The sequence below is a fragment of the Eulemur rufifrons genome, chromosome 7 (assembly GCF_041146395.1).
Source record: "Eulemur rufifrons isolate Redbay chromosome 7, OSU_ERuf_1, whole genome shotgun sequence".
NCBI lineage: Eukaryota > Metazoa > Chordata > Mammalia > Primates > Lemuridae > Eulemur > Eulemur rufifrons.
Genome location: NC_090989.1, coordinates 112286507 through 112358595, shown reverse-complemented (window position 1 = coordinate 112358595; position 72089 = coordinate 112286507).

Here is a 72089-nt window from a genome sequence, read left to right as displayed (position 1 = left end):
CCCTGTAATACATTTTGATGTTTCAATCTCTCAAGTGTTGAGTCTAGGCTTAGAAAATACTATCAAAGTTCTAAGCAATATCGAAAGATAATATCCAATGTGACACACTATGCTATGTAACACACTAAAGACAGATGAATAGATTGATAAATAATTGGATAAATGTTGTATAAATAATTTGTTATTTTTAGCTGATATTCTGAGTAAAAATATGCTTTCCTCTCCACTGAGGCTGTACATACCCATGTAATTATTTCTGAACAGTGATATGTGAGCAGGGGAAATATATGTCACTTCTGGGCCAGGTATTTTATTTTTGATGGTAAATTTTCTGGCCTTCTCTTTCCATACTGCAGTATTTGTGAAGCATGTATCAGAATGAAACCTCCAAGCAGCCTGGTTTCTTAAGTTACAGCAATGATCAGAGGCCTCCACTGCCTGCCTACACTATGCATATAGGGTAAATGAGAAATAAAATTTTGTTATTGAAGCTACTGAACCCAAATCTTATAGTAGCTAGATGTAGTCTACCCAGGCTAATACAAATAGAAGGATGGAAATGGATGTCTGCATAATTATTGGGCAGGCATTATGTAACAAATATAAAACCAATTTTTTCTCATAAAAAAGCTCTCTTTACTGGCTAAAATTTGTCACACCAATATTTTACATTGTCTAAAAAATCACATAATTTTTTCTTGCCTGACCACTATGTCAGTATTGCAGACATTTGCATATTTTGCACATTAATATCTGCTTATGGAAAGACCAATAATTGGGCTAGAATCTGAGAGAAATTTACTTCAAGCTCTTCCTTTCACAAAAATAACTGAGATTAAAGAGGTTTACCCAAAGTTACCCATGAAAATGAAAAAATGCAAGATAAAAACACAAGGTTTCTGAAAACCAAGTCAAGGTTTTATTACTTACACCAGGTTCCATCCATATCCTCATCTGTCTGTGCATGTGCAGGGCAGCTGCAGAACCTTGTAGACGAGAGGTTGTATTGCAGAGTAACTTTTCAGTGTGTTAAAAGACACATAAAGAGTATATTTGGGTATAGAAAAAGAAGAATTATAGAAAAGGAAGAAGGTAGGACAAACTAAGTCACAATACAAAAAATGCAAATCCCAGCATTTTTATATGAAAATCACATAACTATTATTCGAAAGGCACTCAAAGTGGCTATCCAGTCCTCAGGTCCATATCTCAAGAGAGTCACAACCTTCTTACAACCATTTTAATAGCTATTATAAGAAAAAGCACATATGAACTTTCTGAGCAGGTCGGTTGTACGTCTCAGGATCCTTTCCACAAATTTTCATGCAAAATTCTATTTTTCCCTTTGAAAATTTCTGGATTTGTTTGTCTAGCCATTTTATCCCCCAGCTAACATGTTTGATGTATAAGTAGATTTTTTTTTACTCTACTGTTGTTTTAGAAAAGATATTCTGATTCTTTCAAAATAATGACTTGGGACTACAGTAATATTTCTAAAAGTCACTGAGATTTTTAAATAAAATTTAATATAAATACACCTAGTTAATTTTTTTTTTTTTTTTTTACCACTTATCAGAATCAGGCTCCACCTGGTATGGTATCTATGCTTTGTTTATCTCTGTTTTAACAGGCATTTCATTGACATTTTGATAGACTCCTCCAGTGCTAGAGGTTATTAAATTCTGTTTTTCAAGTAATTAAAGTCAAAGCAATGTAATTAAAAGCACTCCTTTGATGGTGCATTATTCACTTATTTTTAACTTTGGATATTACATTGGAAAATTTAAAAAGCTTAAGGTTTTGGATATTTTGAAGAGATATTTCTAAATAATAATAACAGAGATACAACTATTTCTTTAAAACTGCTGTTTGGATATTTTGAAATCCAATTGTAATTGACTGCCACAACATATATATAAATTTGGGGCAGAAATTGTTCAGACTTGATTTTCTCTTTCTTGAATGAAGGGCAAAATGCATGAGAACATGAAAATTACTGTTGAGAAAGTCAATAGTTTTATATCCTTGCAAATATGGCAAGGAATTTAACTTCGAATAAAGTTTGTTTCACAATAAATTTGATTTTTATATTACCATGATTATATAATACTTCATTCATTATGCAACAATGAAATGGTGAGCTGACTGAAGTTCATAACAGCAATGACCATAATACCTTTAATTTGCCAAGATTCTGCTCTATTTCAAATTCTGTATTATAAATCCTGTATATATGTGTGTACATGTGTGTCTGTATGTGTGTCTGTTGTGATTGAACCTAACAACAAATTAAGAGGTAAGTAGAATTATTAAATATTTCCCCTCTATAATGAAGAAACTATAGCTTAAACTGACTAAAATTATTACACTAATAAATGACAGAGCCAGAATTCAAACCAGATTAAAATCATTCCAACCATATGCTATGATACTTCACTACTTTGCCTTGCATCAAAGTGTCTTAAATTATACTTAAACATTTATAATGATAATAGCTTATAGTTCTAGAACTTTTACATTGTGCCAGGTCCCACTGTCAGCAATTCTATTGTAGTAACACATTACATCCCACAGCGTCCCTGCATTATTTTACAAATAATGAATGGTATATAGAGGCCGTGCAATTTACTAAATTCCTACAGGTAGAAATTGATGGAGTCTGGGTTTTATCAGGTTCCAGAGTCCAGGCTCTAAACCACCACAATTACTCGACTTTTAGTTCTACCTGTATCATCTTACAGAAGGAAAACATTTTCACAAATGCTTGCTGAGAGCTTCCTTCCAGAATGAGAGTATATTGTATGGATTACTCACCTGTTTGCATCTTATCTTGTTTATAATCATTGAAGGCTTCTTTGATCCCAATCTACCCAGTCCCCAGGTTTCATATTGCCTGTTAATTTTTCTGAATGTAGTATTGATCTGAAGTTTTACTTGAAAATAAAAATGATTCTGAGACCACATGTCTCTTTAGTGAGTCAGATAGAGTGTCATGAGTATATGACAAATTCAACCAAGGATACAGGAAGGTTCAGTTGTTACATATTTACTATAACAGATATAAATCCTTACCTATGTTTAAACAGAAATAAGTAACTCATCTATTTATCCTTGATAATATTGTTCTAGCTCTATCTTGTACCTCAGTTCTAAAATGTTGCCTTCTACCCAGTCTTAAATACTCAGTTTGATCCATAATCTTTGTCAGGGTGTATTTTGTTCATTGTGCCTGCATGTCTGTCTCAGAAAACTATTGACCACTCCAAAAACAACCACTGTAGGAGTGGGACCTTGCTTTCTCTTGACAGTTTCACTGCCTTAGCTTGAAGATAGTTGCCCTTCTTTACGATGATGATTTTCTATAATAAGGACTACTTACCTGATTAATCCTGGATTTTCTGTTCTGTTGTTTAACCATTCCTAAGTAATGTTCCTAGCTTGCCAAACTGTTTCCTACAGCAGCTCTGGTTGTGGTCTTAATCTCATTGTTGTTTTAAGCGGTACTCAGATGACATAGCTACAGAACTTCTATCAATCTCAGCATACATTTCAGACATCAATAACTTGTCAGCATCTGTCTTAACATGTGCTGCTCAAAACCAGACAAAATAGTGCAGAGTTCAGTGGTAACCTCTCAATAACTCCTTGAACTTTACATTAGACTTTTATTATAATAGCCAAAAAAGGCACTAGACTTCATACCAGCCCTTATCATTCATGAATCATAAGGAATTTGGACTCAAACAAAATCCATACAAGAGTTGTTATAAAGACAAATGTTTTCTCTTATGCATATTGTCAATTGTTTAACATCAGGATATATGACCTCACTTTTATGCATATTAAATGTTAACAATCATATTTGAATGTTTTTTATCTTATGCAAATTTTTGAAATTTAGATTCAGTCAGTCACTTAGTGGCTATCTCGCCTATATTTGTTTCTTCAGCAAAGGTGTTGAAATTATTTCCCATTAAAATGAACAGAACCAAATGAGAGTTCTTTGACATATCCTAAAACACCTTTATTAAACCTGACATTCAGGCGTCAATCAATTTTCTTTAAACACTAGTTGTCAACCAGATTGTTGATGCCACTGATGATAGTGAACAAGTATTTACTGAGTGTTTGCAAAGGTCTCAGTCTATAATTATTTCCTCAGCTTATTTCTATTGAGAGGTAAGGTGATTTCTATTCAGGTACACATAATTTTCAATTTCATTAGACTTCAAAACAACCTCTCTTTTGATTATTACATAAAGTGTATAACCTCATCTTAAACCAAGAATGAGAACACAATGTTTTGGGACTTTTAAAAGAATATAATCTTGAGCTTATTTATAAATTATATCTATCCAAGTATTAATTGAGTGAGCGTATCATAAACATTATGCAATTCTTACCCTCCTCATTACTTAAGTAATCAACATTTGGAATATGAACACATAAGAGCAAGTTACATGACATATTTATATTGTATATGAATTTCTGTAAATATTTATTTTGGAAATGATTTGCTTTATATTTATAATACATGTAGAATGTAAATTCAATGGTATAATAATTTTAAGAAAATTATAATGCTAATATTTTCTGGAACATTTTATTATGTCAAGATTTGTGCTAAGTTCTATATATGCATGATTATATTTACTCCATGCAATATATTTTTTAAAACACACTTTTAATATTCATAGTTTGCCTGTGAGGCAAGGAAAGCTTGAAGGGCCTATCATTCACCCATGAGCAGTAGCTGGAGCTCTGATTTAAGCTTAAAAGCCCACACTCTTAGCCAAAAAGAATGGTGTTTTCCTAATGAATAGAAATATGACAATGAAAAACAAAGATGTTTATGGGGACGTTACATAAAAGATATATGTTGACAGGGATTCAAAAGCTTTTCAAATATTTTCCTGACCCAGCCTGTGGCTCTGACAGAAATGTAGCAGAATACATTAAGTAGTATGTCAATATCCTGTGAATTTTCAATGCCATTGAGCTATTCTTTGAGTAAAAATCATTTAATAAGAAGAGGGAATAAGGAAACCTAGTTTTTCAGTTACTGTGTACAAATTCTCACTCTGCAAAGCAATTTAAGGAATATATATTCCGCTCAAATGTTAATGCATTGCATCAGAAACTTATTATCACAAACATGCCTCCATTCCAAATTTTTCTTTATTTTTTGATGGTTCCATCATGGAGAAGACCTCTGAAAAAGTTATTTTTTTAATTTTAGATATTTTCATTTTTATTTTCTCTGACTTAAAATGAATGTTCTTATAAATAAGTAAATGAAATTTTGGTACAGTGTTTCTTAAAATGTGTAGATGCATTTCTATTTTATTATTCTTTATTGCTATTGGATTATTGATAACAAATTGCAAGGCACTTTTCTCATTCATCGTTATTTCAGGTAACTTCACTAATATAAGTTTTTACCTTCCTTTAGACAAAATATTACTCCATTTACTTATTAAAAATTACATTTTTTGAAGTGAGTTTAGTAATAGGAATGAGAAAAACACTTAAGTGGCCAATAATTCAAAATTATCAATTAAAATTTTTCTTATAATCTATGAAATATATAACAATTATTCATAAACAAGTTTATGTCAAAGTATATCCTCACAAGTAATTATAGCATTGCCTATAACATCATAAAACTGGAAACTTTTAAATAAATACTATTGGGAACCACTGTGAGATGTTAAATCAATTGTGAGATTTTGTTGTCTTTAGTATTATAATAAATTTTATTAGATATATGATATGTGAAATTGCATTACAACATATTTTATATCCCTTTTTGTAATATCATAAAGTATGCTGCAAGATAGATGGGAAGGTAGATAATTTCAAAAGTGACAGGCAAAAATTTTTAAAGAGTGCTAGCCTCTTAAAGGAGAGAAGTGTGGTGTGTTGGGAAAAAAATCCTTCAAAGTTATTCTCTTGGGTATTTTTGTCTTATTTTAAAATATATTAAAGATGAATATACTTGTCCATAAGACTTTGTGAAAAATCTGAATTTTCCTTAAGATAAATTCCTACTATTTTAATTCTAGGTATAGCTCAGGAGCGGTTGCTCATGTCTGTAATCCTACCACTCTGGGAGGCCGAAGTGGGAGGATTGTTTGAGGTCAGGAGTTCAAGACCAGCCTGAGCAAGAGCAAGACCCCATCTCTACTAAAAATAGAAAAAAAAAATTAGCCAGTCAACTGAAAACAGAAACAAAAAATTAGCCGAGTGTGGTGGCTTGTACCTGTAGTCCCAGCTACTCGGGAGGGTGAGGCAGGAAGATCACTTGAACCCAGGAGTTTGAGGTTGCTGTGAGCTAGGCTGATGCCACAGCATTCACTCTAGCCCAGGCAACAAAGCGAGACTCTGTCTCAAAATACATAAATAAATAAATAAATCTAAGATATAAACAGTACATATGGAGTAAAACATTCCTTAAGCAATGCTGTATTGATTAATCTGCCACCAGTAAATACATGACAGAGAATTCCTCTGCATCCATAAAAATGTTAATGTGCATTCTTTTTCATTTCATGTAAGAAAAAATATAATATAAATTAATATGTTTGTGAAAATTAGGATGGTTGAATAATTATTCATGTGTTTGAGTGATTTGTAATTCTTTATGTTATTTTTTCATTGGTAACATTTTTTCTAATATATGCCACAAAACTTGTATTTTATAGTTTTGATCTTTAATTGCTATGAGAAGAATTAGTAATCAGTAGATACATTTTTAAATTTCTGTTGTGAAGTTTATCAGCCATGTTGTTTTTCTTCCTTTTAATTTTTACTTAAGTTATAACTTCTGAGGTTATTATTAGCTTACAATTAATTTCAAAACATTCAATATAATAACTGTTGGGATATTGAGGATTAAATTTTATTTTATTGTATTTCACCATAGATAAAAAATTATTCCTACACCATCTTATAAGTACTAAATTCTCATAAACACACACACACACACACACTCACACACACGAGAATATATATTCAGATTTGTTGCTGAGCTTTATAGTCTACTGTTTTACTGTCTGGCTGATCATACATCCATATATACAATAGAATTTTATTCTCATTGCTCTATGTTTTTCAAATTTTCATGTTTTATTTATTCTACCAAGTTAATTTTAAATATTTTCATTTAATGAAATTCTTTTGTGGTTTGAGTTATGAGTGTAATAAATGTACAAAGAGATTTTTATATTATTGATTCCTGTGCAGTATTGAGTGTTTTCATCCAAGTCGCATCTCTTAATTGATATAGTTTATATATTTCATGCATTCACTTTAGTCTTTTTTCTTCATGTATGTGTGCAAATTTCCAGTTTTATTCTTAGATATTATATGTATTTTAAAATTAAACAATCCACATTGTATGTTTTTACTAGTTATTAGTATATATGTATACATGAGTTTATGCTTACATATGTTTTATATCTTACCAACTTAACAAAGTAATACCTAACAAATATAACGATTATGAAAATATTTTTCTAATATCAACCTATCAGGTATAAATATGTCACTAGTAGTATGACAAAGACCTCAGTAGCCACAACAAAGCTTAAAATTTTAAATATTCCAGATAAAATTGAACATTGCCTTCTACCCCACCCTCACTATTTGCACTCACCTATCCTTAGAAGCAAACACTATCTTAGTTATTATCCTTTTTACACATACTTTATATTTTACTTCATATATATTTATAAAAATATGGTATATGATGTTATTCAGTTTGATTATAAATTATTTGTGAATGGCATAATAGTGTCAAAATCCTACAACTTGCATTTGTTACAAAACTACATAATTTTGTGATTTATTAATATCTTTAAGTTTACTGTTTGTAATTTTTCACTATACAGATAAGTGCATATAAATATAACAGTTGGTGAAAAATTCAATTGTTTATAATTTCTTCCTTTTTTTCTTTCTCCCTTTCTTCTTCCATTTCTTTATTTTTTCTTTATAAACAATGCTGCAATTACTGTTCTTGAACATACTGCCTTGTATACCTGTCAGATTTCTCCAGCATGTATACCAGGAAGGTTGCTTGTTCATTGGTATCAACCTTACTTACTATTGCCTGTTTGTTCTCTGATATTTTAATCCATGAGTGATAGGGCGTAAGTTTTGATGGCGTCTATAGTTTGCTACACTTGATAGTCTCAGAGTTCTGACATTTTGCCAGTATGATGAATACGGACAAGAGCCTCATAATATTTTTCATTTTTATTTCTTTAATTCTTGGTGAGGCTAAGTACCTTTTCATGCTTATTTTTTATTCAGTTTCCTTTTTTGGTTAAAAGTCAGTTGATATGTTTTCTCCTTTTCACTGATTCAGTTATCATTGATTTCTTATTGATTTGGAGCAGATCTTTACTTATTGTGAGTACTGATTTAAGTCATTCACTTGGTGACTTTATTTTTTTAATTATATATTTGGTACGAAAGTTCTTAGTTCATGAAGTAGACCTATTCATTGATTTTATTCACAGTTTGTATTTTTAAAACTTTATGTTTAATTATGAGTGCATAATAGTTGTATATATTTATAGGGTACATACATGTCATGTTTTGATACAGGCACACAATGTGCAATAATTAAATCAGGATAATTGGGATATCCATAACCTAAGGAATTTCTCATTTCTTTGTATCTTTGATGGCTCTTTTAAGAAAGAGTTCCCTAGCTCCAAGTCATAAAGATTTTCTCCTAATTTTCCCTGAATGTTTTAAAGCGTTTTCCAGAACTAAGTCTGATCAGGGGAGAAAAACTACAATGTTGCAAAATGTAACATACAATATGTTTCCAGTTTATTAACCACTTTTTTCAATAGGCAGAAATAGGACCACTATTTTCATCTTCAGTGCTTGTTCTAAGTTAGAAGAAACAGGTGGTGTGCAATGTCTATGGGGAGTTTTTGGGTTTGTGCCTCTCTTAGGGCAAGTATCACCTACAAACGGATTGTTCTCCCGTTGACTCTCAGCAAAATGTTAATTGGAGAGAAATGAATTATTTTCCTTCCAGTCAAGCATATATTAATAGATTAAGCTGTAGGTCAAGAAATAAATATGTATTAAAGAAAACATATAAATTTGTATTCATGTGAAAATGTTCTACTCTTTCCACTCCACATTAAAAATAAGAGTTTCAGAATTTTTTAGATTAATCAAAACTGTCTTTACTAATCAAAAGTTCATTTTCCATGGTCTTATGATCAATGATATTTAGAATGCTCTTTTGAGTAACAGTTAAACACCAAGGGGAATTCCGAATCTTGAAAGATTATATTATACTTCAAAAAGTTAAGTACTATTAGCCATGTTTTGTTCTATTTTATATTTGGAAACATGTAAATCTTGCATAATGTAATCAAGACACCTAAAATTAGGATTCTAATAATGTATTGCTTGAATCAATACTAAATATTATTTATTCCAAATTTATTGGTTTAAAGATTAGAAAACTCATGTGCAGATATATGAAATGACAGGTCCTATATTTTAGAAGTTGCCCCATACAAAATTATGATCAGGGCTTGGTATCATGGTCCCTTGTCTTTTCTTTTTCCCAACCTCTATTGCCAGAATAGCCATATTATCAAAAAATCTTAATCCCTAAACAAGTTCATGACAGTGAAGTTATATAGCATGTGTGTCATGTTGTATTTTATTTTTGCTACTATGAATATCTGTCTCTGTCTCTCATATATGCATAAAATATATATTTAGGTACATAAATATATATATAGCACATTGTACAACTATCTATTACATAGTGATACTTATTCTCAATTAAATGCTGAGCCTTCTCTTTTTTGCTAATTGCTAGCTGAACTGGAAAATGCAAGCTGTCTAATATGTGTTTCTTTTTCCATACCTTAAAGAGAATAGTTTTGTATTAATTACCTGGTAGCAACCAAGTATACTAATTACATTAGAAAAGTGGGGCTGAAAATACTCCATAGTCATTTTGAGAGAAGAAAAATACCTAAATAGATCCAGAGTTTAGTTTGTGTATTTACATGGAAAGGTGATACTGTGCTTTAAAATAAACTAATTTTATCTTGAATTTCTGACAAGTTTTGATATTCATTTATATAAATAAGAAAAGACAAGAATATTAAAGAACAAATCCTGCAATAAACCTAAAAAGCATTTTTATTATTTTAGTGGGAAATAATTGCAAGTAAATTTAATGTATTTGAACTCAGTACTTTACAATTAGCCAAGAGAAATAATAAATATGAACCCCAAATTTATTTATTTTATATCAATGTTGATATCATAATGGGCATTTCTCATCTTTGAGAAAACAGAAAGATTGAATTACTTGTGATTTCACAATAACACAATGAAGCCATAATTAGAACCCAGGAGATCCTGAATCATAACCTTAAATTAGTTCAGTAGGCTTTGCTTTGTTTACTCAGTATTTGAAGGTTTGTTTTTTTTTTATTTTTTTCTGCATACAAACCCTAGTTCTCTGGCTATGTGTATGTTAGTAACTAGAGAAAAGAGTAATTAAAGTTATTATTAGCAGAAATTATGCCAGTAAAGGTGCCTGATTTTGACAAAACACAATGCTATTATGTAAATATTTTCAATTTATAGATGCAGACATGAGATTCCAAAAGATTGTGACTTTTCCTCTATCAGATGCCTAGTAAAAAACTTAGGACATATTAATAAATGTAGGTCTTCTCTAAGTTCTTAAGTCTAGATATAATGGAAATATTTGTTTATTTTCTTTTCAAGTGGTAGAAACCTAACTTGAACTAGCTTGGGTTCAAAATTGATGATAGAGAATTATTAAACTGCAGGAATTATAGGAATAAATTGATTCAAAAACTGAAGATAATTGACATTTTTTCCTTCATTTAGACAGAAACACATACACATGCACTTAGACACACACACACACACACACACACACACACACGGGCTTTTCTCTCTGTAGGTGGCTTCATTCTCTTTCATTAAAGACTTTCTCCATCTGCTTTGTTGAAGATTAGTTGGTCGTAGCTATATGGTGTTATTTCTGGGTTCTCTATTCTGTTGTATTGATTTATGCTTCTACTTTTATGCCAGTACTATGCCATTTTGGTTACTATAGCCTTGTAGTATAATTTGAAGTCAGATAATGTGATGCCTACAGATTTGTTCTTTGTGCTTAAGATTGCTTTGACTATTTGAGCTCTTTTTTGGTTCCCAATGAAGTTTAGGATTATTTTTTCTAAATCTGTGAAACATGATATCGGCACTTTGATGAGAATTTTGTTGAATCTGTAAATCACTTTGGGCAGTATGGACATTTTAATGATGTTGATTTTATCAATTCATGAGCATGGGATATTTTTCTATTAGCTTGTGTCATCTATGATTTTTTTCATTGGTGTTTTTTAGTTCTCTTTTTAGAGATCTTTCATTTTCTTGGTTTAGTATATTCCTAGGTATTTTCTTTTCTTTTTTCTTTTTTTAGCTATTGTAAATGATATTGAGTCCTTTATTTGACTCTCAGCTTGATTATTATTAGTATATATAAAGGCTATTAAATTGTGTACATCAATTTTTAAACTGAGACTTTGTGAATTTAACAATTCTAGGAGTATTTTGGTACAGTAAAGGTTTTCTAGATATAAGATAATATTATTGGCAAACAAAGACAGTTTCACTCCTCTTTCCTGATTTAGATACCCTTTTTTTTTTCTCTTGCCTGATTGTTCTAGCTAAGACTTCCAGAACTACATTGAATAAAAGTGATGAAGGGCCTCCTTGTCTTGTTCTAGTTCTTAGGGGGAAACTTTCGAATTTTCCCTATTCAGTATGATGTTGGCTGTGGGTTTGTCATGTATGGCTTTTTAATTTTGAGATATATTTCTTCTATGCCTAGTTTGTTGGGGGTTTTTATCATGAAAGGTTACTGGATTTTACTGAATGCTTTTTCTGCATCTATTAAGATGATCATATGGTCATTGTTTATGTAATGAATTACATGTATTGATTTGTGTATATTGAGCCATCCTTTCATATCTGGAGTGAAAACTGCTTGATCATGGTGGTTTATCTTTTTGATATGCTGTTGAATTCAGTTTGCTAGTATTTTGTTGAAAATTTTTACATCTATATTCATAAGGAATATGGGTCTGTAGTTTTCTTATTTTGTGTGTCCTTTTCTGGCTTTGGTATCAGGGTGATTCTGGCTTTGTAGAATCAGCTAGGGGGGATTCCCTCCTTGTTGATGTTATGGAATGGAGAAAAGACACCCTATTCAATAAATGGTGCTGGGAAAACTGGATAGCCACCTGCAGAAGAATGAAATAGGATCCCTGTCTCTCACCATATACAAATATTGATTCAAGATGGATTAAGGACTTAAATATAAGTTATAAAACAATCAAAATTCTAGAAAAAATGCAGGAAAATTCTTCTAGACATCAGCCTGGGCAAAGGATTCATGAATAAGACTCCAAAGACAAATACAGCAAAAAAAAAAATTAAAGAAATTGTACTTTATTAAATTAAAATGCTTCTGCACACCAAAGGAAATAATTAACAGAGTAAATAGACAACCTACAGAATGGGAAAAATATTCACAAATTAAACATCCAAGCAAGACTAATAGATAGAATCTACAAAGTATTTAAATAAATAAGCAAAAAAAAAAAAAACAAACAAACAAAAACAAAACAAAAAAACAAGCCCATTAAAATGGGCAAAAGACATGAACAGATTTATTTAAAATAGAATAGACAAATAGCCAAAAAATATATGAAAAATGTTCAACATCACTAACCATCAGGGAACTGCAAATTAAAACCACAATGAAATACTACTTTACCCCTGTCAGAATGGCCATTACTAAAAAGTTAAAAAAAAAAAATAGACACTGGTGTGGATGCAGAGAAAAAGGAACACTTATTCCTTATGTTGGTGGGAAATAAAAGTAGATCTATCATTCAATCCAGCAGTCCTACTTCTAGGTATATACCCACAGGAAAAGAAGTCATTTTATCAAAAAGATACCTGCACTCAAATCTTTATTGCAGCACAATTCATAGTTTCAGAGATACAGAATCAACATATGTGCTCATCAACTCATGATTGAATAAAGAAAATGTGGTATGTATATACCATACTCAGCCATAAAAGGTATTGAAATAAAGCCTCTTGCAGCAACTTGGATGGAACTGGAGACCATTATCCTAAGGGAAGTTTCTTAGGAATAGAAAAAGAAATACCATGTGTTTCCATTAGTAAGTGGGAGCTAAACAGTTGGTACACATGGGGACAAAGAGATGTAAAGGCCATTGGAAATCAAGAAGGGAGGAGGGTGGGAGTGGGTGAGAGGTAAAAACTTACCTATCAGGTATAATGAACACTATTCTAGTGACGAACACACTAAAAGACCTGACTTTAGCATTGTGAAATATATCCATGTAACAAAAACATTTGTACCCCCTTATATTTTGAAATTAAAAAATAAATTCTTCTCCATTGATAGGAAAATATTTACTCCCAGGGTGTCCTTGGGAATGGGCTTTTGTCCCAGGGTGTCTCAAGTACTTTCTGTCAGTTAATAAACACCTGTGTCTGGACCAATCAGAAGAATAGAAACTGTGCACATACATGTACAGAATTCCTTTTCTTCTTTAGAATTCCACTCAAAAACATAAGATAAACTCTAAATGAGCACCAACTTATGTATTAATTGTAACAAGAGGAGTTAATATCTATTCAGTGTCTTTTACATGACCAATTCTGGGCTAGATGATTCATATTTTTATGTATAATTCTCACAAAAATCCTTTCATTTGAACATGATATACTACTTTATTGCTAAGAAATTAAAGTCAGAGAGAAGCTGAGATCTTAACCCACCTCTATATAACTCCACAAAGCATGTCTATTTCTATTTTATCTAATAAATAGAGAAATTAGTGTTTATTGGTTTTATGATTTATTTAAAAATTTAATTAGGCTAATTTTATTATTAACCTCTTATCCACAAAGAGATTGAATTTTACGCTAATTTTGAGAGAATATACACAAGCAATTAATATCAAGCAAAACATTTAAGTTTTGCCAAAATTGTTTATGTTAATTTTCGACTGCACACTGTAACAGAATAGTTATGATATTTCACATTTTTAAATGACTTTAAAACTGAAGTATATTAATATGGTAATTATAATTTCAGTGGAGGATATTTTTAATTAAGATTCATATATCAGTAGGCTGTGTATTCATGGTATTTTTAATTACCATCTTGGTTAATGACAGAAGTAAGTTTTTCTAAATATAAGAAAAACTATGGAATAAAATACACAGTTTAATAAATATAAAGCAAAATAATTGAAAAACAAAGATATGAGTAGTTTTAATATATTCTTATAACCTTAAACACAATAAAAAATAGTATCTGCTGAATGAAAAACTATGAAACAATGCTTTATAACTTTCCAAGGTGGAATTTGAGATGAGATGTTATTTTGTTTTGGTAGATTTTGTATTTCTATGTTGATGGTTTATTTTTTTACTTCATTGGAAAAATAATCTTAAATTCCATTCCTAATTTGATTAATAATTTTATATACTCTTAAATATCTGGAATTAAACATAATTCTAGTAAAGAAAATGTAAATACCCTTAAGATAGCACACTTCCTATGTAGTACTGGCTCTGCCTTCAATGTGATAGGTGAGTGCTCAAGCCACAGACCTGAGCTTCAGTTTCCATTGCCAAAGATAACAACCGTATGTTACATTGTAATAATAATAAATAATAAGAAAGTGAAATTTGAAGTAATGAATTAAACCATTAAGAACACATAGTGGTTTCTTTTTCATTTTGGACAATCTTTTCATGCTTTTGAAACTTACTAGAAAGTACCAAATTCAGGTTCATGATTCTCCGCAAAGAGCACAAACACCTGAGAGAGTGGGAAGAAGGTTATCATCACTGGACACTGCTATGCCACATTATGTAGAAGCACATGGGATCACACCTCTCTATTTCCCTGAGACTCACACCATGCCTGTACTGGACTCTCACTGGGAAGTTTAACCTTAATGTAATATATATTTTTTTCCTTACTTGTTTATTTTGAGGGAGGAAAGGCATTAAATCTATTTTTTCTATAATTATGACACATATTGATAATGGTGCCATATATTTTATATGTCCACAAGGCATCGAATCATAGCAAAGCACAAAGCCTAAACACAGATATGGGTTACGGAGTGCCATGTTCTTGATGTTTTGAGAATTTACGTTCTGCCTCAATATTGAATTCCATTTGTTCTTTGTGATCTGTTTTTAATCTCATGTAGATATTTTAAAATTCAATTCATTAGCATTGTGTCAGATTAATGACTTTCGAAGGCTCACAGAAAGTTCCATGACCCCCAGTACTTCTATTAACTGCTTACTTCAGATTTGATGTTTCATTCTGGAAAACAGCAATTAGAATCTTTTGATTTTTACCCAGTAAAGGTTGGAATTCATTCTGTAATAACTACGTATAATTATTCACATCTCTTTACAGACATGGTTCCACCAATTCCATTTTACAGATGAAGGACCAGTGAGGTTAAGTGCCTTGCCCAGGATTGCCCAGTGGGAGAATAAAAAGCTGAGAATAGAATTCCAAATTTCAACTTCTGTGTGTCACTTAGCCTTGCTGCCTTGGAAAATATTGAAGGATTTCTCTAGAAATTTTCTTAAAACACTTCATGTTTCATGATGAAATTTAGATATTTTTTCAAGAAAACTCCCTTATGATAAAATTTAAATGCAACAAATGTACATAATCAAATGCAATGCCAGTTGTTCAATTAATTTATAACCATTTTAGCATGAATTTATTTATTAGTAGTATAATTATGACTGTGTTTAGATTATAGAATTTTGAATTTACTTTATTTTTGTTTTATAAATAAAATATAAATTGTTTTCAAATGATGGTCTGTGAAGTTGATAAATAAAAATATAAACACTCTCTTTACCCAACAACTATTGTCAATTTTTGCAAAATGTACTTATAGCAGTCTATATTATGGCAACAAGCATTCTAGACTTGTACACTGCTAATTTGTAGCCAGTTTCTATTCACGAAAGGCTAATGCATTCATAAACTGAGTAATAACAAATCACCTCTAATTAAAAATAAATCATATGTTATTAAAGTTGTTTAAAAGCTTACTGTGAAGTGAACTCATTTTTATGTGAAAAATTATGTTGCTCAATGAATAACTTAATAACATGTAATATGACTGGGGAAAATTTCTGCAGCATGATCACTGACTCATGAAAAACAAGGTCCAGAACATATTAATGTCTTCTGAGTCCTGATTGTAGAGCAGGGAACAAACACATCAATTTATTCATTCAGGAAACTTAAGTTTTTACCTTGACTAAGATAGCGGATCTTCCCTAGATAGATGCCTCCGTTTCTGTGTTTCACTGGTTTTCACAACCATGTCTAAGGTTCACTTTGCCATCACTTACAAAATCACGTAATTTGAAACTAAAGGAAAATTTGGGATCATTTATACTGTTCTTTCACTTTACAATGATAAAGGAGAATTCTAAAGAAACAGAGCTACCTTCTACGGCTTATACAGTTAACCTGCAGTTTCGCTATTATTTATTATGGCCCGTGTTCTGAGGCAGCGTAGGAGGCATGATTCGCTACGAACTTTCTTCCCAATGCCCTGGCTTTATTTATTCCATAGAGAAAATTTTATTCTTAAAGTCTGTATAATTCATAAGAATCACTTCAAACCATGCCAGTTAAATTTCTAATCTATAAAATTAAAAAATGATGCTTTCTATTTCCTTAGTGCCATAAGGATTACATGAGATAATCAATATAAACTACCTTGCTAGCATTTGGTTTTCTCTTAACCCATAATTCTGGTGCAGAATATGTGATTGTTACCTGAAAAGTTGAATGTGGTTATTTCCACAAAAGAGGTCTGAAAGTGGCTATAGTCTCTCCACATGATAGTTCTGTGTGGACACTAAAGCTTGGATTTTATATGTGTTTTGCATACTTCTATATTTTCAGATTTTTCTTTTTTCAAAGTATGAATGAAAGCACTGATTGGAGTATTAAATATCTAGAGAACTGACAGAATTCCAGAGTTTATGTTGGTGGCTTTCCCCACCACATGTAAAATTTTGGAAAGATTGGAGAAATACCAGGGAATTAATTAATTGCTGGTGGTTGGGAAGATAATAGTTCCATGTTAAAAGTTTAATGAATGCTCTCACAAAACTGTAAAAAGATGATGCAGAAAAAAAATTTTAGGTAGCAGTAAAACATTTGATCTCTTTTACAAATAGTGTACTAATTTTTAAGCAACAAATGTCATCATGTGATCATTAATGTTACTGGAAGGGGAAGCATCCACTAATGAATAATAATTTTTACAGGATAAGAGAGTTATGACTGACATATTTAAAGTGAACAACTTGGCCGGGCGCGGTGGCTCACGCCTGTAATCCTAGCACTCTGGGAGGCCGAGGTGGGCGGATCGCTTGAGCTCAGGAGTTTGAGGTTGCTGTGAGCTAGGCTGACGCCACGGCACTCACTCTAGCCTGGGCAACAGAGTGAGACTCTGTCTCAAAAAAAATTAAAAAAATAAATAAATAAATAAAGTGAACAACTTTATATTTATATAGCCATCAAACCATCACTAAAATCAAGATAATGAACATCCCTATCAACCCCCCAAATTTCCTCATGCCCCTTTATAAACTCTGTCTTCCACAACTTCCTGTCTGTCCTCAGGAAATGACTGATTTGCTGTTTATCACTATACATTAGTTTGTACTTTTTAGAATTTCATATAAATTGAATTATTCTAAATGTGATACTTTTTGTCTTGCTTCTTTCACTCAGCATTTCCATTTTGAGATCCACTCATATTGTTTCTCATATCAATAGGTCATTGCTGAATAGTATTCCATTTAAGGGATATATCACAATTTCTTTATTCATTAGATGACTGATATTTGGGTTGTTTCTAGTTTGGAGTTACTGCAAATAATGGTGCCATGAACATCTGCAAACATATGCTTTCACTTTTGTATATTATGCCCTCATTTATTTTGCATAAAACTAAAAAGTGGCAGTGTTGAAACACGGTATATACATATGTTTACATTTTTAGGAATCTGGCAAGCTGTTCTGCAAAGTGGTTGTACCATTTTTTATTTCTACCAGCAGCATGTGAAAGTTTTGGTTACTCCACAGCCTCACCAACAACTGGTGTGACCAGTCTTTTTCTTCCAGACATTCTAATCAGTGTGTAGCAGTATCTCATTTGCTTTTCTTAGAATTTCCCTAATGATTAGTGAAGTTCTCGATCAAAATTTTCTGTAAAAGTACTTTGGAATACAAAGGGAAAAAAAGACATTTTATAAAAAAGACACTTGCGCTAGAAGGTTTATAGCAGCATAATTCACAATCACAAAGATGTGGAAACAGCCCAAATGCCCATCAATACACGAGTGGATTAATAAAATGTGGTATATGTATACCATGGAGCACTACTCAGCCATAAAGAAATGGTAATCTAGTATCTTTCATAACAACCTGGATGGAACTGGAGACCATTCTTCTTAGTGAAGTATTGCAAGAATGAAAAAACAAACACCACATGCAATCAATACTAAATTGGAACTAACTGATCAACACTTATGTGCATATATGGAAGTAAAATTCAAGGGAAATCAAATAGGTGGGAGGAGGGGAGGGAAGGGGTAAATTCACACCCAACGGGTACCATACACACTTATAACTTTGACTCAAACTGTACAAAAGCAAATTATGTAATCAAAACCTGTGTACTCCTATAAAACTCTGAAATAAAAGATAAACATTAAAACAAATTTGGGGGATAAATTTGAAGTACAAAAACTGCACAAATTTAAAGTATACATCAGTATATTTTAAGAAATGTACACACTTGTGAAAGCATCAATAAAATCAAGATAGTAAATATATCTACCTACCACAGAAGTTTCCTCATGTTGCCTTGTAATCCTCATTCACACATCTTCTCAATTTTCCCAATCCTGAAGAAGCCACGGATTTGCTTTCTATAATTATAGATATACTTGCATTTTCTTGAATTTTGTATAAATAAAATTATAAACATGTACCATTTTTAACACTTATTTCACTCAGCAAATTATTTTCATATGTGTCAGTCTGAGGTTTCATGTAGCATGCATCAGGAGTCCATCCTTTCAATTTCAGATTAGTAACCCATTGTGTAGATATACCACACTTTGTGTCTCCATTTACATCTTGATAATCATATGGATGGTTCCCAGTTTGGGGCTATTACAAATAAAGCTACTATGAAAATTCTTGCATAAGTTTTTGTATAGACTTCAGCTTTCATTTCTTTGGGGTAAATACTTAGGAATGAAATAGCTAGGTCATATGGTAGGTGTAGGTATAAGAAAGTTACGACCTTTCCTAAAATTGTTATGCAATTTCATATTACCAAAATTAGTCTATGAGATTTTTAGCTGTTCCACATCCTTTCAAACACATTGGTCAGTCCTTTTAATTTTAGAAAGTTATTGGTTGTATAGTGGTATTTCTTTGTGGTTTGATCCCCATTTCCTAATGACTAAAGATGTTGAGTAGTTTTTCATGTGCTTATTTATTAACCATATATTTTGTATAGGTGAAGTGGTGTTCAAATGGTTTTACATACTTTTAATGTGGTAGTATTAAGTTCTGAGAGTTATGTCTCTATATTCTGGATATAAATTACTTATCAGCTATATGACATGCAAATTATTTCCTCCTTATCTGAAGCCTGTTTTTTCATTCACTTTATTTATTGTCATTAATTTCATCTTTGCATAACAAAAAGTCACAAAGATTTTCTCTTACATTTTAATTTTCGAAGATTCAGAGATTTAGATAGGAATAAAATGTGACCTAACTTTTGAATACTGTTAATTATTTGTGTTATGTGGTCACCCAAATATTCCAGCACCATTTATTTAAAACTCCTCTCTGTCCTGAATTATCTTTGCATTATTATAAAACATTAGCTATTATATGTATAGGTCTATTTCTGGTCTATCTGTTTCATTGATCTATTTTGTTATCTTGTTTTGATAGATAGGTCTTGAAAACAAGCAATGGTTTTCCTCCAACTTTGTTTCTGAGTTGTCTTGGCTATTCCAGGAGAATTTCATTTACAAATGAACTTTAGCAACAGTCAAAATAACAATTGAAGTCGTGTAGTTCTGGAGGGTTTTTGCTTTTTGTGTGTTTTTTCTTTAAGTTCAATTTTGTAAGAGGTAGGGTTTTCAGAACTGCTTTAGAATACTGAGTTAACTGAGTTTGCTTCTTTGTTTTTCTAGTACTTTTTCAATGTCAATCCAATGTCTTGTTGATCACTGTTTCCTATGAGAAGTGCGCTATTCTTACTTTTTTTTTTCTTCCATATGTGATGAGCTTTTTTCTTCTGGCTTGTTTTGAAATACTTTATTAGTGGTTTTAAGTAATTTGATTGTAATGTTTTTGATGTGTTTTTTAGATGTCTCTTAAGCTGCATAAACATGTAATTGTAAATTTTTCATCAAATTTGGAAAAATTTGGCCATTATTTCTTCAAATAGTTTGCCCCCTTTCTCTTTTTTCCTTTGGGGCTTCCAATTATATATATATTTGCCTATTTTGGTTTTCCCCACAGCTCACTATTGTTATGTTCAATTCAAAGTCTTTCTGTCTCTCTGTGTTCACTTTGGATTGTTTGAATTGCTATAGCTTCATTTACTTCTTTTAAGTTTTCAATCTGTTGTTAATCCTACTCACAGGTATACCATGAAATACTTATATAAATGTACCTGGCTTGGAAAGCACTAAAGTATGAATGTTATTCCTTTGCCTTTTTCCAAGGTTTGAAACATGCCAACTATATTCCAAAAGCTTGGATTTCTGCTACCCAACAAAGGCAACCACGTAATAATGTATAAATATTTTTGAAAACTATCAATAGAGATTGCTTAATATTATAAGATGAGCAATTCACTCATTTTATGGAGACTATGATAGAGGAGAAATTTAATTTTATGCAATTAATTATCTATAGCGATGTATAAATAATCAGATTACGGTAGGAAATGGATACCTTCCAATATTTCAACACCGATTTAAAATATTGTTTATTATACAATTTACAGAAAAGTAAATTGTATCCTTTTATGAAAAATTTATAATAGAAAAAAGTTTTAAAAGCTGCTTATCTAGTAGTAAAATGAATACTATTCAATTAAAATTAAAAACTCACTGAAATTCCCTAAGGAAACCAAGCTATATACAAATAAAGATGTTTGCTAATAGAAGGTGTATCAAGTTTGCCTCTATGATATAGGAAACTCAAGATAGGGGTGCCTAAGCAAGAAAAAAGCTTATTTTTGAGTGATACAAAAGGAGGCAAGTGTCAAGTAGATCAAGAGTATATGGCGGTTCCAAAAGACCAGGAATATCGTCTTTTTTTTTTTTTTTCGTACTTCATTTCTGTCTGCTCTGCTCTTCAAAATATAATAGCTCAATGTCCAAGGTGGCAGATGAAGCTCCATTCGTTAATTCTTCGTTCCAGGCTGTAGGTAAGAGAAAGAGGGATAAGAGGGAAATGATCTTTCATAAAATTTCCCAGAGCTGACACACAATATATCACATCCATTTATGTGGCAATGACCAGAACTTAGTAGCCAAGCCACACTAACTTTAAAAAAGGCTGAGATTTTCAGTTATTATTTCAAGATAAGCTAAAAATCAGGTATTCTTATACCAGAAAGAAGACCAGATATTGAAGTAGGCAACAAGCAGCCTTTGCAATAAACATGTTTAGGGTCAAAAAAGCACAATGTGCCACATATTTATATTATTTAGTTAGGGCATTTCACCTCGTAGGGTGTGGTCCCAATAATTATACAAATTAAACATTTCTACCATATTAGCCTCTCTAGTAAAAGGGCACAGTATGCTGTTTAGAAAGATTAAAGTCAGCCATATTAGGAGGCTTATTTCAACCATAAAATTCAGGACCATTCTATAAACCCCTGACTAGTTTTAAAGGGTATGTTTAAATAACTAAGCACTGTGTCTGTTATAAGAAAATACATGCTATGAAAAAGCAGTAAGCTTTTATGAAATCCAACATACAGATATAATTTTTGTTCATACACACATACACAGTTTTCAAAAGGCAGGGTTTCATTTTAAATCCACTGGTTGATGAGAGTTTATTGACCACTTACATGTTTCTAGACACTATGCCAAATCTTTCACATACATTTATCAAATTAACTCCTTTAACAACCCTAGGAAGTAGACACCATGTTTATTTTACAAAAAGAGCAATAAGGTAAAGACAATTTGAATATTTTCACACACACACAAAAAAAATGGGAATGATATGTCTTCAAGAAAATAACCTTACCCATGAATTAAAATGACATTTAGTGCCTCAAAATTATAAATTAATTTCAACTTTTTTTTCTTGCTCACTCCCTTAAAATACCCAAGTATTTTTGTATGTACCTTTTATTGGTCAAATATATAATTATTAGAAAAATCAGAATATACAGTTTAAATCAAAAAAAGAACATCTATAATCCACCTTCTACAGTCACTGATAATCTGTCAGTTATATATTCTAGATTATTTTCTCATTTTTTATTTCAGCATATTATGGGGTTACAAATGTGTAGGTTACCTATATTGCCTTAGCCCCACCGAGTCAGAGCTTCAAGTATGTCCATCCACCATTGGTGCACACCACACTCATTAGCTGTGAATATACCCATCCCCTCCTGCCCTTCCACCTGTCCAACACCCGATGAATGTTACTACTATATGTGCACATAAATGTTGATCAATTAATATCAATTTGATGGTTGAGTACATGTGGTGCTTATTTTTCCATTCCTGTGATACTTCACTTAGTAGAATGGGCTCCAGCTCTATCAAGGATAATACAAGAGGTGCTAGATCACCATTGTTTTTTGTGGCTGAGTAGTACTACATGGTATACATATATCACATTTTATTAATCTACTCATGTATTGATGGGCACTTGGGTTGTTTCCGCATCTTTGAATTGAAATATGTTATTTAAAAAATTGAGGACTTGATTTTGATTGTCAAACATGAACTACTTCCTTCAAACAATCTAAATGATAGGGAATAGTTTAGTTAACTCTGTCTTTGCTCTAGGAAGTATAGATTATGAAGATATGACAATTCAGTGAAATCTAGAAAATATGAAATACATTAAATATACTATGACTTTTAACTTTGAGAAATTTTATGCTTTTTATGGAACTGGAAATTGAAGGAAGAAAATTCATTTACTGAGTCATACTTGTAGCGAGGCTATTTTGGAGAATGAATGAGAAGTGTGTATATAAAAATGAAAATAAAATGCAAATGTAGCAAAAATATACAATTTGGTTTGATTATAGTATAGGTCAGCTTGGCAGATGAGCTGCTTGAAATAGATGATCAAGATTGTACGAGTTAATTCTGTGGCATGCTGAGACAACTGGCAGCATTTCTAATGCCCTGCACCAGGAAGCATATAATTGCTGCTGTTATTATGGAGGATGTGAATGTGGTCTCCTAGCAATATGCTAAACATCCTCTCTCTTGAGCACTTTAAGTGCTTCATCTGCTCCATTGGTAAAGTTTTGATTCATATACAGAGCGGCTTTTAAAATTTAAAAGTAGTAAAAGTATTATTTAATCTCTAAAAGTGGTTATCCATATATATATAATGTATAGATTGCATATATAAAATATATATTATCTATACTACATATATATAGTTAAAGCTAATATTGATTTTCAGATTAATTCTCAGTGAGTGAGTGATAAAGGGAACATTTATCTGTTCTATAGGCAAGACAATCTTACTTTCTAAATAGTTATTGATATATTGATAAAAAGTAAAGCTATAAATAAAAATGTAAACATGTATAATAAATCCATAGTCATTTGGATTAGTAAATACTATTAAATATTATTTTTACTTGAAAATATATTATTTTTAGTTTTCCTTAAAATGCAAATTGTTCTCATGTGTCTACAATCACTGTTTTGTTGAGGCATACTAGTTAAAATGAAATTGAAAAATTCAAGGAAAAATACTATCTACAACAATAAAATCACTGAAGAAATAATAAAATAAATTGTTACACAAATTACCCTTTAGAAGTAAGTCCTCTGTGTTAAGTGAAGCACTCTATTTAGCATGATTTCACTCTTTCATTTCTATTCAGTGCATATTGTTTATGTGCAAGGAATAATGCTAAACACTATGACTTTTCCTCTAAAGCCTAGATGAATTAGAGTAATTATTAATAAATTGCTCTTCTTTTACTCAAGTCTTTGCTTCTGGAATTATGGAAGGTAAACACCTTATGTAAATTCACTGCAGGTGATCCTATGAAGAAGACATTAATTTTTTTTTCCTCCCAGATTTTCACAGGTAACTCCACAGCATGCATTGCTCATTGGCAATATGTAATTAAATATCTAGGAGATGTTCAAAGACCTAGAGTGTCATTGAAAATATCACGTTAATTTGTTATTATAACTGTTCTTTTAGTAAAAATCAGTAATTCCCAACCGAGATCAGCTTTAAAAAAAATAAGAGTGGGGCATGATAGATGCTAATAGCTGGTAGTCGTGGTTTGTTGAATTTATATCCTAGGATTCAATTCCACTGCCCTAATTCTGGGGAAAATAGAAATAGATTTTTATTTACACCTACTTGTGCAGTAAATCCATAGTCCTTCTTTTCTAAAAATGAGGGAATATTGAAATATGTTCTTTCTAGGAGCATTTGAGTACGAGCATTCATGAAACAATTATCTTTCTCTAAGCTTCTTTGTGCTTATAATTAGAACCACACAAGCATTATTAATTCAAACACATTCATCCCTTATGCCAAATTATTGAATTAATTAATAGTGATTTTTCCCACTGTAGCTGCCTTTTTTCTCCAACTCTTTTCCACATCATAGTTTGTTGTATCCACTTGCCTAATTCTGCAAATATGAAGCTAAACCAGTCTAAATAATCACACCAACCTTAATATAAAATGAATACAATCTAGAAATTAGGTTAAAACACAAAGCATTAATAGAAACAAATTCTGCACCCTTACTATGTGCTAGGTCTCACATATATATGAGACTCTGTTAATTTCTGCAAGAAGTCCTGGAGATGATGCATTATTCTTAACCCTTGGTAATAAATTGGGAAATTAAAGTGCCAAAATGCTAATTAACTCATGAAAAAACAAAACAAAACAAACAAAAAAAAAACCCACACATCTAGAAAGTGGGGAAGCATTCTATCCCAAATACTTATGTTCTTTCTGTTATTCTATAGTGTATGAGGCAAAAAGTGGGATACAAATGAAATGCATCTTAAGGGACTTATAAAAGAAATAAAAAAGATCTGTACTCTAGTCTTTCAGGGAGGCAGATAATTTACAAACCATAAACAATATAATAGAATAATTAGAAGTTTTTCACTAGAGTGATGACAGAATATGGAAGTAGCGAGTTTAGGGACTATAAATAAAAATAGTGGTTCCACATCATGAGTTTAATAAATATTTGTTTGCTTTCTTGCTGATACCCAGCACAGTCCTACATGTTAGGCTTCCGGATGTAAACAGAACAAGATTCTTGCCCTTATAAAGTGTGCATTCCATAGAAAAGAGGGAGAAGATTTACCAAGATTTAGTAAATCAAATAAAAAAGTTAGCTTCAGATATTGATAAATACTATTGGAGGAAAAACAGAGTAATGTTATATAGGGACTTGGAAGAGCTACTTCAAAGGAGATGGCATTTGAGCTAAACTTGGAGAGTTAGGGTTGGTGAGTAAGTGAAGAATTTAGAGGTGGCCATTCAAGGGGATGAATGTGATACCATAGCATTGTAAAGGCTTTGGTATTTCCCTGGGACAGAAAGCAGACAAAGTGAGTAGATATAACAATTTAGCAGTAAATGGAGATAAGGTTGAAGAGGTAGGTGTGTAATACCCACTCAGGACCTTGTAGGCCTTGATGGGGAGTCTGGAATTTATTCTGAGAACAATGGCAAGTTAGAGAGTTTTATGCAGCAGATTGACGTGCTATTTTGTTATTCTGGGCTTTCTATTCTATTCCATTGGTTTATATGTCTGTCTTTATACCAGTACCACACTGTTTTGATTACTCTAGATTTCTCATAAGTTTTGAAATCAGGAAATGTGAGACCTCCAACTTTGTTCTTTTCAAGATTGGTTTGTATTACTATTATTTTTATTGTAAAGATAATAAAAGCTTATCATTGAAAATTGAAAAAAAAATTTGTTAAAAAGATCAGACTTATGTTTCTGAGCTAGATGGAGTAACAAGGATCAGATTTTCTCTCCTCTCTGAACAAACAAAAAAACAAACAAAAAGGCAAAAAACAGATAAGCAAACAAACAAAAAAACAGTTTTCAAGACAACTGACATCAGACAATGAACAACAGCAATTTTATCAATCAACTGAGAAAAATCATTTGACAAAATCTAATATCCATTTCTCTAAAAAATTGAAGGAATCCAGATTAAATATGACAAAGTAAAATTGTCTTTTTCATAGTTGCTATGAAAGTATTTGCTCATCATATGTCGAATATAGAACTTTTATCCCTAATATACAAATAGCTTTTAAAATGGAATAATACAACTTATAAAAATGGATAAGTGTTTGAAGAGAGCCTTCACAGAGATGATACACAGATATCAGTAAATTAAATAAAATAGATGACTGACATCACTAGTCGTTAGGAAAATCCAAAGTAAACCACAATGATATGCCACCACATACCTATTAGAATGTCTGAAATCAAAGACTAGCATAGCAAATGTGTGTGAGGATGTGAGGGTACTCGAACTCTTATATACTACTGATGGGAATATAAAATTGTTCAATCACTTTGAACAACTATATACCCATTTCTTTAAAACACCAGGAAATTTAACACATTAACTGCTATGTGAGTTGTATTTAACTCACCCTAGTTTTGAGCCTGGGGCCTCGTGAAGCTTATGTAACTCACACGTCTCTTTACCTTGGGAGCTGCGTGGTCTGCAGGCAACTCACGCTGCCATGCTGTAGCATACACGTTATGTGATAGGTGGCCCCCTGGGCAAAACCCTACAGATGGTTGTTGAAAATCTTACTTGTTGATGTTCTTATTGTTATAATTAATATTGACAATTTAATTGCATGTAACTCACACACAGAAAGCAATAAAAAATAACAATTTTTTCATTAAATTAGAAAGCATTGTTTTGTTTTTGAAGCTTTTATACTATTTTCCTAATAAAGCACTGTGGCCCCAAGGAAAAAAATTTTTTTCTAGTGTGACAGTCAATGTGTTAAGGACACTGAGATATAAACAGATGTGCCTTATTCAAGGAGCAGAATAGGATCTAGTGAGCCTACAGGCAGAATGGTAAAGGCGAGAATAGTAGGTCCAGTCAGAAATTAAAAGAGGACCAGATGTTGTTAGAATATTGACATTCATTTTGAGATAAGAATCCATCGGAGAATTTTATGCAGAGGGCGAACGTGATCAGAGGTTATAACAGAACTACTGTGCTTTTCCTGTTGACAATAGATTCTGTTGACCATAGAATACAGCAGTCAAAGATGTAAAACAGAGATAAAAATTTAGGAGACTTTTGCAGTGCTCCAAGCAAGGGATGAAGGTGGATTAATCATGATTGGTAAAGGTTAACATATTTTTATGCCAGATATATTTTGATGTTTGATATATTTTGAAGGTAGGACTAACATAATTTGTTGGATTGAAGTAAGGAGTAAGGGTAAGTCAAGGCTAACTGCAAAGATGTTGGCTTGAGTAACTGGTAGGATGGAGATTACGTTATTTAAGATGGGAAAGATTGGGGGTTTTAGAAGAAACTAAAGGGATTTATTTTTGAAAATGGAACAATATCACATTATATATATGTGTGTGTGTATATATATATAAGAATTACTAATTCACCTTAGCAAAAAGTATTTATTCATTGTTTACAAAAAATATAATGTGAGAAAAAATTCCAAAAAAATGCTTACAATCAAATATTGAGTCTACAAAGAGGGAAATAAAATATTGGGAAATGCAAAAAATGATGCATTGGTAGAGAAAACCCAATGACCACATATTAAATGTTATGTTTAGCATTTTGTAGATGTCAGAGTGAAGAAGGAATCTGGCATCATCTGAAAAAATTGATTTTTAAATCCTCAGAAAAGGAAAACCAGATCCATTATTAAATATTGAAGATAATTTATGACATGAAGTTTACATTGAAAATATAATTGAATATTAAAATATGCAATATATTTAACAAAAATATTTCAGCCATCTAGGAGCCTAGTTACTAAGGTTGTGTTGTTTAGCTAATTTCAATAAAGATAGAAGAAAGTATATATACAGGCTATAACTAATGTTTAGCATGAATAAAAGTTGGGTCTCATAGAGCTATAAATTCCTATTCATGGGGTATTTTCAAACCATTAACCAGAAGCTAATAAAGTGTCTTCTTATTAACTCGTCTTCTGTTTCTTTTACCTTTCAGTTCTGGGTCACCAGCTCTTGCTTTCCATATTTTGCCAGTCCACCCACAGTGGATTTGTGTCTCCTTGACATCAAAGCTGATACACTCATTGTAATCATCGAAACTTATTATGATTGCTGAAAGGTTACACTTTGCTGCTTTTTATATTGCTCTAGCTACATTATTCCAGGATTTAATTTGTAAAATTCTGTGTAACAAAGGTTTATTGTAGGTGTAAATTTTATGAATTAGATTGTACTCTAGAAACCTTTTTGAAAAATGCTTTGCCAATGCCTTGTAATCTCTTATAGTAGAGGTCCTATAGGATTTTTATCTTTGGGAAGCATGAATATTTTCTTCTGAGCTGAGGGCAGTCAAGAATACTTGTTATTATTAGTAGTACTGCTTCTTATTTCTCACTTTCAAGTATCTCTTACTCTATAACGTTCAGATTAAAGTAAAAGTGCTCTCTTGTGTGTTTTCATTTCTTTTATTAAATTTGATCATTCACATTAATGTTTAAGGATCTTAAATTTATTCTACATATAAAAAAGCTTCATCAAAGCTGTGGTGTCGTACATTTGATTATTTTCCAGTTTTTTATTTAAAAATAGGACCAAACCATTCCTCAATGATTCAGTAAGTTTTAAATTCCTAACAATCGTATATTTGCAGGCATTTTGTAAAACATGATACTAATATTGAATTGGTCACCAAAAAAAGCTACCTATTAATCACTAAGATGAGAAAAAAATTAAATATTCCTAAGAAAATGAGTTTTCATTTATTAGACTCTCACTAATTGTTCTGCACATTTTACTGAGTCATATTCCATTAAATATCATTAACTAATAATTTTGTTTGTCATGTCTATTGAAGCAGGGTATAAGATGCAATGATTTCATATTATAAGCACTTTGATAATCAAACAAAAATAATTCTTATTGTTGATATGAGATTATGCATCCCAGCTTAGATCAGCCCAGGGCTCATCAAGGTCTACTCATGAGCCTCAGCCTGTCACTCAGCTCATTTCATTGGACTAGACATGGAGTAAGTATGCTTGCTAACATTTTTTTAAAATTAAAAAAAAAAGTAAAGTATTTGTATTTGTTTTATGAAGAAAGATTTAAAAACTAAAATGTACTGGATGACATATATATATATTTACAAAATAATACATGATATTTACATGTTATGCATACATGTATATGATAAATATGCAAATATATTCAAAAAATTCACAATAATATTGTCAAGATATATAAGCATTTATTGTTGAAATAAAATTTATAGCATCACTTTATTAGAGATCTCTGAATTTATATTTATGCCAAGGCTGTGTAGATGTGATTACTTAAGATCTTAAAAAGAAATAAATGATTTTTAATCTATATTTTAGCTCCCAAGTTCTCAAACAGAGGCTGTCATCTCAGTAAAACTCACAATAGCTTCTTATTCCTTCTGTTTTTAGTGTTGACACATTTAATTAGGTTATTTTAATATTAAAACAGATTACATGCATCTTTCTCAGAATTAATAATGTCCATAATTAATAGACTTAAATTAGTATGAAAAATTTTAGACAAGGCAAGAATCATAATGAATTTGAACAAAACAACCAAATTTATTACTTTAAATCACTCCTTTTTCCTAAATCATTTTGGCTTTTATGTAAAAAGATAATGTAAAAACAGAAATGTACATGTCCTTTCAGAAGCTAAAAAAAGTATACTTGTGAAAATTAGAAGTAAAAAATATTAGAAATAGCACACGAAGCCATTTGACTAGTAGGTTACACATATATATTATATATAATGTGTGTGTATATATATATATACTTGTACAACACAAGTTTGAACTGTGCAGTTCTACTTATATATGGATTTTGTTCAAGCAAAAACATGGAAAATACAGTGTTTCATGAGGTATAAAACCCATATATATGGAGTGCTGATTTTTGTTCCACAGGGTTGATTGCAGACTTGAGTATGTATAGATTTTGGTATATGAAGGGGGTTCTGGAACTAATCCTCTGTGTACACCAAGGGACAACTGTGTATGTATATATGTATAGTAGGCTCCATATATGCATGTATGTGTGTGTATATATATATAAATATACATGTTATCACACTTTCACTCGGTACTACCCTAAGGTAGCTGAGTTTTCCATTTTTTTCTGAAAATTATTCTTCAATTTAGATCAATACAATTCCTGTATATATTTTCATTTTTTTACTTCAATATTTAATTTATGAGGTATATTTTATACTGTTATATGCCATTTTTGTCATTCTTTATTTTTTGATTTGTTTGGGTTTTTATTTATGTTTCTTAGCTCCAAGTTCAGCTAGTTTCCTGAAGAAAAGACTTTATTCATCTATAAACATGGTTTTATATTTCTCTAGATAACATCTAGAACAGTTCTTTATACGTAGTAAGTTTTCAGTAAATCATTGTTGACTAGTAATTATTTTTAATTGTCAGGAATACAGCTATGAATCTGGACAGATCCCTCCTTCTTTGAAAGCTGTGATATGTAATAATATTACAACAATCAATTTTAAAATGCTGTGTATTTTTAAGGTTTTTTAATAGTGTGTATATTTTCATCATTTCTAATCCCACTGCCCATTAATATATTCTTCACAATAGTCCTATAAGGAACATAATGGAGACAAAAGAAAAACTATGTGTTGTCTTTCCAACATCCACTCAACCTATTCCCAATTTTGTAGTAGTGGTATGTTTTTGGTGAACTTGAACTCAATACCAGTTCTGAGGATGACCTCTGACAGATTTATGACAGTAAATGTTGCAGAAATTGCTTTGTGAAAACAGTTCTTTCCCATGTCCCATATAATGAAAATATGGTTAAGAAGGATCTATCTATCCAGGGACTATAGTTTCAATAATTCCTACACTTGGAAAAGGACAGGCTTACGTTCTCATTAAATGGATCTGAGCAGAAGTGAAGCGTGTCCTTTCTAACCAAGGTGGTTAGGAAGGGCCTGTGCCTATTTCCCTTCTGTTTCTCTTTCCACTAGTTTGATTCACATCTGGAAGGCAACCTTGAAAGCTATGTCTTAAAGATAGTGAAATTGTCTGAGATAGTGTGAGGTTTGAAGATTTGAAGATAAAGGAGGTCTTCCTTAACTTCTTGTCATTAGACAGACACAGCAGTAGGACAGATGTCCACACGTCTGTTGCATCTCTTGCCACTTGTGCCGTGGATAGTGTGCCTCTATCTTTCTGAAGAACTTTTCTCTATTGATTATCCTCTACCTCTGATCCTCTTCAATACCTTCTACTTTCTTGGTCATCTCCCACTAACATTCAATTATGTTTAAGTCTGTTTTACCCTATAAAACAACTAATGAGGTACTCTCAATTATAAAATGTCCTTAACTAAATTTTCATCTTATAATGCTCACATAATAGTCTCATACCCATGCTCTGCTAATGTCCACATTTTCACCTACTGAGCCTCAGATTGCAGGAATCACTCCACAGTATGGCCCGAGTTAAGGAATAGCTTTTATTTTGAAGACAAATATTTACATGGCTACTAGTCACAAGAAAAGAGAAAGAACGGGTCTGTCTTTTTTCTTTGTTTTATTATTTCTTTTTATTTATTTTTTTTAATTTTTGAAATGAAGTTTATTGAGGAAAGACAAGATAGGTTTACAGAGTAAGAGCAAGATATGTTTGCCACAGAATAGCAAACGGGCCTCTTGTAGTAACAAAAAGGCAAGCATGGACCTCTGTCTGATTCTCCCGTAATACCAGATTGAGGTGTATATGGGTCTGGCTTGACCTTTAAACAAATGGAAAAAAGTACCTTGTCAGTTTAGAAATAAACTGGTTGGCATCAGGGAATGTAGATTTGGATGTTAGTCTATTAATCTACTTCTTTGGAAAGCTGAGTTTGGATGCAGCATCTTCCACTGGGAGAGCTACCTGGAATCTACCCTGTTCCAGGTAGCTCTTTATCTGGTCAATATAGGGTGAAAAGACAGAATGGGTAAAACTGTTTCTTGTATTACACTTCCTGAAAGAGTAATCAATTTACTGTTGCCACTCTCTTATCTTTGGTTTCACATCTTCATGACTCTAAAACTCCTTTGACCACATCACTCATGCATTACTATGGCTAAATCCAAAACCACTAAATTCACATTGTACTTAATGTTGCAGGCTATTTTATCACAGTTATTCACTTAAATCCTCTCAATTTGATACTCCCCTACATCCGTGCTGTGAGTGGTTGTAACGAGAAAAGCCTTATGTCAAATTCTGTCATGTATACAAATATTTATTAAACAAATATCTGTAAGTAAACTGGAGACAAAGAAGTTCATACAACTTGCATTGTCTACAGAAAAGTCTCAGCTCTCTTTCCCTTCAAGTGCTCTGATTGCACCTTCATGAGGCAAACACAAACATTCCAGAGCCAGGATCTGGTGCCTCTTATTAGCAACCTGTAATCAGAAATGAAAACCAATGCCAGGACACAGCGTAATACAACACCCAAACACAGGAACATTTTGGGATACAGTTTTAGTTGCCACCCTCAAGGAGAATTGTAGGATATTTATACCTAGTTGATAAAAGGTGGCTGAAGTCTCTGAATTATTTCAGCTAATACACATATATCAAATATCTTTAATCTATCTTTTATCATTAGATGCTAATTTGCATAGTATCAATTATTGGTCAAGATAAGAATTTCAGAAAAGCTAGCATCAGCCCCCTCTGTCTTATGACCCTGCCTTATACAATACTGGATCACCTCTCTGGAAGGTTCATTCTTGATATCATGACAGTTGAGCATTCCTTACTGCAACTGACTTTTACTGGAAGTCAAAGATAAGAGTAACTGACATATGCATTGTATCACACCATCACTACTGATGTGATTTAAAGGTATCATGACCACTGGCAACACCATATCATCCCATATGCTTCTGCTCAGCTGGCTGTTGAAGCCAATAGTGCTCTTACCAGATTAGCAAATTTACTAAAGATAAAGTCTTTACTTAGAGGAAGGAGATTTTGGCCTATTTATTTTCTCCATACCTGCCCACCTCTACTCTCTTGCCTTGCTCTTTATCACCATGCACTTTCCAAACTAATGTTCTTTGAAAAACTTGATGCTCAAGTGGTCAATATTGTAAGTGTAAAAGTAACCCTTAGTGATTTTTTTCTTTGTAAATCCTAAGAGAAATAAGTTATTAATATAGTCTTCAGTTTTTATTACACTATTCTTTATCCCTTACTCCTATCTCCTTCCTGTCCAATCTAATAAGTATGATATATGTCATCATGATGTATATATTTTTATGTAACATAAGTGTTGCTTTGTTGATAATTTTAGTTACTAGAATTTAGTTTTAGAGCAGTTTTAGTTTTACAGAAAAATTATACAGAAAGTACAGAAAGTTCACACATACCAGCCCCTGTCCCTAACAACCCCTAATTATTAATATCTTGCGATGGTCTGGTACATTCATTACAATCAATGAACCAATATTTACACATTATTATCAACTAAAGTCCATATTTTACATTAGGACTGACTCTTTGGGTTGTACAGTTTTATAGGTTTTAACAAGTGTATAATGTCAGGTATACCATCCTAACATCACATAGAATATTTTTACTGCCCTAAAAATCTCATGTTCTATCTATTTATCCTTCTTTCTTCTTTCCCCAAGGAGGAAGCTTGAAAGTTCTTTTTTAACTGCTAAATAATATTCAATTTTAATTGCTAATTAATATTCCACATTTTGTTTATATATCCATCTATTGAAGGACATCTGGGTTGCTTCCAAGTTTTGGCAATTATGAATAAAGCTGCTATTAATATGAACATCTGCAAGCTTGTTTTCTTGTGGATGTAAGTTCTTAATTCATTTGGGTAAATACCAAGGAGTGTAATTGCCGGATCAAATAAACCAATGTGCTTAGTTTTGTAATAAACTACCAAAGTGCCTTCCAGAGTAGAGGTACCATCCTCACCAGCAATGAATGAGATTCCTGTGGTTCCAAACAACAGCATTTGGTGCTGTCATTGTTTTGGCCATTCTAATAGATATGTATTGGCACCTCATTCTTGTCTTAAATTGTAATTCCATAATTACATATAACATTAAGCATATTTTCATATGTTTATTTGCCTTTTGTGTAGCTTTTTGGTGATGCATCTGTTTGGAACTTTTGGTCACTTTTTAATTGGGTTTTATTTTTATTGTTAAGTTCTAAGAGTTCTTTGCCTGTTTACGTAATAGTCTCACCAGTTCTGGCTCCAATGAAGCAATTCCGCTTCTGGGAACCTGTGATTTTCAGTATTTGCCTCACTGTCAAGTTTTTAGGTCAGAGGCCTGCCTTGTAACCTCAATTCTCTAATGCATCAGTCCCTCATCTTTTTGGCAGCAGAGGTTAGTTTCATGGAAGACGATTTTTCCACCAAAGGAGGGGTCAGGCAGAGCTCAGGCTGTGATGCCAGCGATGGGAGTGGCTGTAAATGCAGATGAAGCTTTCCTGGCTCTCTGGCTACCCGCCTCCTGCTCTGTGGGATGCCTTCCTAAATTTCATGGAAAACAATTTTGCCACAGATTGGGGGGCAGGGGCGGTGATGTGTGGCCAGTTCCTAACAGGCCACTCACCAGTAGCCGGCCATGGCCTGAGATTGGGGCCCCCAGCTGTAATGGATCTAGGAAGAGTTGTTGATTTTCAGTATGTTCAGTTTTTTCTTGTTTTGAGAATGAGAGTGATGCCTTCTGAGAGAGGTCTGTACATGTCTGGTCTGAAATCAAAAATCCAACATTTGGTTTTGATTCAATTAAATTTATGCTAAATATTTAATATCTACTGTTTTTGCTCAAGATCATCAATCTTATCAACCTGCCTGACTATGCACCAGCAGCATATTACTTTTTATTTCCCTGATGACAGACATCTAGGATGCTTCCAACTCCCTGCTCTAACAATCACCTGAGAGACATATTCTTCCATGTTTCCTAGTTCATATTTTCTTTTTTATTTATAATGTGCTATATGTTTTTCTAAATGCATTACATCTACAAATTTACTTTGTATTTAAAATAATCTTATGAGGCAAGTATTATTCCGACGAACTTTTCAGCAGATCAAACTGAGGCACAGAAAATGTATGTAAATTGTTCAGTAGTGAGTGGACATGTACAGAGTAAACTCAAATTATGTGACTTCAGAGATAACTTTTAACCACTATATTATATTTTATTTTATGCCATTTTAAAGCTTGGATTATGGAAATATGGAGTGTAATCAGTTATAATAACCTTAATTTATGTACATTGCTTTTCCAAATGGGGAAGCATTTCCTTGGGGAATTTCAACTTCCACTGGCAATGGACAATGAGTGATTGTCTCCTCTCAGCTTTAACAACCCTTGTTACTAACTCTTGTTACTATCAGTCTTACTTTTTGCCACCATTCTGATAGGTATATATATGTATCTTATTTTGGCTTTAATTTAATTTAATTCGATAATTTAGTTATTTAATTTCTAATGAGGTTGACCAATAATTTGGGCTATCTCTTCCATGAAAACTCTAGCCTATTCCTTTGCCATTTTAAAACCACTTCTCATTATGTTCTCTTTAATCTTCAGGAGTTTCTGATGTAGTCTAGATAGGCATGCCTTATTAGTTTTGGTATCTTAAATATCTTCTTGAAAACTATCTGTTACTGGCATCTGTGCTGTCTTTCATTAAATACAAAATATGAGGTAGCCAAGTTAATCAATGTTTTGCCTATGTTGAGTGGTTTTGGAATCCTATTAAGGACTCTCTTTCTACCCTAACTCATAATGATATTGACCTCCATTTTCTTCTTTAAATTTATGGTTTCACTGCTTACATATTGGTCTTTAATTTATCAGAGGTCTTCATTAGCTGGGTATTTAGCTTTATTTTTTTATATAGTTAACCAGTTTTCTCATTGCCCTGCACCACTGACATATAGAGCCACCTTTACCATATCAATGTTACTATGTATACATAAGTCTATATCTGAACTCTCTCTTCTGTTCCAGTGATCTAGGAACATCTGACAGAGTGCACCATCTTCTTTAAAATGACTTAGCTATTAGTGGATATGTAGACTCTGAAGCAAATTTGGGGAAGATAGATTCCTCGAAAAAGAAAAATAATTCAAATTGGATTGGGATTTCTTTGACTGTACAGTTTAGCACTTGGTAAACTTATGCCTTTGTGATGTTTAATCAACCTGTAAATTAAGGTGGTATATATTATTCAGCTCTCTTGTTATGTACTTCAATGGAGTTTATAAAATAGCTACATAAAAATTGTGTATTATTTATTTCTAAACCAAAGTATTTCCATATCAATCACTGTATTTAAGTAATAAAAACAACCTAATGATTTAGACATGCCAAAATTATTAACTTTTTTTTAAAAGAAAGATGCTGGGACATTTAAAATCTTGCCCAAGGATGTATAGCTTCTCTTGCAGAGTGAAGCCTAGAAGCCATGTCTCGTCTATCTAGTCCAGAGATCTTTATACTGTACTCTGTAAAATTGCCTTCTATAGAGATAGCGACATTCACACAATCTGCAAAACTAAGTTTCTGAGTCTGTTTAATTGAAAGGTCTTTTTTAAGCACTCTAGAGGAATATCTTTTTCACTTCTTGTAGACTCAGGAAGTCATTCGTGTTGGAAGCATATTTTGCTATGTCGACCTAATTTTATTGCTTTGCCTTTTATTACTGGCCACATTCATATTATTGCAACAAGTTGGAAGAATGAACCCAATTGAACTTTTTAGGAAACTATCATGATATTCAGTTGAAACCTCCAAAAATTTTTATTAAAAATAAAAACAAGAAAAACCTCACTCTCCTTTGGATGTTTTAACATTTGATGTTAATGAACGAGACATTCTTATGCAAAATTTCCACCAACATATCTAAATAAAAATATATGCTTTTCTTACCACTGTGGTTATGTATAATACATGAAAGAAGTCATTTTTTCTTTGCCAGGAAATTTGTTGGGGCACAATAAACACAATCCACCTTTAGTTTTCATGTTGGATATGTTTTCTTTTTAAGGGGCACAATTTAATTTATCCAAATCATCTTTCTTGTTACTGACAGACATTAACTGGAAGCAGATGAGTTGGTGCCATCTGGCATTTTTTAGAAGTTTATTTTGACACCTCATTCATTTGTTTAAATAATTCACTGATCCAATCTAAGCTAACATTCCAAAATGCAAGATACTTTCATTCCCAGACTAAAGCAGCATACATTTACATTTTATAGTTAGGTGCAAATGAATTAATGCATGGAACACTACTAAGTCAAATTGGTAACTTTGCTTATCCACCCCCAATCTATTCACTTGCTCTAAAAACTCTTTTCCTATATTTTGCATGATATTAGGCTAAACTAGAGACTTGGGTTTGCTGCATAAATGTTACATTGACTGACAAGATGTCAGAAATCTCCAGATATTGGAGTAGAAGGATTATTCTACCATTTTAATAATTGACATATGTGTACAAAGTTTTAAAATTTGTTGAATGATATGGTGTGGCGATAATATTTTTGTCTCTATACATAGACCATGACAAACTCAGCAAAGGCATAATCATTCCTCTTAACTATTGGAATCCCATAGAAACACTTCTTTTTTGTCTCCTAACTTTAGCTGGTAAAGAGATTCAAATTTACATATTCAATATAGTCCATTCTTTCATTTTAATTTAATATATCAGTATCTATGTTGGAGTGTGCTCTTTCTTCATATTATTTCAATAATAAAAATATCTAAGCTTATATCTCCATAGTTTTGAGACAAATAAAATATCATATGATTAATCTGTTTTAACTATTAACTATTCTACATTTTGCAGTGCAGTGACATGTGAAGGACACACATATAACCCTTTTTAAAATATAAAAAATATCAAAGTCTTACATATATTTTCCAGTTGAAATATCAGAGTGAATTTCCAATGTCTCTAAAACTCATTTTTGTGCTATTTTTAGGTATATTTATGTCTATCATATAATGACATTTGTAATTAATAATAGTTCTAGAAATAATGTCCCAACATAGTCAACATATTGTTAATACTTAAATCATTAGTAGGCTCTAAAGAGTCGAACATTTTGTTTTTCATTGTAGGGCAAATATTTCCTTATGATCACCTAACTAGGTGACAGTAAAGTAAAGATATAGCCTAGTTAGGTAGTCATAAAATAAATATTTGTCCCATGATTAAAAACAATACATATCTCCATATATCTTTCTTTATGGAACTTCATAATCTATTAGGAGATATGCACAAAAATAATTAAACTATATCATGGTAAATGCATGGAGCAGATACCATTAATGCATCATATATATCTTCTTTGGTGTTTATAATTTTCTTGCATGACAACTTTATTCCCACCAAGTAACTTCCCATTTGTACCTAATGTGTCTCGCTGACTGCTGGTGCCTGCTCCATCTGGGAGAAAGACAGGTCAGAAGTCTTGGGAAAATAACCACTTCAACCTAGCAGCACTCTGCTAATAACGGATGGAGGTTGGATATCTCCATGAATATGTTCTACACTGACTCTCACTTACCCAAGCGTAGTGATAACTTTTTAAGATCATACACCATTATCGGGTTTTTTTCCTGCTTTTCTAACTTCTCCAGTCTGCTACCAACATTTAGTGGGATTAATTTTGAAATAAAAATCCTACATCAAATCCTTGTGTACCTGCTTCTGTGGGAACTCAAATAAAATAATATGATAATAGATATTCATGGTAGCAGAGCTGAAGGATGCCTTACATTTAGATATGATCATGAGAAACTTTCTGAACAAGGTATCTTAGTCTGCTCAGGCTGCCATAACAAAATACTACAGATTGAGTTGTTTAAGCAACAGACATAGATTTCTCTCAGTTCTGGAGGCTGCAAATCTGAGATCACGGAGTCAACATGATTGGTTTCTGGCAAAGACCCCCTTCCTAACTTGTAGAAGGCACCATTTTTCTGTGTGTTCACATGAACTCCTGTTTCTGTGTGCATTGGCAAAGAGAAAAGAAAACCAAGCTTCTGGTGTCTCTTTGTACAAGAATACTTATGCTTTGTATCAAGACCTTTGTATTAAGACCTCATTTAACCTGAATTACCTCCTTAGAGGCACTATATTCAAATACAGTTACATTGGGGGTTAGGGATTCAATATATAAATTTTGGAGGTAACCCAAATCAGTCCACAGTACACGGTGAATACTGGATTGAGTCTGAAGAGATGAGTAGGACTTACTGAGGTAAAAGGTATACAAATTTCATTCTAAGAAAAGAAAGCCCATGAGAAAAACCACAAAGGTAAAACGTATCTTTGCGATATTTCAAAACAAAAGAAGTAATTCTTAGCTTTAGGAAGATAAAATTGGAAGTGAAAAATGTAAGATATTTGTGGAAGAGTTAGTAAAATTGGAATTCTGGCAAATAGATGTGTTGAAGGATAGAGATGGAAGAGAGTATCAAAGAGCAATTTGACAGCCACGCATGGGCTCTTAAGTGGTATGGAAATCAATGAAGAGTGTCAGATATGCTGGGAGAAAATAGTAATATCATAATGTACATATCTGAATGGAATTGGACAAATTGAAAAAGTAAAAAATTAAATAAAGAAAATCATGATTCTGGTGATAAAAATTATAGTGATAGATAAGTTACAGATGATAATATTGGCCAGGGTGAGCGCCCCCTCCCCCACCATGCAGCATGTGGGTGGTTGGAGAAACGGTAGAACTGGGAATGTCTGACACTAGGTGGCGTGTTCATTCTGGCAGTGTGTGAGCAGGACCGAAGGAGAGGGAAAGGTTTAAGTGTAGAATTCATCAATGGATAAAAGGATCAGGGATGATAGGTAACAGATGGGTTACATTATGTGGTGGAACTTTGTATTTTCTTAATATCATGTGCTACAAAGAAGAATTGACTTTTATGTAGGATTGAAAATATCAACTTAAAAGTAGTATTAGTACATGGGAGAAAGTTCTTTCCTCAGTTAAGGGCCATATTGCTAGTGAGGTCCTAAAGAAAAAGAGGCTGGAAATTTTAGTGAAATAATTAAGTATGTCTGGGAATTTTCTTAGCATTTTTTCAAAAAATATTTCTTGAGCCCTTACTGTGTGTAAGGCACCATGCCAATCAATGACCTAAGATAAACACACACACACACACACACACACACTTACTTATGCTCTAAATGATTGGTGTAAGTATGAACTAAGAGACTACATGGACATAGGGCTTAGAGGGCAAAGTGGGAATGCATTTATTGCTAATTTCTTCAATTAAGTAGGACTGCAAATATACAGTATTTATTATATAATATTTAATATTTTCATGCTCCCAGGCTTTTCTGCCTCTCTCTCTCTGTCACTCTCTTCTATCCATTAATTTGCATATATGTCTATCTATCTATTTTATCTATCTACATACCTACCTATGCATCTTATCTGTCTTTCTTGGGTCTACATTTATTTTCCTGTGCACTGTTTTAAAAATCATTCATAGCTACAAATTTCCATCATTTCTGAAAGTTTTCCATGCTTGAATTTAGTGGAAAGAATCAGATAAACTAAGTAATTTAAATCAATCATTATATCATACATTATTCCAAATACTTCAAAAAGTCTTTCTAGATGGATCATTTGATTTAATCATTTATAAGTCTCACAAAATGTTTCTCAGAGTTAAAGAATATGAAGCTTGTGCAAGTTATATGATTTGGCCTTATAGAAACAAGGTGTGATTCCTGGTTTCCCAAGTATAAATTAAGAGCTCTAGCTTTTCTAAGATATCATTTCATACGGTTTATGATCTCATTCACTAAATATAGTCTATCTTATAAAAGAAATCCTGATTTGAGCTTTTTGCCGGCACAAGGAAAACTACACACCTGCTCTGTTTCCCAAAGCTTATAGTCACCTTGGGAATGTAGGCATGAATACAAACATCTATATTACTTGGAAAACTGAGGAGCATTTTATGTATGAGAAAAGTATGTTTCCATTTTGCACTGTTCATACTGAGAACAAACCATAGTATTATACAGTTTGCACAATTTCTGTAGGAGAGAATAATACATGTTCTCAATGGAGTCTTGAAATATCTAAAGGATATTTCATTTTCTCAAAGCTTCACTGAAAAAAAATGAATTTGCCTCTATTTATCCAATTACCATACTTACATGATTAAAAGAACAAGAAATCTATTTTCATTTTTACTTGTTTTCCTTCTAATCATGGAAAACCTTCAAAGAATAGTTACTTTAATAGTTCTCTTAGATTTTTAGAACAGTTGTTCTCAACAACTTGTGAAGGGAATTCTATACTCACTTTCTATAACTGGTAGTAAGATACATCGCTAATCCAGCAACTGCTTTCACTATGTATCATAACATAAATGTTACAATTTAAACCATGTTTACTTTGCTGTCTGTCCTAGTATTAGAAGTTTTCTTTTTCTCCGTGTACCAATATGATGGATAAATGACAGGATAGTGTTTTTGCTATAAAATGAAAATGATATTGAGTATTTAAAAAGTGGCCCTTTCAATGCTATCTTAGCACCACTGTAAAATCCTTATTTGTATTATGCCTATAATTTAATATTTACTATAATTGGAGTATTTTGAAACTTCATAGGCAAAAGTCATTTTGTTACAAATTTTGTGACACAGTGCTAATATGTTTACTACATCTTTTTAGCAGAGATTTAAAAGAAAATGATTTGTGTTTGCCTGGATACAGAGTATGATCAGTTCTTTTTTGACACATATATTTGTTATAATATTGTTTAATATATATTCATTATTTTAAAGCAATTCAAGAGGGATAAGAATTCAGCTGAGATTTATATAACAAATCTACTATATTTGTCATTTAATATTAATATAAATATTTTTTGGAAATTTTCTATATATATATATCAGAAATGAAATTATTTGAGTTGAAAAGAACATTTGTAGGAAAGTGATGGCGGCAAGGGTCAGAGTGCTATAGATGCGAGTCATGTGAAATATGTTCATATTCAGAATGTTAAGCATTAAGAGGTATATCTTCAAGTTATCTTAAAAAGGTTAGAAAAGAGACAGAAATAGAGAAAGGAGGCTGGGCGGGTGGCTGGGCCTGTAATCCTAGCACTCTGGGAGGCTGAGGCAGGAGGATCACTCAAGGTCAGGAGTTCAAGATTAGCCTGAGCAAGAGTGAGACCCCATCTCTACTAAAAATAGAAAGAAATTAGCTGGACAACTAAAAATATATAGAAAAAATTAGCCGGGCATGGTGGTGCATGCCTGTAGTCCCAGCTACTCAGGAGGCTGAGGCAGTAGGATCCCTTAAGCCCAGGAGTTTGAGGTTGCTGTGAGCTAGGCTGACGCCAAGGCACTCTATCCCGGGCAACAGAGCAAGACTCTGTCTCAAAAAAAAAAAAAAAAAGAAAGAAAGAAAAGAAAGAAAAGAAAAGAAAAGAGAAAAGAAATAGAGAGAGAAGCAGAGAAAGGGAGAAGCAAAACGAAAGAGAAAGAAAGCGGTTGTAGCGGTCAAGAAAGAAAGAGAAAGAGAAAGAAAGATAAATGTAAGAAATTGACAATTGGTAAATCTAGGTCAAAGTGCAAAAGTATTTGAGAATTACTTCTTTACCATTCCTGTACTTTTGTATAAATTTGAAATCATTTCAAAATAGAAAAGTTTAATATATGAGTAAAAGATGCCCTTATGTCCTGGATTAGTTTTTAAGGATTCTTGTTTAAAACTGCCTCGGAAGATGGAGATAGGGCCCTCCTATTAAGCAAAGGGCAGGCACACTTGCTTTTCAGATAAACAAAGATAATTTCTTTCTCTGGAGCAAAGGTTAGACAAGTGTAGTGCTCATTATAAAACATTCCTGTTCCCTTAAGTCAAGATTTCTTTCTCGTAATACAATGAATTGCTTATGTATTTGTCATCTGGCCCTCTTTGTGTCACTCTTTGGAAGCAGAGTTCAAATAACTGGTACCAAGATACAGCAATAATTCAGCAACTGCTTTCACTATATATGATAACATCTTTTGTTTTGAATCCAGGATTCTTGTGTCTTCTGCCAGCATCTTGAAACTGTGGTATGCTAATTTGTTGCTTTGCAAGTAGGATAAAATCTCAGATTCTTCATAGTTCTTAACAAGCACACTTTGGGATTAGCTCCAATCTTCTTTATTGTCCTTCAGGTATTAAAACCATTTTTACATAAAGTTTATACTCAGTATAGGTTAGAGTTAAATTTATCTATTTAGTGAGAACTGAGATCATTATGATATTGAGATTTTATCTCAAAAGACATAGTATTATTATGCTTTCTATATGTTTAGTTTTTTGGTATCAATTGTTGCTACTTAAAACTGTCTTTATAAAGTCCTTAAAATTTATTTTAAGTCGATTTTATATTTAAAGATTGTATATGTGTTTATATTTAAACAACATATAGTTGAGTATTGTTTTATTATTCTGTTTAATAATATGTGACTTTAAGTCCTTTTATATTTAATGCAATTATAGATATGGTTGGCTATACATCTTCCATAAATAGTTGTTTTATATTTATCCTAATTTGTAGTGTCTCTTTCCCTTTTTGCCTTATTTTCAGTATTGTAGATTTTTTTTTTAGTAACCCATGTCTTTCTACATTGAATTTTATCTGTAACTATTATATCCTAATAGTTAATCTTGATATTGAAGTTATCCTTAGGTTACCACTTTTTCCCTTTAAATAACATTATTTCATTTTATAAACAATGTAAGAACTTCACTAAAGTGATATTTCTGAGACTCTTTAAAGCTTTCCTCAACCACACCAGTCTATAGCATTTTTTCTTCTTTTGAAAAGTGGTAGTCTTTATAACCATTTGGTTAGTTCAGCAGGTTCAACTGTTTATTTATTTATTTATTTATTTTTTATTTCAGCTCATTATGGGGTTACAAAAGTTCAGGTTATATATATTGCCCATGCCCCCTCATCCCCCCAAGTCTGAGCTTCAAGCGTGTCCATTCCCCAGGCAGTGCACATCGCACTCATCATGTAGGTATACACCCATCCCCTCCCCCCACCCCCCACCTCTGTCCGATACCCAATTGGTGTTATTCCCAAATGTGCACTTAGGTGATGATCGGGGAAACCAGTTTGCTGGTTAGTACATATGGTGCTTATTTTTCCATTCTTGGGATACTTCACTTAATATAATGGGTTCCAACTCTCTCCAGGAGAACCATAGAGATGTCGTATCTTCATTATTCCTTATAGCTGAGTAATATTCCATGGTATACATATACCACAGCTTACTAATCCAATCATGTATTCATGGGCATTTGGGTTGTTTCCACATCTTTGCTATTGTGAATTGTGCTGATATAAACATTCGGGTACATGTGTCTTTGTTACAGAATGACCTTTTTTCCTTTGGGTATATGCCCAATAATGGCATTGCTGGATCGAATGGTAGGTCTACTTGAATCTGTTTAAGGTATCTCCATATTGCTTTCCACAGGGGTTGCACTAGTTTGCAGTCCCACCAGCAGTGTATTAGTGTTCCTGTCTCTCCACATCCACGCCAACATGTATTGTTTTGGGACTTTTTGATAAAGACCATTCTCACTGGAGTTAAGTAATATCTCATTGTGGTTTTGATTTGCATTTCCCTGATGATTAGAGATGTTGAACATTTTTTCATATGTTTGTTAGCCCTTTTTATATCTTCTTTTGAAAAATTTCTATTCATATCCTTTGCCCACTTTTTGGCCAGACTTCAAACTATACTACAAGGCTGTGATTATAAAAACTGCTTGGTATTGGCACAAGTGCAGGGACACAGACCAGTGGAACAGAACAGAAAATCCAAATATAAAACCATCCTCATATAGCCATCTAATCTTTGACAAAGCAGACAAAAACATCCTCTGGGGAAAAGATTCCTTATTTAATAAATGGTGCTGAGAAAACTGGATAGCCACATATAGAAGACTAAAACAGGACACACAAGTTTCATCTGTCACAAAAATCAAATCACGGTGGATAACAGACTTAAACCTTAGGTCGGAAACTATTAGAATTCTAGAAGAAAACATAGGAAAGACTCTTACAGACATTGGCCTAGACAAAGAATTTATGAAGAAGACCCCTAAGGCAATCACAGCAACAAAAAAAATAAATAAATGGGACCTGATCAAATTAAAAAGCTTCTGCACAGCCAAAGAAACAGTCACGAGAGTAAACAGACAACCTACAGAATGGGAAAAATATTTTCGCATACTACACATCAGATAAAGGACTGATAACAAGAATCTATTTAGAACTCAAGAAAATCAGTAAGAAAAAATCAACTGTTTATTTAGATTGCTGCTTATTTTCTTTACGTGTGTACACCGAATATTCCATCTAGATTGTAGAAGCATGTATGGGAAGGACTAGTCTTATATTTTTACTATCTTGAATAATGTTTTGCAAATAGTAAGTTACAATAAATTTCTTGTTCTTACTTATCATTGTATGAAAGTAATTGGAAATATTCAGTAAACATTTCCAAGCAGGCCTCATACTTAGATAACTGTTTAAAGTTGGCTTATAAAATTTCAGTGTAGCAGAATACTTATAAATAATTCACATTCACATTAATATTTGTTAGACACTGCATTTATATCTTCAATATTATTTCTCCTTATTTTGTTAAAAATCAGATAGATTGTTTTATTTAAATTTTGCAGCTTAAATTGAAACAGAGGCAAATTTGTAAAATTTTTAGATATATTACAATTATCAGAACCATAATTTAAATACAATTTTTTAATATGTTTCAAAAATACTGTAGGGACATAAAATAAGAAAATGATAGAATAGAATTGATATAAAATTTAGGAATTAAACTAGTAACATGTTTGAAATCAAAAGAAAAAGGAATGGGATTAAGTAACATATTAGGGAAAACACAACACAATATAATCAAATGAAGGATAGATTTGAAAAAGTTTCCTGAGAGAATCACTCCAAGAAAATCAAATATATGAAGAGGAGTTTGGGAAACTTGCACAATAAAGTGAGAATGTCTAACATATGTCCAACCTCTATAAATGGAAACTTTGTTAGATGGTTTTTGACCAATAAAATTCTGAAGTAAATATAATTTCAATGATTTCCAAACTAATCTAAACTATAGAATAAATAAAAAAAAATCCATCTCACCTTATGGAGTTTACATAAACTTGACACCCAAATTTGATAATAATTGCACATTAAAAGCAAATCTATTCAATTTATATTAATGCAAAAATGCTAGTAGAAAATTAGGGAAACTATTCAAGCAATATATAAAAAAAGATAACATATTTTGACAAAGTTGGGAGTGAGTTTGTTACCAGAGATAGAAGATGGTTTAACATTAGAAAATTATTGAATAAAGTTCACCATATTAATACATTAAAGTCAAAACATATATAATCATGTCAAAAGAAATTGAGAAAACATATAATTGAATTCAACACTCATGATAAAAACACAAATTAAGAGTAGAGATAACTTTTACGTCCATACAGAATTCTAATTATTAAGCAACAGCAATGGCTTCAGTAATTGCAAATACCGTACTTAATGGTGAAGATCAGTAGCATTTGCTCTTGAGGAACAAGACATTGCCACACATAAGTAAAGCTGTATGAAAGAACTAGCATTGGATATCACTGAGGAGGGTTTTTACTTTGACTTTTTACAATGACTGATGAAAAAATCCTAGAATCAGATCCTTTCTCACACCATCTACATACAGCATTTTATAATTGATGAAGATTTAAATGTGTGAGATAAAATTATAAATGTTTTGAAATAAATAAGGGTACTATGTTTACAATATCAGGGTTGAAAAATATTTTCTAAGTGAGATACAAGACTGCAAATAATAAAGAAACCACTAAGAATCATTAAGAATTTCTATTCAACAGCAGGTCGGTTAAGAGAATGAAAGGATCATTTAAAAATTGAGATGAGATAGTTGCAACATATAAAACCAAATTACTGTGATGTAAATGACAGCCCTTATTGAAATTATATAATGTTCACTCAACAGACCTGATACTCAGCCAGTAGACCCCTAAATAGATGGTCTCATCTATTATGTATTTCCATCACCAATTTGGATTGTTTTGTGCTCATGTGCCATGAACTGTTAAGTATATGGAATATTATCCCTGATAATGGGTAGACCTTTTTTTTTTATTTTTAGTTTTTGTTTGTTTTTCAGCTCATTATGGGGGTACAAAAGATCAGGCTATATACATTGCCCATGCCTCCCCATCCCCCCGAGTCTGAGCTTCAATTGTGTCCATTCCCTAGACACTGCACATCACACTCATCATGTAGGTGTGCACCCCTCCCCTCCCCCCACCCCATCACCCCAGTCAGAACTTCAAGCGTGTCCATTCCCCAGGCAGTGCACATCGCACTCATCAAGTAGGTATACACTCATCCCTTTCACCCAGCCCCGACCTCTGTCCAATACCCAATTGGTGTTATTCCCAAATGTGCACTCAGGGAAACGAGTTTGCTGGTGAGTACATGTGGTGCTTATTTTTCCATTCTTGGGATACTTCACTTAATAGAATGGGTTCCAGCTCTCTCCAGGAGAACCAAAGAGATGCCATATCGCCATCATTTCTAATAGCTGAGTAATATTCCATGGTATACATATACCACATTTTGCTAATCCATTCATGAATTGATGGGCATTTGGGTTGTTTCCACATCTTTGCAATTGTGAATTACGCTGCTATAAACATTCGGGTGCAGGTGTCTTTTTTATAGAATGACTTTTGTTCGTCTGGGTAGACCTTTAGAATATAGTATTGTGTCATAGAATTTAAGAAACAGAAAACAATCTATAGAGAAAATATCACAATTTATATACATTAAACACACCAATGCCAGGCTTGCATAGTTCACAATGATACATGTGTATTCATTGACATATGTTAATCAGATTAAAATTGGTTCATATAGGAATGAAACAAATGAAAACATAAATTGGAGATGAAAAAAATCAAAATAGTAATGAGATGCTTCCTAGTACAGAGCAGTGAAATTTGTCATGACTGCATAGTACGATTAACTCATCTGTTTGCATTTGAGCTTTTACATGTGTGTGAACATGCATGTGTATGTGTGTGATGTATAAAGACTCATTAGTAATTTGCTATACACAATTATCAAGCCAGAGAGAAAAAATAATTTTCAGACATGAAAATATTAATAACAGAAAATATTCCCAAAAGGATATGTTCTATCCTCTATTTATAAAAGATGGTATCTATTCCCATCACACTAAAATATAAAATAACATTATGAAGTACAACTAAAGAGTTTCTGCTCTTTTAATTGGATCAGTAAATATTCAAGCAATTCCTAGCAGTGAAAATATGCCAATCATTTATTTATCTTTTTAACCATAGTTTGTTTGGACCCTTGTTTTTTAAGAGGAGCTTTTCAATATATAGGGATAAATTTTTAAACAAATCTGATCATTTTAGCATCTAACAGTTGAGTTTGCTTGTGAGTTAATAAAAAGCAAAGTGTGAAGAATTTTTCCACAGGACAATGTTTCCCATTGTGAATCTTTAGAGAAACATATCACTTGCTGAGAAGCAGTGACTTTAAAAATAGAACTCATTGCTATGCATATTAGTGGACAACCTGCTGTTCCAGACATTCTAAGAGGAGTTATTCTGGCTCAAGCAGTAAATCAAGCCTGAATGTGAGAGTGTCCTTACCTAAATCATCATTATGCTGTAAGCATTATATAAGTCATATAACCGTGGGGCCTTGTACAATACCTACTGTGAAGCAGAGAGAATAAGTGCTGACAACCTGTCACCCTATTTAACTTTGATTACTTTGCATCTAATCAACAACATTTGTTTCAGATTGAAGCTATGGCTATACTTCCAATCCAGTCATACGGCAGTGATTAAAATAATGAGGATGTTCAGTGATGAATCAATATGCTTTCATCTCATGGAAGTTCCTGTCATTTTGAAACTGGAAATGTGGTTCTATAGCTCAGCTCTAGCTAAAATAAGTAAGGGTTATGATTTGCTACAAAATCGTTGTTTTAAAATTCATTCTTGACCAAAACACTAAGCTATAATTACACTGAAGACAGTTTGTACTGCAAGTAATCTTTGTTTTTCTAAAATCTAATTAATCTTTATCTTAGCTAATTATAGTTTTGAATTTAGCATTAGAATGTACATATTTTGGAATAAAAAGGGAAATTATGGGAAAATTTAATGTAGACAAGCTAAAATCCACTCTGTGAATAGAGAAAATGTGGAATGTCCTGCTTCTAACACCACTCTCTTACTATGTGGTGAGTTATGTATCATCTGTTTCCCCTCAACCTGTGCAGACTCAGCCATATTTACAATGATAATAATTGATATAAATCACTTCTAGCAAAAAATATATAAGATTGGTACTAAAATAATGTGTGTACATAATGCATAGATGTTTTCTCATTATTATTTTTATACACAGGATGTGAGCTATTTAGGTTTTTATTGTACTTTTTGAATATTAAATATTCTAGCTAAAATAATATATTGATTTATAAAATAATTTGTTTAAATATCTATTTTATATTAGAATTATGCTGTATTAAATCTATTAGCTTTCCTGGGTTATTCTAAATCATATCAATAAACAGAATCATAATAAATGAAATTCTATATACTTATTTGTTTCTGATAGGATTTAATTTGTGTTGTCAATAGCTGTATATAGTGGTTTTAAAAGATTCAGCTGTCTTCTTGGTAAAACCAAAGGCAAGTCACAAAATCTCCCTGCCTTATTCCATCAAGGATTGAGCAAAAATATTATACCTATATCTATGTCTGTATCTATATCATATATATCCATATATCAGTACCAGACAAATGAGAAAGGAGAAAGTATCTCATAACTCAATCTACAAAAACAGGGCAGCATGTTATGAGTAGCTTACCCACACAGAGGCTATCTCTTTATGATTCTTTTTGGAAAGTATTTTAAAAATGTCACTAAAATGCTCATATTTAGAATTGCCAACAAAGCATCAGCCCCAGCCTACCCCTACCTATCCCCATTGTGTCCTCTAATACCTTCTTGAATACTTAGTATTATGAAAGCAGGTGGTACATTTTACCTAGTTCCTCAGCCGACATCAGAAGTCCAACAGGTCTTACATAATGAGAGAAGGCAGTCAAGTAGAATTCACCCATGTTATAGCAGTACTAATAAGTACTCTAAAAAAATTCCATATGACCATAAGTGAGATGAAACAACCAAATAACAAGAAATACTTGCAAAAACATTTGGAATTCTAACTATACAAACATACTTCAGAAGAGAAGGAAGGAAGGTAGAAAGGAAAGGTGGTAAGTGGAAGAAACAATAAGAATGATATTGCAGCAATTTATAAATGGTTTACAAATGGAATATTATACAAACAACAGAAGACCATTCTCTATAGATTGATCATTCTATTGAACAACTCAATATTAACCTGATTCAATGAGTATAATTTGAATATCACATAATAAAACAACAGAATGAGATTGCAGCTGTAAGGAAATAAAATAAATACCTTAAGTACACCACTAAGGAAGTAAATAATGGCAAACAAAAAGGTATAAGGGAGAGCTGAAAAGGAACTGAAAAGGAACCTCTGAATTAGTGCAAAGTCATGAAATAACAGTATGAGAAAAAGAAAAAGATAAAGAGATGAATGCTGGTAGACTCTAATCAATGTGGAGGGCAGAAAAAGGTGATGAAGCAAAAATGGAGTATAAGAGTAATAATTGCAGTTTTCATAAACCAAGCTCCAAATATTTGTCTAGATTATTCAAAGTGCCTGTACATGTATTAGTTTATTTCATTCACATAAAACCTACCCTAAGTAATACTATTATTTCATTTTATAATTGAAAAAAATTGAGGCAGAGAAAATGTAGATAATTTACTTAGAGACATTCAAATTTTGAAGCCAAGATTCAAATTCTGTCAGATTCCAGTACTATCTTATCTTCTGTGCAGGCACTGTGGGGACACCTGATTTAGAAAACACACACAAAAAAAGAAAAATATTTAAATTCATATAGAAAAAATTCTGAATCCATGAGAAAAACTTAGCATGTAGAATTAAAAGTGACATTACAATCAAGGAAATGTGAATGCAGAAAAATTATGAAAGAGACACAGCTTGGTTAAGAAATTAATTTCAAGAATAAAGAGACTTTCAACGATGTAAGTCTGAATACATCATGCTACCTTGAACAGATCAAACACTAGATGAGCCTCAGATTTATGCATAGTGGGACTCCATATTGAAAGACAATGCAACTCTGCTACAAAATGTTGAGAGAATGTAACTGTGATAGCAGAGCTCTCAAAGGTGAAAATTCAGAGTTCATGGTACCCATGACCTTTTATTGAAGTAACTACTCAATGAAAAAGTTAATAGTGAAAGACAGAGGACACAAAATTCTAAAAAAAACAAAAAAAACAAAAACAAAAACAAAAAAACCCCCAAAACATGACCCAAGAATACTTATTTAACAAAAACAATAATTTTCTGTCTTTTAAAAATAAAGGAAATATGCATGGAAAAGTAGTATATTTTATCTCTATATTCTGTGTATTACTACCCTACACTCTGTCTCATGCAAATTATTTCTATTAAAAAATAATGTCACAAAATTATATATGTTACCATCTATTTAATTTTTAGCTTAGCATTCTTTCTTAATGTATTTCACAGCATATCCGTGCATGCTAGCCTTGCCAACTTGAATTTAAACTCTTAGAGTATAAGGAAAGTGCAATATTCCATGTACCATAAATAGAATTTTACATAATTATACATTTAATAGATGTCTGATAAGGATATGCTTGCTCAATTTCTCTTATGCAGTTTAAAAAGTATTTCATTTAGGGAATTATCTAATTTTTATTATACAATAAAATAAGAGTATGTAATGGTGAGAATTTCACTTTTTTAAGTTTGCAAAATATTTATTATTACTACCAGAAGCAAATAAGTAAAATGGTTTTTATATTACTTATGTAAGTTTTCTGCACACTCCAAACTCCATTAACGGCCACATTATTGCTTCTTCTTCTGGGTTTACCTAAACTTAATTTTATCAAATAGTGTGTTTTTGTAATACTTTCCTCAAAATACTTTTAAAAAATGGTTTCAAAGTATAGAATCTAGCAATAAAGCAGTGGCAATGAATAATTAAATAACTTGTAGGTACAGATTGTTTTCATTCAGTCAGATATCGTAGACCCTGAAGACCCTCTTGCTCTATTTCTACCCTCCCTCAATTTACAATCTCAAGAAATGCGATACCACAAAAACCATTATATTCCAATTTAGGAGCAAGATGGCTGACTAGAGACATCTGGCACTGCCTCTCCCCCACAAGAAAAAACATAACAATAGATAAACAGCTAAGATATGACTGGAGTGTCACAGTGAGAGTACTGGAGTGCAGCAGGGAGTGAAGACATACCTGTGGTTATTGGAAGCCCAGGAGTGCAGTGTGGAGCCATTTTGCCTCTGCAACTCTATCTCCTCTTCTCAGATAGAATCAGCCTGGAGACAGAAGGGATTTCCCTTTGTGGGGAAAAAGGTAAGCAGCAGAACCCTACCAGCTCCCACTGCCACAGTAAATACTTATAGTCCTTACCATAGGAGAGTCTCACAGTCTTCACAAGCCTTAAGCCCAGATGGAAGAGCTGCCAGGAATTCACACAGTTGCATTACTATAGATTAGGAGCACAAGTTATGCACTTACCACCACCTACCCAGCCCCTCTGTGCTAAGCTGCTGCAGTATGGTGCCATCTTGAGATCACAGCCACCTCTAGAGTGTCCCTTCCACTGGAGGCTTGTAGACAGTGAACCTCACCAGTGCTAGGGCTCCATTTTAATTCTACCAAGCCCCCATGTGTGGCTAAACAGTACAACCCCAGTTGTGGGGAGCCTGAGTCCTGCACAAAAGGGAAACCAGCCCTTGACACTTGGACCTGTAGATGGAGGAACAGTCTAGCAGTATCTTCTAGGGTAAGACTGTCATTGAGCAAGCCAAACCTATGTTCACTCTTCCCTAAGCAGAAGAGGTCCGAGTGACTAGGCAGTTGACATGCCCCCAGGCCTGCAAAGTAGTTACATGCCTGTGTCCAGGGCCTACAGTGCCCACCACTCCTGGAGACACACTTCTGGCCTGCCCAAAGGCCCCATACCTGCAATCAGGGCCTGAGAAACAGCCCCAAAGATTGACCCTGGCAGACACACTCCCAGGCCAGTTGAGGAGCTGTTGCATCTGTGTTCAGGGCCTGACAAAAACTTTGAGAGATATGACTGACAGGCATGTTTTCAGGCTGAGCAAGCAGCTGTATGGCCATGTCCCATGCCTGAAAAACAACCTTATGGGTGAACCTATCAGAAACACACTCAGGCAAGATGAGAAGCCATTGAACATATCCTGGTCCTGCAAAACAACCCTGTACGCCCTTCAGCCGACAGATCCAAGGCCAGCCAACCAGCATGCGTATATATCAAAGGTGTAAGAAATAGCCCTGCAGGCTTTCCCTACAGGCAAACCCCAGACTGGCAGAGCAAGCTTATGCTTGGGCCCTCAGCCAGAATAAAATTGTCATGGCTCGAACTCCAGCAAGCCAGACAAAAATTGGCCAACCAACCATGTGCATACATGTGCTGCTAACATAAGAAACAGCTTTGGAAGCCCTCTCTGGCAAAGATGCACCACCACTGATGCACATTCTCTCAGACTAGGCACTGAGACATTTGCAAACATCACCAGCATGGATTACAGCTGATGAAACTACAGGGAGATTATACTGCTGTGTCCACCTAGAATCAAAACCAATGCACCCAACAGAACTACCACACTAAAACCCATGTAATGAATAGATCTCTCCCTGTGAAATCTACTTCATAAAATTGAAAAAGATGACAGTTCCACCAGATGCATAGAAATCAACATAAGAACACATCAAAAATGAAAAAGTAAAGAAACTGACACTTTCAAAGAAACGTAATTCTCTAATTACAGACCCCAATCATAAGGAAATATACAAATGCCAGAAAAATAATTTAAAATAATAATTTTAAGGAAGCTCAATGAGATATATGAGAATAAACTATTTAATTAAATTAAGAAAACACTTCATGATTTGAATGAGAAATTTAACAAAGAGATAGACATCATAAAAAAGAGGCAAACAGAAATTTTACAGCTGAAGAAGTAAATGAATGAAATAAAAAATACAATCATCAACAAATGCCAGAAAAATACAATCAAGAGCATCAACAAATGCCAGACTAGACCAAGCAGAAGAAAAAATTTCTGAACTTGAAGACAGATCTTTTAAAATAACACATACAGACAAAGGGTAAAAAGAAAGAAAAAAAAAAGAATGAAAAAGCCTACAGGATTTAGGGGACACCATGAAGTGAATAAATATTCACATTATGGGTGTTCCAAAAGGAGAAGCAAATGGAAAATGTATAGAAAATATATTTAATAAAATAATAGCTGAAAAATTCCCAAGTATTTGGGAAGAGATGAACATCCAGGTATAGGAAGATCAAAGATCCCCAAACAGATTAAACTCAAACAGGTCCTTTTTGAGGCACATCATGGTCAAATTGACAAAAGTCAAAGACAAAGAAAGAATTCCTAAAACAGAAAGCAAAAAGTGTGAGGTCATATGTAAGGGAACCCTGATTAAATGAACAGCAGATTTCTCAACAGATTCCTTACAGTACAAGAGAGAATGGAATAGTATATTCAAAGTACTGAAATTAAAAAAAGAAAACTCAAATCTAAGAATATTATGCTCAGGAAAGCTATCCTTCAGAAATTAAAGAGAAATAAAATCTTTCACAGGCAAGAAAAATTAAGGGAATTAATTACCACTAGACTGGCCTTAATATAAATGATCAATGGAGTCTTACATCTGGATGTGAAAAGATGGTAACCATCATCATGAAAATATGTGAAACCATAAAAATAACTGGTAGAGTAAATGCACAAAGGAGAAAGAGAGAGGAATTAAAATTTATCACTACAGAAAACCTCCCAAGTGTAAAAATTAACCATAAGAGAGGAAGTAAGGAAAAAGGAAATACAAAAAAAAAAAAAAAAGCAGAACATAATCAATACAGTTTCCAAAGTAAGTACTCACATATCAACAACTTTGAATGTAAATTAATTAAATTCCCCATCTAAAAGATATAAACTTGCTAAGTGGATTAAAAATAAGAACAAATTATATTCTGCCTGTGAGAAACTCATCTTACCTGTAAAGACACACATAGACAAAGTGAAGGGATGGAAAAAGATACTACATGCAAATAGAAACCAAAAATGAGTGGGAGTAGCTTCACTTAGACAAAAGAGACTTCAAGTCAAAAGCTGTAAAAAGAGACAAAGAAAGACATCATGTAATAAGAAAAGAATTAATTCAGCAAGACAATATAACAATTATAAATACATATGCACCCAACACTGGAGCAACCAGATATATAAAGCAAATATTAAATCTAAAGGGAGATACAGACCCCAATATAATAATATTTGGGGACTTCTACACCCCACTCTCATCATTGGACAAAATAATCAACAAAGAAACATCTGTTTAAACTCCAACACAGAACAAATGGATCTAATCATTTACAGAACATTTCACCCAACAGTTACAGAATACACACTCTTTTCATCAGCACATGTAACATTGTCCAGGATTGATAAAAAAGTCTCACACAAAAAAGTCTCAAAAATTTTTAAAATTGAAATCATATCAAGTATCTTATTTGAGCACAATAAAACAAAATTATAAATTAATAAAAAGGGGAAATTAAAACTATACAAATGCATGGAAATTAAACAACATGCTGGTGAATGACCAATGGGTGAAGGAGTAAATTAAGAATGAAATTTCCAGATTACTTGAAACAAATTAGAATAAAAACACAACATACCAAAACCTATGAGAAATAGTCAAAGCAGTATTAAGAGGCAAGTTTATAGCAATAAATGACTATATAAAAAAACGAGAAAGATTTCAAAGAAACAACTCAACAATGCATCTCAAGGAACTAGATAAGCAAAAAACAAAAAAAAAAACAAAAAAAAAACAAAACAAAACACCCTACCAAAAAAAAAAACAAATCCAAAACAAGTAGAAAGATAGAAGTAATAAAAATCAGAGCAGAAATAAATGAAATTGAGACTAAAAAAGAAATAAAAAATCAATGAAACAAAAAGTGAGTTTTTTAACAGATAATCAAAATAGACAATCTATTACCCAGACTAAGAAAAAAAGCAGGAAGGCCCAAGGAAATAAAATCAGAAACAAAAAAGAAGTCACAATGAATGCCCCAGAAATAAAAGAATCATTAGAAACTGCTATGAACACTGTATGACAATAAATTTGAAAACTTGGAGGAAATGATAAATTTCTTGATACCTATCTCCTACCAAGATTGAAGCAAGAAGATATAGGAAACATGAACACACCTATAAGAATTAACAAGATTGAATCAGTAATAAAGTCTCCCAACAAAGAAAAGTCTAGGACCAGATAGCTTCACAGGTTCTATATAAGCTTTAAAGAAAATTTAATACCAATTCTTCTCAAACTATTCCAAAATATCCAGAATATACAAGGAACTCAAATATCTCAACACCAAACAAAAGAAACAATCTGATTAAGAAATGGAAAAATTATTTGAACAGGTATTTCTCAAAAGAATACATACAAATGGCCCACAAATATATGAAAACAATGTTCAAAATCACTAATCATCAGGAAAATGCAAGTCAAAACCACAATGAAATATCATCTCATCTCAGTTAGAATGGTTATTACAAAACATAACAAATGCTGGTGAGGATGTGGTGAAAAAGGAACTCTTATACACTGTTGGTTGGCATGTAAACCAGTAGAGGCAGTATGGCGATTCCTCATAAAACTATCAATAGAACTAACGTATGATCCAACAATCCCATTACTGGGCATTTATTCAATAAAAAAAAAAAAAAAAGGAAATCAATATATCAAAGAGACATCTACATCCTCATGTTTATTACAGCACTATTTGCTATAGCCAAGATACAGAATCAACCCAGGTGTTCAATAGCAGATGAATGGATAAAGAAAAGGTGGTATATATACACAATAGAATGCTATTTATCCATAGAAAAGAATATAATCTTGTCCTTCACAGCAACGTGGATGGAACTGGAGGAAATTATGTTAAGTAAAATAAGCCAGGAACATATATTAAACACTGTATGTTTTCACTCATATATGTAAGCTAACAAAAAGCAGATCTCATAAAAATAAAAAGTAGAACAGAGGATATTATAGATGGGAAGTATAAAGGGAAGGAAGGCATGGGGAGAGATTTGTTAAAGGATACAAAATGATAGCTAGGTAGGAGGAATATGTTGTAGTGTTCTATAACACTTTAGGAAGACTACTGTTAACAATATTATGTCACATAGTTTCAAATAGCTAGAAAGAGGATATTGAATGTTCCCAACACAAAGAAATGATAAATGTTGACACAACAGGTATGCTAATTACCCTGACCTGATCACTAAACATGATATGTATCTAAATTTCACTATGTACCCCATAAATATATATAATTATTACAACATGAAAGAAAATTTCCATTTTTTAGCAAGATGTGTGTAAAAGGAAAATAAGTTTTAGTATAACATCAATCGTTTTATAGTACAGAAGTTCAGTCAAAGAGATAAATGATTAGTACCTGCCCACTAGAGAAAGAGCCTTGAAAATATGGTAGGACTAAGGTTATGTGAAATAGTTTGTATTTCAGCAGAAGCAACATAAGCAAAAGAATAGAGTGAGGGGTTCAGTCATAAAGTGGGCCAGAGGAATCTGCGGCCTTGGGACCACATGTGGCCTTCTGGATCCTTGAGTATGGCCTTTTGACTGAATCCAGATTTTGTTCTGAACAAATCCTTTTAATAAAGTAATTTGTTCTGTGACATTTGGATTTGGTTAAGGGGCAGCATTTAGTGATCTGGAGGGCCACGTGTGGTCTTGAGGCCACAGGGTACCCACCCTGGTAGAGGAAGAAGCAGCATATTACTAAATATGATAAGCAGATACTGGAGGCCCTTGAAAATCAACTGAGGTGTTGACTTGATACAGAAAGACTTAGAAACACTGCAACAGTAGAATGTGAGGGATTGTATTCATAACTGGAGATTTGGAGTTTAAATAAAACTTTCCCTTAATATTACTACCACACAATCATTATAAAATAATTAGGATTGAAATAATATTTAAAATTTTCCAGGAGATTTCAATGTCTTGTTTGTTGAACCTTACCTACTGTCTGTAAGTCAATTAGCTGAGGTCTTTCATTCAGTATGGCTTGTCTACAGTCTTCTAATAAAGTATTTTCTTAGAAGTTTAAATAACTTATATTTAGATCACTTATTAGTAATGTATTGCAATTAACCACCATAACAAACAAAACCACATTTATAAATTAACTTCTGAACATGCTAAAAGAGACAATCATAATAAAAGAAATAGAAATAACTGAACAATATGACATCATTTAAACATTTGTACAACAGTAATTATTACTCAAGAATTGCTACAATAATGTATTAGTTAATTCTGCTAAGTAAAAAAAAACACGAGTCAAATTATACAGACAAGCATTTCCTATGTGTCAGCTACTTGTATATCATCTCCTGTCATATTCATAGCACCTTATTGTGCATATTTTAAGTTCAACAAATAAAAACTCTGAAAGATTCACTAACATATCCAAGGGCATCATTTACAAAACTGACAAACCTCTTTGGAGCCCATTAAAGCAACCCTCATCTGACCCAAATGTCTACAGATGTAATCTTGCTATGTGTAGGTTCTCCTGATGATCTGAAATATGGCTAGTCATGGCATCATCTCACCTGGAGGCAGGGGTCTGAATCAGATGACCCACTCTACACAACTCTGCTGAAATACAGTTTTCCGAATGGATTAAAAAAATAAAGCTTTCATCTTTATTTATGTTAGCACAGTTGTTGCTAGCTATTGAAGAAGTCCCCAAACCTTCAGGATGAGAGCCTACAATGGAGAGATTGAAAGAACTTCCTTGAACATATTTTGAAATCAAATTTCTTTCTCTAGCAGCAGGTTAAGCCTTTTGGAACATGCTTACGGTATTCAGAACACAGCCCAGTGTTCTTGGGCTCAGAATCAAGGTGTGTTACCTAATAGATTATGTACTTCTGTCTCTTACCACACAGGATTGAAGTGAACCAAAGGAGACATTTTGTGGGAATTCCTGATGAAGAGTCAGATGTCAACATAAGAAATTATTATTTACTATTCTGTAAGTATTTTGCTAGAGTTTACTTCCTGTGTCAAATACTATTATTTTTACTCAGTGGAAATTTATTAAAAGCATTAGAATACCATTTTCAGAATTGTCTAGATATTGCATTTTCCCTGAATTAGCAGACTGAAAGAAAGCAGACCAACGTCATGGCCTGAGTGTACAAACACACACAAATAACTCAAAACACAATAAATAACTTTACTTTTTGTATTTGTTATAGGGTTTTCTGTAGAAGATGGGATAATAGGAATGAAAATAAAGATTCAGTTGTATAATATAACTTAAATTTTGTGTTAAACTATATAATATATCTTAAAACTATTCAGTTTGGGGACCTTGAAAATACCATGATTATCCCATTGTTTTAAATCAAGGGACAAAGCCTATTTTCTAATTAGTTTTCCTAATAAATAGGCCTTTGCAAAATAATAGAAAGTAATATTTTCTGTCTTTTTTTTTTCTTTTGGGAAATGAAGGCAACAATTTCTTTGGAGTTTTAAACAGAACTCTTTTCTTACTTTTAAGCCTTAGGCCTTACGTTTATGGACACCCACAGAGGCCAAACAGACTCACTTTAGATAAATATGTTGGGAATAACTAAATAGAGCATTGTAAATAGCTATGAATTTAGCTAAATAAAAGTAGTTTTATTTATAAGATAGGTTTCCCAGAAGGTTTGTGATTACTCTTGTTTTGGGGAAGGGAACAGATACAGAAATACATATTAAAAGGGAGTATGTATCTAAAGACTCTAGTGATAATTCTGAGTGATAATGATTGTTGTGTTTTGGCAACTAAAGTATAAGAATAAAGAAAAAAAATCATTGATAATTAACATGACATTTTAGCTCAGCAAATACATGGTTTCAGTAAAATAAATGGCATTTTACTGACTTAAATTGCTAGTCTGCAATATTCTTTAAACTGACATTAGAAGCTTTCAATTTTTAAAAAAATTTTTTGTTACCTCAGGAAAAGTGAATGGTACTGAATAGAGATTTTTTTTAAATTACCAAAAAAAAAAAAAAAAAGGAAAATATATATATAACAAGTATTCACCTACCTAATGATAATACAAATTTTACTTTTAAATCATTATCTGGCAGATAAGGCTAATATAAAAATATATATCTATAAATGTAAAACTAGGATATAAAAGATATTATTTTACATAGATTTGTTCATTACATTTAAGGCCATTAAAAGAGAAGCTATACTGATGTGGTAGATTAAAAAAAGAGTAATGCATCTAATATTTAAATAAATTCACATGAAAGAATAGGATGCAGAAATAAATAATTTCAAAGGAGGATTTCATATCAGATATCAATGCCAAAACAGCATATTTAAGGTGAGTAAAATATCTTATCACTAAAATAGTGGATAGAAAATGCTTCTGAAATTTAAAAAAAAGACCTTCAGAATTCACCATTAAAATATCAAGGCAAATTTAGAGAAATCTCCAAGCTACAATAATATAACCTGAAGAATTTTGATAGTTTGGTAGTAAAAATTAATAAGCCTTCCTCATAATTGACCATAACTAAAGAATGGTACAAAAAACAAGTATGTAATTAACCCAGTTAACATTAAACACATGAAAATAGAGATCACTAGGGAAAAGGAACAGACATCAAAATTCCTAATGCACTGGTTTTTATAAAGAAGGAGAGTTCTTCACAATTAGATAAATACAGTGTATCAGTTAGGATTAAGTTTAGCCATATAAAACCCCAACTTCTGAAATAACAATTCCCTAAAATTAGAAATATGTTTCTCTCATGTAACAGGTGCCTGAAATTAGTCAGTACAGGCATGACATAGTGATTCTTGTGATGAGGCATAGTAATCACTATAGCTCTGTGAGCCACAATGAAGCCATCTTGTATGCAGGCTAGTGTAGCCATCTTGTGTACCGACTCACTGTTGTGTAAAGTTAAAAAAAGAATACATGAATAACAAAAAAAAATTTATACAGTGATTAACTTGTAGGTGATTGTTTAAAATCATTAGGTGTGTATAGTTACATTATACTACACTTGGCAGTTCCTTGGAAAAATGTTCCTTGGATGTTCCTCAAGGAAATGTTCCTTGATTTAACGGATAATGTTTGCTTCTGTAAGTTTGCTTGCTTATGAATTATTGTAATCAACATGTTCTTAGCCGTATGTGTATTGTTAATATTGTTAGTGATAAAGGTATATAACCCCTGCTCACTTTAAGATCGAGGCCATTCTCTGTCTGTGGATTTTCCCAGGACAGGGGTGGTCGCTGGCCAGCTAATAAAGACTCCTAATTTGGCTCAATTCGGTCTTTGGGTGGTCATTTCTCGAATCTTAGGCTATAACAGTTCTGTGGTCCGTGGGGACCCAAGCTTTGATTTTTAAATTTACCATTCTCAGAAAGGAGCATCTGGTCTTAAGGTCACCTTATAATCCAAGAAGGCTACTGTAGTTAGAACCATCATAGACATCACTCAGTTACAGGAAGAAAACAAAACAAAACAAAAGGATGGGGGAATGATTACAAGCTTTATTTAATGAGCTTTCCATGAAGTCCATCTAACATTTTTGGCATAATTTGTCATTGATACAAACTTAAGCAGAAGGCCACACTAAATGCAAGGGACAAAACTAAATCATAGATGGGATGAAAATGTCAATATTAGGAGACAACAAGAGTTTCTAACACACCTAAATCAATAAATTGGAGGTGGAAATTAAGGTATTGCCTAATATAATCTGAAATGTGGAATTTATCTTTGAAATCATTATAGGACTAGAAGGAGAGTTAAACAAATATATAAAGAAGAAAATGGATGCCGAAAGTAATGAAACGATTGAGAGAGCATTTTAAGGAACCCACTAATGGAATAGAAAATAGGAGGTGTATTTTCAAAATAATTACAAAAAGTGTAGAAAGTGAAACAATCTTTCTATTAATTACAGAAGGAAAAGGAGAGAAATGAAAAGGAAAACAACTTATTTCTATCATTAAAATTTTATTAATATTCTCAAAATAGTTCAATTACTATTCAACAATAGAAGCACATTTTATTTTAATCCCATGTTTTCTATAATTATTTTCTGTAATAATTTTGCATTTCCTATAATTATTTCAAAAATAGAATTTCTGTTTTCTATTCCATTAGTGGCATCCTTAAAATCATAGTAAAAAAAAGGAAAAAAAAAAAAAAGACTCAACCTCCAGTGATTCAAAGAATAGGAGATAATATTGGATGAGAGAATTCAATGAACTTTGGAAGATGAAAAGCAATTGAAGTTGTCATATTTATCTTAGTTAGAGGTAGTAATAACCTATGTTCTTACAGGTAAAAATGACCAAAAGAAGTAAGATGATATGTTTTGCCAAACCCCAGACTGGGTTATAAAATTAAATGACCAAAAAGAATTTTGTTATAGGCAAGCCATTAAATTGGAACCATTCATGTTGTTAATTCCCTACAAGGATATGTTTCGGCTAACTTTGCTAGTATAAGCTCCGGCTCATAGTGATATGGCAAAATATTCTTAAGCTTTCTGTCACCATTACTGATAATCTACTAAATAAAGATTCATCTTGACTTAGACTTCTGAATGTAAAGATCAGTCAATTTTGGTATTTAAATTTCACTGGAATGATCCCCAATTCTGAAGCTTTGCACTCTGCTTAAAGAAGATAATTTATAAATATTTTCCAAAGCATTTTTAACATTGTGGCCTCGTGTGTGTGTATGTGTTTGTGTGTGCTTGTTTTTGCCTGTTTATATATATTAAATATATGTGTGTATGTCTATATGTACACATATTAAATATATATTAAATATATTATATTAAAATATTTATGTATTTTTATTCATGCATGTTTCTACTAAAAATATTAGAAATTAAATGTATAAGCATTTATATGAATATTTACATTATACATACATGTAAATATATTTATTTTGTAATATTTCTGCAGATAGTTGGAATCTCACAGAATTACTTCAAAAATATTCTTAAATGTTTATCATGGATATTGTTAAGTTTGGAGCTATCTTCAAACATCTGAAATATTAAAAATTAATTTTCAGCTTTTAATTCATGCTCACATAAAAAATTCTTTAAAAAGCTTATATTTTTAAATATAAGTGACCAAAATATAATATTAATAAAATTTAAATATATTACTTGAAGGTTATTTGTTTAATCTTACGAATGCTAGTAACCCAAACAATTCTACAGATAGATAGCAAATAAATGACATAGGAATGAAAGGGTTGTGATAAAACTAGTATAAGTACAATAACCAGTAATAATCAATTGTAGGAATTAATAAATAACATAATTTATCATTGCCACTACTTACAAGAGAAAATATCTGCAATAGGAATAAAAAATAATCCTAAACCTATAGTTAGAAATAAGAAAATATTCAGGCCGGGCGCGGTGGCTCACGCCTGTAATCCTAGCACTCTGGGAGGCCGAGGCGGGTGGATCGCTCGAGGTCAGGAGTTCGAGACCAGCCTCAGCAAGAGCGAGACCCCGTCTCTACTAAAAATAGAAAGAAATTATATGGACAACTAAAAATCTATATAGAAAAAATTAGCCGGGCATCGTGGCGCATGCCTGTAGTCCCAGCTACTCGGGAGGCTGAGGCAGTAGGATCGCTTAAGCCGAGGAGTCTGAGGTTGCTGTGAGCTAAAGCTGACGCCACGGCACTCACTCTAGCCTGGGCAACAAAGTGAGACTCTGTCTCAACAAAAAAAACAAACAAACAAACAAACAAACAAAAAAAAAAAAAAGAGAAAATATTCACTAGAAACTAAAATTTTATGCTATGTAATTATTTTTAAGGAAAATTTATGACTGTCATGAAGAAAATGTTTAATGACAATTTCTGTAACAATTTAGTAGATGCTACTTTTAACATCATCTTTAAATTTCATATACTTTCCCTTGTTTTGATAAAAAGATACCATGATATTTACTATCTGCTTAACTTACTTTTCACCTTAAATATTATGAACATAATCCAGTTAATGAATGTAGTAACGCTATCATTTAACCGAGTGAATCATGGTTTTATGTAAGTATTATAACATTAATTACCTAAACTCCAATTTTCTGGCTCTAAATTTTTCCTTTTATTGTATAAAAACAGTGCTCTGATACACAACGTTGGAACTTTTTTAAATGTTTGTATACATATTTACTCATTTTATTTTGATAATTTCTTAGAAGTAGAAACTCTGGGTCAAAGATTTTACACAATATAAATTTTTTATGTTTTAATAAATTGCCCGCCAGGAATTTTGTTATGGTTATAATTATTTAAGCTGTAGATCAGAGTTGGGGAAAATTGGAGGCCACTTACTGCATTTAACCTCTCTGCAGACACTACTTTTATGAGCTAATACGATTTAATCGAGGCAGTCAGCCTTCAAAGGGTTTCCTGCCACTGACCATCTCAAATTAGAAGCGAGGGCCTACAGCTGTATGTGAAAATGGTAGAAGTTAGTTAGTGGGTCATGGAAGAACAGCAAGAGAGAATTATCTTGTTGACAAAATGTGATAACTGAGCTATTGCTCTTTAGTGATGAATAGTTGATAAAGACTTAATTAATCAGTAATCCATCAGATGTTTGTGGAGCACCCACTTTTCAGACAGTGCTCTCAATGCTGTGATAGCTAGAAGAAAAATAAAATGTGAGCTCTGTTCTTGTGTTTATTTTATAGTATAACTTGACTGCAGGTATATCAGTGACTTGTAACATTCCCTAATAAATAAAAAAAATTATGATGCCTCAGTCACTTATATTTCATTGCTATATATAACAGCCCTTTAAATTCATTATTTAATTTCATTATTACAAGGCTCAAATGTTCACCATTTCCATAGCAGCATGCTTACAACTCAAATTTTCAAAAAGACATGTAGACCATCCTTTCCTTTATATACTCTAAAGTCTACAGATTGATCCAGGCAATGAGAGAGTCAGATATCTAGAATGCATCTCATTGGAGTTTCTAGGTTCACTTTGCAGCTTATTTTGGCGAGAAGGTGATACCTCAATTGAAAGATGCACAAATCTAACGCAAAGAGACTGCTATTGTATGTACTTACTGTAAAAGTGGTGTTATAGATAATATTGTATAGTCTCCATGTTTTGAAGCCATAGGTGATAGATTATAGTCTCAAGCCAGTGAATCTTCAGTTGATTATCTATTTTTTTTGTGCTCATCCTTGCTTTGTTAGAAACCTGAAATTGAATTTGGACTCCATCACTATCAAGTGTGTAGGTATGTCTTCCTTTTGATGCATTTTTTTGCACATTACATAACAGTCCATTTTATCTTTCAACAACTCTTCCTGCTTGCTTCATTTCTTTATTTTTGCATTAATAAGGCAAGTGTGTATTGAATATCAGCTATGGTTCAAGCACTATTTTATCTTGAGGTACAATGTGGATTTTTATAAGACATCTTAAATGTTTTATGAAACACAGAAAGTTCTAAATACACAGACATTTAATGCATAATATGTGAACGAATACACAAATGAAGTAGATAAAGTACTATCTACATTTTGTATTTGACAAAAATAAACTCCAATAAAGTTGTGATTGGTCTAAAGCCACACAGCTAAGCTTTAACGTAGTGAGTAGTACTTGAACCAAGATGCCATTCAAAAAATGTATTACTATGACTTATTTATCATAGATCCATTCAGTGATAAAAATTAAAAATCAAATCAATTTGCTCAGAAGAATAACATGCTATTGGGAAAATCAATGTATTTTCAAGATCTTTTGCTGCCAAAATTTTATAATCCTTTAAGAAAATAAACATCTATCTAAAGTTAACAGTGTCTTATACTTTTGAGGATGCTAAGATTTTAGGTCACAAAGTGACAGGAGATTTTCTATCATGTACTTTGGAATATGTATTTGTTTTTCTTCAGTGTGGCTGTAATACTAGGTTTGCCTTATAAAATGGATTAGAAGCTATTTCATTAAAGCAGGGCATATTTTTCAGACATGGACTATACATACATCATGCAAACATTCAGATATTGGAAGATTTCCTTTTATTTTCCTCCTGAAAACTCTTCTCTTTAAACTTAATAATTTCATTTTTCTATCTCATAATTTTTCCCATTTGAGGAATCCCCCCAATTCCCACTGTGGCATGGGCAAAACAAAAACTAGACATCATTTTATGTTCTCACAGCTCAATGACGGAACCCACAGCTCAGTGATGAAGGGCACAACTTGGCACAGAAAAACAGAACCCTGGCTTCTGACTCCAGTATTTCCCAAAGCTTTCAGAAATGGGACCAACCTGTAAAGACTTTAACTGTGTCCCACAGACAGCTCCAGAACTCCAACTGAAGCCATTATTTTAATTTTGTTTTGCAGTGATGTATGTGCAGCCAGTATTTTATTTTTGCTACAATTGTTTTTATAATATTATGGTAGTTGCTAGATTTTTTGTTCGTTGTTGTATCACAGTGAGTCTAGCCCTGCAGGTATGAGTTTTCACAAATGTCTTCTATTAATAAAACCTCCTAATTTTACATAGCTAAAAATGAAAATACCAGACCTTTATTCTTGTGTTCCTTTGCTATGATCCATTGATGAATTGCAAAAGTTAAAATAATTCAAAGTTAAATTAAAAAGGTAGTATTTTACTATTAGAATCCATATTGGTAATGTGGCCTTAAATATAGACATTGATATTTAAAGTAAAATATATTTAACTTAAGAGGTGAATATAAAATGTTACATACAGATAAATAAAGAATAATTCAAAACTTCCATTGGGGAAAGTGCCTGTACACACACACACACACACACACACACACAGACACTCACAAACTCTCGCTCATCCAGATAAAAATAAGAAAAATTCAAGGTCAAAACAAACTTAGAAACTTGTTTGAATGCCAAACTAAAGTTCACCTGGAAAGATATTCAAGTATAAAGCAAAGTAGGTTTTTTCCTGGAGCTGTAATCCCAGTGCATTTTGACCTCATAAGGCCTTAATCATGTGGAATCAATAAACACAGATTCAAAGACATTTACTAGTATTCCAAATAAAGCTTCAAATCCTCTGCCAAGAGTGAGGAACTTTCTCACAAGGTATTTTATTTTTAACCTGGCAAACTGATGTGAACCAAAGGTTGTTTCATAAAAAGGATCTTGATTTTAAGCTTCAGACCCCAGAGATTTCAACTTGCAATAAAAGGAGCTATCAATAGTGTACATTTCATGTAATTTAGAAGCCTTTCATCCTATTCATAGTATTTTCTCAATAAATATTTACTGAAAAATCTACAAAAGGAGAGTTAAAAGTGAAACACAAGCTTTCTTCATCCCTTAGAAAAAGTTCTTTAACAAAAAGACCAAAGAAATGAAATAAACAATAGATTAATTGAATATCATAAAATAATTGAAAAGTCATGTTTCATATAATTAGTACTTTATTTTCTATATGTACTGTATGTATATTATCAAAAATTTGATAGCTTAGAGATTTTACACTGTGAAAAAATTTTTTTAAGAATTATTTGTATTTCCACTTGTTGATCGGAATGTATATATATAATGACTCTACCTTTGACGGTAGATAATTATGAAATTATTTTGTCAATTTCAGAGAATAATTAAATATTCACTTAATTAACGTTATGCTTGTCTGAGTAGTATTTTCACTGAAATTACACACAGATATTATTGTACTTAACTTTTTTTTAGTTTCATAAAAATCAGGATAGATTTGAAATTTTGCGTCAGACAGATCTAAGTTCAAATCTCTCTCATTCATATTTCAACTTTATAAATTTTGCAAAAAGCTATTTAACCTTTTTGAATTTCAGGTTATTTATTACTAAAATTGTAAAGATTGGAGATGCTCAATACTTAGCACAGTTTCTGGAAAACATTTTTTGTGTCTTCAATAAATGGTTAAATTAAGTTGCATGTGCTCTGTATGGCAGGTAGAGGTGTAAGGAATACATTTTATATGATGCCCTTCCAAAATAAATCATAAATGAAAAAGTATTTGGTACATGTACAAATAAAATTTGAAGTTACACAGTGAAGTCATTTTCCTAGAAAAAATAACTTTCTAATTATGTCAGATGAAGAGGTGTAACATTTATTAAACATTTACTGTGTGTCAAAACTATGCTTGAAATTGACGGCATAAACAGAGAACAGGAATTTTAAATAAATGTTTAGTTATGTAATTGTACATTCATTTTTATTGCAAACATTTTTCAGAATATGTGAAAACACTAAACTTTGTATTTAATTTTATGGTTTTCATTGTAAGTATATTGTTACAGCTGCCTATATTTAGTCTCAATTTATTAGTTTATAACTTCTAGAACTGTGATCCCTAACCCCCAGGCCACAGACCGGTACCAGCATCTGCCACAACCCACGCATCCGTGGAAAAATTACCTTCCATAAAACTTAGGAACTGGGCTGCAAAGCAGGAGGTGAGCGGCGGGTAAGCGGCAGGTGAGCAGGCCCCTCCCCATCGCTGACATCACCGCCTGATCCCCGCCTCCCCCCATCCCCACTGTCCGTGAAGAAATTGTCTTCCATGAAACAGGTCCCTGGTGCCAAAAAGGTTGGGGACTACTGCTCTAAAACATATTGTTTGTTTACAATATCTCTATAATTAATTACTTAATAAACCAAGGTCCTGAATGTTGAAAAAATTCAAGGACATCTTTTTGCATCCAATTATATGTAACATCAATTTTGTTGCTACTGCATTTGTAACTATAAGAGTTATAGTCATGAGAAATATAAATATTCAGACAGAAATTATATGACTTACATTCCTGAACAAAAGTGACCCAGATCAGAGGTATATTAACTCTAATTAACATGCACTGAAAAATAAAAGGGTTATCTTCTTAGAATGATATAGTTAAGAATATCACATGATATTCAAAAGGTCAGGTGGAATAATAATTGGTATTGGATTTACCAGGGCCTCTTGGGTGGGAAAATAATGATTAATGCCATGTTAACAGTTTTACTGAGATATAATTGATGTGAAATAAATTCCATGTAAAGTGTACATTTGATAAGTCTGCACGTACACATACATCTGTACAACCATCACCATAATCAAAACAATAAGCATGTATCCCCCAAAAGTTTTCTTGTGCCCATTTCTAATCCTTTCTTTCTGCTCCTTAATGCTTCCATCATCTACAGCCAATCACTGATTTGCATTCTCTTACTATAAATTAGTTTGTATTTTTTTAGAATTTTACATAAATGGAATTACACAATATATACTTTTTCTTAGGTAGAGGGGTCTAATTTCTTTTGCTCATCATAATGACTTTAGAATTCATCCATGCTGCTGTATATGTCAATAATTCACTTCTATTTATTACTGAGCAGTATTCCATTTGTGTTCTTCCATTTATGGGTTTATGAACATTTGAGTCGTTTCTAGTTTGGAGCTATTAACAATAAAGCTACTTTGAACACTCACGTACATTTTATTATGTGGACATATGGTTCGTTCTTCTTCAGTAAACTAGGAGTAGAATGGCTGGATTGTATGTACGTGTATATCTAACTTTAGAAAAAAAATTCACCAAATTTTTTTCCAAAGTGGTTGAGCCATTTTACATTCTCACTAACAACCTGAGAGAGTCCCAGTTCCTCCACATCGTCACCAACACTTTATAGGTGCAGACTTTTTTTTAATTTAGTGATTTTTAAAAAATTTTTTTTTAATTTCAGCTTATCATGGGGGTACAAAAGTTCAGGTTATATATATTGCCTATGTCCCACCCATCCCCCCGAATCAGATCTTCAAGCGTGTCCATTCCCCAGACAGTGCGCATCGCACTCATCATGTAGGTATACACCCATCCCCTCCCCCCACCCCCCACCTCAGTCCGAAACCCAATTGGTATTATTCCCAAATGTGCACTTAGGGGATGTAAAATGTGGTATATGTATACCATAGAATATTACTCAGCTATAAGAAATAACGATGATATAGAATCCCTTTTGTTCTCCTGGAGAGAGTTGGAACCCATTCTATGAAGTGAAGTATCTCAAGAATGGAAAAATAAGCACCACATGTTCTCACCAGCAAATTGGTTTCCCTGATCATCACCTAATTTAGTGATTTTAATAACAATGCATTGGCATTTCAATTTGAGTTTAATTCTCATTTCCCTAATGCCTAAATAGTTGAGCATCTTTGTATGTGTTATATTCCATCCTTGTATCTCCTTTAGTAAACTGATTATTTATATCAGTTATTTTTCCATTTTAATTTGTTTCTATATAATTGAATTTTGAGAGCTTTTCATATTTTTTGAATACAAGTCCTATATCAGATATATGAATTGAAAATACTCTCTCCCAGTTTGTGGCTTATGTTTTCACTCTCTTATCGCCTTTGGAAGAGCAGCAATGATAAATGATGTTTTGTAATCTGAGTTTGAAGAGGTGAATTTATTCTTGGTACAACTACAAATCAATTATTCTGGAAAGAATATCAAGCAGCATGTGCACACTCCACACCCATGTCTACACACAATGCCAGAATGGATTGCCAAACAGGCAGAAAAGCTTTGCTGATGGGCTAGAGTGAAAAGCCTATCAAGAGCTTACAGGAAAATAATTTTATAAACAATTATTTCACAAAACAGATTGCATTCTAGAATTGTTAAGTATATTTGAATTCTCCAACTTTTGTGTTGTAAAACTCATATTATTTAGAATTTGGTATAAATATTTCCTTAGGAACTATTGTATAAATATTTGTTATTAAAGCTGCTTAACTAATAATGATGGATAT